General features: G+C 35.6%; 4 protein-coding genes, 1 long non-coding RNA gene and 1 other non-coding gene across 6 annotated transcripts; 3 read left to right on the top strand and 3 right to left on the bottom strand.

Annotated features, from left to right (window-relative positions):
• Positions 1-13078: 13078 nt before the first annotated feature.
• Positions 13079-13633, bottom strand: LOC146884268 (uncharacterized). Its single transcript, XM_085665926.1, has one exon. It carries the CDS (start codon positions 13631-13633, stop codon positions 13079-13081), a length of 555 nt encoding a protein of 184 aa, XP_085522052.1.
• Positions 13634-16564: 2931 nt separating this feature from the next.
• LOC114193403 (C2 calcium/lipid-binding plant phosphoribosyltransferase family protein) lies at positions 16565-19888 on the bottom strand. The gene has a single exon (XM_028083180.2). The coding sequence runs from the start codon at positions 19632-19634 to the stop codon at positions 16689-16691; it is 2946 nt and encodes a 981-aa protein (XP_027938981.1). The 5' UTR covers positions 19635-19888; the 3' UTR covers positions 16565-16688.
• Positions 19889-31552: 11664 nt separating this feature from the next.
• On the bottom strand, positions 31553-35702 carry LOC146884267 (uncharacterized). Its single transcript, XM_085665263.1, has 2 exons — positions 34624-35702; positions 31553-32079 (listed from the first exon to the last, which is right to left on the bottom strand). Exons 1-2 carry the CDS (start codon positions 35347-35349, stop codon positions 31627-31629), a joined length of 1179 nt encoding a protein of 392 aa, XP_085521389.1. The 5' UTR covers positions 35350-35702; the 3' UTR covers positions 31553-31626.
• Positions 35703-36397: 695 nt separating this feature from the next.
• On the top strand, positions 36398-36504 carry LOC114195708 (small nucleolar RNA R71). Its single transcript, XR_003606541.1, has one exon. It is a non-coding gene; the product is annotated as a small nucleolar RNA R71 (small nucleolar RNA).
• Positions 36505-46397: 9893 nt separating this feature from the next.
• Positions 46398-50699, top strand: LOC114194044 (WAT1-related protein At4g08290-like). Its single transcript, XM_028084077.2, has 7 exons — positions 46398-46677; positions 46827-46889; positions 47230-47346; positions 47729-47969; positions 48093-48251; positions 49992-50143; positions 50270-50699. Exons 1-7 carry the CDS (start codon positions 46463-46465, stop codon positions 50418-50420), a joined length of 1098 nt encoding a protein of 365 aa, XP_027939878.1. The 5' UTR covers positions 46398-46462; the 3' UTR covers positions 50421-50699.
• A 2657-nt stretch (positions 50700-53356) lies between these two features.
• Positions 53357-54332, top strand: LOC114193219 (uncharacterized). The gene is made up of 2 exons (XR_014984004.1): positions 53357-53595; positions 53776-54332. It is a non-coding gene; the product is annotated as an uncharacterized LOC114193219 (long non-coding RNA).
• Positions 54333-72089: the final 17757 nt, after the last annotated feature.

The following is a 72089-nucleotide window of genomic DNA, read 5'->3' as shown; positions in this document are numbered from 1 at the left end:
TCAACAAAGTGCAATACTTCAACCAATGTGTGCGAAATCAAGGTGAACAAACTATAAATTTCCATGTGGGAAGGCTTCGTGTGGAAAAAAGGTTGCTAGCTATGGTGGTGACCAAAATCATCATGCCTAGGGGGAGTAATCATGCAATCTTGAATGAAGGTGATCTTATGGTGATGTACTACGTTCAAAATGGTGTGATGGTGGACTGGACATACACAATTTCTCAACCAGCTTCAAGACCTCAACATGGCACAAAATGCACATCATGCATACTGCAGAACTAGGTTCCAAGACTTGGATAACCAACTCCACAATGTTCATGACCTCCTCTTCAATGTCTACAACAGAGATAACCCTAGGAATGAGTGAAGGGGATGGCTTATAGGTCATGCATTGCATTTTCGTGTTGCATTTTGTATGTCTGTCTATCTGTTAAAATTTTTTAATCGGCTATTTTCTCATTTCAATCGACTAATTATTAGTTTTCAGCTTCATGATGTATCTGTTATTTTTTTTTCTGTTTTGGTGTGCTTGTATTCGTATCAGGTGCCCTGATACACCCCTATGTTAATGCTTTAATGAAAATTTTCATCTTTCCAAAATGATCTATACATTTACTTTCATTTGATGAATCCATAGGGGAGGAAAAATAGATAAATGAGTAAAATTGTGTTAAAATTGGAAAACCTAAAATAAATCTGCTGGAATCATATAATACTACAAACTTAATCTAAAATATGAAGTTAAATCACATTATTAGTGATAGGAAGAGCATATGCATATGTTATATGTATGTATGCTTGTGTGTTTTTGCTTGGTTGTATATTTGGAATATTGGTATCTTATATGCAAAAGCTTTTTCATGTTTCTCTATGGATCTTAGCCCATCAATTCAACTCGAGGATGTTGGCTTCATCAATTCAGGGGGAGATTGTTGGCACAAACAAGCTTGAAGCAAAGAATTGATAAAGCCATATGCATGAAGATCTTAGGTGTTTAATGAAGATTGATGAAGATGCACTTGAAGATTATGTTTTAGTGTGTTAAATATGAAAATAACATGTTAAATGTAATGTTTTAGTGTTATATCTTGTTGGTAGGCTATATGACATAGGTTAGATGTCTTGTGTGCCTTAGTGTGTCTTTTTTAATCTATTAAAATGGGTTTTCACAGGTTAAAAGGCTTACTATATATAGTTTCTTGTATGAATGCATTCAGTCAATTGAATTATTTTTCAATCGACTGATTTCACTTAAGTCAAGTGAAATCAGCTGACTATACGGAAAATTCAACCGACTATTTTCACTTAAACCAGACTATATAAGTTGTGTTTTCGCGAGTAGAGGTGCGAATCTGAGTTTTTTGTGCATGAAACTTTGTCATTCCTCTCTGGAAAGCTCTCTCTCTGCAATACACAGTTGCAACTCATGTTTTGAAGATCTTGGTTGATCTTGGAGGTATTTTGGCTTGTGACTAGCTTGAAGAACACATGTATGGTTGGCTAGGGACAACCACCATTAGGTTTGGATGTTCTTGTGCCTCTGGTTGGTTTGCCTGATGTGATTTCAGGTCTGTAAGTGTGATTCTTGCAAGGTGTGTGTCTAGATTTTTGTGTGAGTCAAAAAATCTTTTTCTATGTTCAAAAGTGTAATCTTGGTGTGTGATTTGTAAAACTTTTGAATATAGTGGAAACCAGGCTCAAGTTGTCCTGGTAAACTAGATGTAGCTCTGTGATTGAGTGAACCAGTATAAAAACAATTGTGCAATTCTCTTTCCCTCATATCCCCCACTTTGAATCTCTTTAAAAACTCAAGAAAACCAAGCAATTCGTTCTTTGGTGTGATTTAATGCGTTCTTGTATAATCTGAGGCTTTATACTTGTTATAAATACTGTTTGGAACAAGTCTTGTATGTAAAAGATTGTTGTTTGAGTTGAATTTGCGAATTCTGCATTCTGCATAAATCTCCAGTATTTTAGCCGACTAATTTGTCTTTTTAATCGACTGTTTCAGAGCTCCAAGAACAATTTAGTCTGCTAATTTATATTTTAATCGACTGAAGTGTACTAGTATGCTACATTTACACCCAAACTTTCCAGTCCATCAATTCAATTGAAAAGAGGTATAAAGCCAATTCAACCCCCCCTCTTGGCTAAAATCACCATTTCAAAACTAACACTACCTTCTATAACAGATCAAGGAGCTTGAAGAGGCACAATGGACAACATAACTGACCTGCACCAACCCATGACTGCAGCTACAAACCTTCTACCTAGGTTACTAGTTAGGACTAGCTTAGTTAGTTAATATAGTTAGGTTAGTATTATTACTTGTAATAAGATGTAACATGCGCGAGGGTAGTGTATTTTGAGCTGATAATACCAGCATAATTGTTGACACCATAACATACACACCATTCCCAAAAACAGAAACACCACACCTCATAAAAAAATCACAACACTGCATTCTCTCATTTTTCTTCCCTCATTTAGAGCTTTCTTGATCCATTAATCGCACAGTAGGCTCTGTCATCAAGATTATCCATATTATGTGTGATTTCATCTATTTTCACCAAACATAACTATTGTAAGTACTTTTGGTTCATTGAATGTATGTTTACCATTCAATTTCATTGATTATTTCTCTCATTTTTCTCTTTTATCTACTAAATTGAACCTTGTTGATTCCATATATTACTGAATTCAGTTTGGAAACACACTAAAATTCAAATTAAGCATAATCATCTAACTTCTATCAAAGGTCATTTGATTAGAATGAACAAGAATCAAGCACTTTGAGCTTAGTTGGTGAATTTTGGTTTAGTCGACCTACTCACATTATTGTTCATCTCTAATTCATATTTTGTATATATGATTCTAATGTTAATAAACCATATACCTCCATGTTAATGTTTTTTTTCAATTTTCTTTCAATTATTGTGACCAATTCGAAGTTCCAATTCATTGTTTCTTCCATTGAATCATCAATATTGCACTTCGGTAGTGGAGGCAGTTAAATTCGTTAGTTTTGCTATTTTTAGGCTATAGATGTTCAAATTTGGAGTTTAACTCAATCATTTTGATCCGTTTCTAGTTTCTATAGTCAGTTAAAGTTGTTTAGAACTCATTCATATTTTCAATTCGTTCGTTTAACTATTTGATGATCATATTTGAATTTGTTCTTCATCTTTATACATGAACAATTATGCATTTTCAAGTTCTCTAGTTTTTAGGTTAAAACATATAAAATTATGTTCCAGTGAATTGTATCAAGTTTGAGTAGTATATTTGAGTTAGTTTAAGCATTTAGGTTAGATTACAATAGTTGCATTGTAAAAACCCAATTCTTTTGCATTTACAAAAGTGAAAATGAGTGCATATAGTTCATACTTTTCTTACTTCTCTAACTTAAGATTTTTGGCAGAATTTCATTTAGATTCTCTTAACATGAATTGAATTTTCTTTAGAGAGATTTTAGTTTGTTTAGATTAGTGTAATTAGATTTCCTCCAATTAGCACATTCAAACATTCATAATCATTCAAAAGCTAGTTTTTCCTTCTTGGGATTAACTTTTGGTTTCACACTATGCTATAGAAGTGAGGAAATCGATCTTTATTACATTCTTAATGACAAAAGAGTTTATCATTCCTCCATCTGTTGTGAGGTGAGTTTGTTTTGGGCTAGTATAGCATTGGGTGTGTTCAGTTCAAAACACCACTCTTTTATGGCTGACTCATATCATGACGTGCTTAGTAATTAGTTGCAGCCAAAACTTCAACAATTGCCACAACCTTTTCAACACTTCTTGTCATCATGGCCTCCAACAACATCTTTTTGTATGGCTTCAGCCTGCTATAGAACATGTTAAGTTGTGCTACTTCACCAAAGCCATGGTTGGGACATTTTCTCAAGAAGGATTTGAATCTTTCCCATGTTTCACATATTTATTCATCACTTGTTGTTGATTCATCATTTTGAGACTAATTAAAACTAACAATTACTCAAAATTTTGATTAAAAGTAGTGTTTGTAAGTTTTGAAATGGTTGAAATGCAAAGAAAGGGGGTGTTGAATTGGCTAGTAAAAAAATAAGGTAACTTTAAATGGCTTAAAACTGCCTTTAATTGAATCAAGCCAACCAACAAGTAAGGATGCAAACACTTCTGGATTGGACAATTTTAACCGATCAAAAATAGAGTTCGATTGATTTTATTAAACAGATGCAGTACTAATATAATCAATAGATTGAATCACAAAAATAGTTGACGAAAATACTGGGAAAAATGAAAAAATGCAGATTTGTTATTTAAAGCAAGATCAATGTAAAAGATTAGTCAAGACAGGATTCAATGAGATATACAAACATGATCAATGTTGTAGATAATGCTAAAACATTCAAGAATGTCAAAAATATGGTTTATATAAATTCTTTAAACTTTAAATTACAAAACAAGAGAGAAGTGTTAGAGAAAAGAGTAATGCACAAGACTTTTATATTGGTTCACGCAAACCTCAGCTACACCTAGTTTGTTAAGGCAACACAAGCATGACTTTGCACTATTTCAAAAGATTTACAAAGTTTACACTTTTACACTTTCAAAATATGCTAAAACACACACAAAAGACTCTTGAATCACACAAGAACCAAACTAGCACAACAAGACACCTCTTGTAGACCTAGAAAACCACCAGGCACACACACAAAGCTTGAGAAAGATCAAACCTCAGTGGTAGCATAACCCTGCCTACCACAACCACCTTCTCCAAGCTTCTAACACCAAGCAAAAAGCTCCAAGAATTGATCCAAGATCAATCTTCACCAACTGCAATCTGTATGATCACACACGAGAGAGAATTCCACAGTTTCCAGAATCATTTTGCGCTCAAAAAAGATCTTGCTACCTCTCTTTCGAAAAATATAGCTTTAATAGTCAAACTGTTACGAAATTCAACAGGTTAATTTTCAAATCAATTGGTTGATTTCAGTTAACTTAAGTGAAATCAGTCTATCAACAAATAAATAAACTGATTGTATAAGTCACAGTTAAGACTATTGTAGCGTACCTTTTAATCTGTTAAAAATTCATTCAACAGATTAAAAGACATCATTTAACTTGTTGAAAAATATTTCAATAGATTAAAAAACACAAAAATTTGGTTGTTAAAGCATGTTATTTGAGTGAGTTTCGTGCATTTCGTGTTTCTGCATAATCTCCTAGAATAGCAACTGATTGATTTTATTTTTTAATTTGTTGAATCATATTACATGAATAAATTAATCTATTGATTTTTTTAATAGACTGAAAAGTGTAATTCTGCAATAATACATTTATGATTTACTAGTCAATTGAATTCGTTTTAAAATGGTTTTCAAAAGTTTTAATTGGACATTTTTTAATACTAAGCCAATTCAACCTCCCCCCTCCACCTTCTTGGCTTTTAAAGATCTTTTAAACCTACAGAACTAACTTTGGCATCAAAGTGTCTTTTGCAAGCACCTCCCTACCCCTTACCCCTTTTCATTCGAGACTATAAGAGAAGTTCCCTTTGAAGTCGAACCCGCAGACTTTTGGAGTTGTGTAGGAGACTTTCTAGGATTTAGTTGACCTTATAAGAACAATTTGAGAGGTGATGTCAAGTTGATGGTGGTGTTTCTCTCTATTAAGGAATTCACTACCTTAGTAGAGAAGGTCAAAGTAATGGAAAAGTTGAAGGCACTAACACAAAAAAGGCCTTTAACATCACCTCTTTAACGTCTGCTCAAAAGAACACCAACGTTAAAAATGATTGGTGGCTTTTTTCTAAATAACTAGACAATTTTAACGTCTACCCCTGGATCCACCGACGTCAAGTAACGTCGGCCCATCAGCACCCCAACGTCATCTTTAGAAGCACGTCGGCCCATCAGAGCCCCGACGTCAAATTACGTCGGCCCTAGAGATGCTCGACGTTAAATTACGTCGGCCTTGGAGATCCCCGACGTTAAATTACATCAGCCCAGCACAGCACATACATTAATTTGTTTCCTAAAACTAGCGCGAACCCCTTTCCTCCCCTCTGTTATGTTGCGCGTTCTTCTCCTCCGTGCCGGCGACAGCGAGAGCCACCATTGCAGGTGAGTTTCATCGTTTTCCACCACTGAAAGTTGTTGGGTTTTGATTTGTGGATTGATTTAGGAGCTTTGAACCGAATATTTTTCGTTTTCGTCCCCATGTTGCAGTGTTATTCTTCGTCTCCGTGGTGTGTGAAACAGAATATTGGCCTCGCACATTCTCCCCTCCGTGTCGGTGACGACGCCATTGCAGGTACGTTTTTTCATTTTCCACCACTGAAAGTTGTTGGATTTTGCTTTGTGGATTGGTTTTGAGTTTTGAGCCCAATATTTATCATTTTCATTCTCATTTGGTAGTGTTTTTCTTTCCCATTTGGCCAGCCAGTAGCATGTCCAGCCCCTAAGACCACTCTCCTCCAACTTCGATTTTGGTTTTGCAACAAGAGGTTAGCTTTACTTATCCTTCTTTTTGCATTTTGTTAGTTTGTTCATATTGTATGTATGTAATTGATTAATTTTTTTTTACCGTTGTAGTTTAACATTTTGAATATTTTTTAGTTAGTTTTTTGGGTCTACTTTTTTATTTTGAATTTTTATGTTAATATTTACATAATTTTGAAAGAAATTTATGTTTATTGTTAGATTTCTTTCATTTAAAATATTTTCAATTTTATTTGATTTTTTAATACTATGGTTTCATTGTTGTTTTATATATGAAGATTTATTACAATTTTAATTAAACACTGAGCGAACCTTAGTTCTCGTTTAAGATTTAGTACAAATGATTAAATTTTTAATCGTTTGTATTAAATCTTGAATTGTCCGATCGGACAGTTTGGAAGAATTATTTTTCATAATTTGTTATAACGTATACATTGAGGTTTATGCATAAATTTCATAAAATTTTGATTGAGTCTAATTTGTGTTGTTCTCTGGATGCGTACTTGATTTTGATCATGATCGATCGCTTTCATTTCGTGTACTTCAGAGACCAATGCGAAATGCTGTCGAAATTTTGTGAAGTTTATGATTTTTGACTTCTTTGTATACGTGTTAGCAAATTATGAAAAATAATTTTTTCGAATGGGTAGGGCCTCACCTTGTGAGAGTTAAAAGTTTGAGATTGATTGAGGTTTTTACGAACATAGTACGGATCGAAGCTGGATGAATGAGCGTCGCATAAGTGAAGAGTATGAAAAAGGGGTTTCTGACTTTTTGCAATATGTTCAAGAACACGCAATCGGTGGAGCAAGCCAATGCTCCTGTAGAGAGTGGAGATGTGATCAGCATCGATGTCACCGACGAGGGGGAACAGGCCAACCTGCTGGTGGTGCAGGGATATGAGTGGGCACCCTATGAGCCGCCCACGCATGCAACGAGGTTCCGATGGGGGAATGACCTTGGGGACCTGGTCGAGCGGACAAAGGTCTTTGGCGACGAAGTGGAGGACGGGTTCCTCCGGGTAAAGGTCTGGGCGAACAACGAAAGGGTGTGCCACGGTAAGGAAGGAGCGAAGCTAGACTTTTTCTATGTCTATGCTTGCTTGTTCCACGACTTGGGCCTGACCGTATCGTTCGCCGACTGGCAAATGGCGGTGCTAAGGGAGATCAGGTGTGCTCCGACCCAGATACACCCAAACGCTTGGGCGTCCATGCAGGCCTTTGATGTTCTCTACCGAGCGGCCGGTCTGACCGCAACCATGTCGCTATTCCTGCACTTCTACAAGACCCTACCAACCACATCTAAAGGTTGGGTTTCTTTTCTTGGGGTGAACAAATAGCTTGTTCAGCCTTTACCTTGCTTTGTACAAGGGTTTTAAGACCGGTTTTTTCAAGGTCTCAATTCCTCGTCGGGGCAGGAAGTATATTTTCGATGAGGAGGATCGGCCGAAGTTCCCCCTCTACTGGACGGCGTTGCCCCCGCCAGCTGATCCTTGGGCGGAGGACCGTTTGACCCCCGCCGAGCAGGTCAACCTTGCCGTCCTCAAGACTCTCCCTGACAAGATCCCACTGAGGCCCTGATCCAATGTCTCCGCTCTCCAGACTTGCCGAGGGCGGTTTATGGTTAATTGTTCTGATCTTCCCGATCGTTGTAGAGGTCGCTATTAACTTACGCAATTTTTATTTTGTTTGCAGATATCATGGCCCGCACGATGATCTCCAACGCTGAGTTCATGGCCCGTGCGAAGACTCGGCGAAAGGAGGATGATCCAGCGGAAGAGATTGCGCCCCTCTAAAGCGTCCAAGGTGGTCCCTCGACAGCTCCCTCTCCTACAACTAATGCACCGACCGGTGTGTCAAGTGTCGGGACCAAGCCTCGGATAGTTGTCATCCCCCCCACTACCGTTCTGCCCGCTACAGCGGATAAGGGGAAGAAGACGAAGAAAGACGAATCCCCTGTGGGTCACTCGTCCAAGAGAAGTAAGAAGGTCGAGGCTTCCGGGTCATTGGCCATCGCCTTCCTCGGTAGCGAGGTTCGGCTTGATGAGGAAGTCTCCTTCCACCTGGGTCCTCGCGTCAAGGACATGTTGAAAGACGTGTCCGAGGAGGAGGCTTTGCGAACGGTCGGGGAGCTGAGTCTTAGGCTGTCTGCAATTTGTACTAAGTTCCCAAGGGCCGATCAAAGCAGGATTGACGGCCTAGAGAAGGAGCTCTCGGCGGCCAAGGTGGAGCTTCAAGAGGTGAAGGCTTCTGCGTCGGACTTGAAGACCCAGTTCGATCGCTTGAATGTTATGAAGGCCGAGCATGCCAAGTGTGTCGGCCTACTCAAGGCTGCCGACGATCGGGCGAAGGAAGAGCAGCTGAAGGCCAAGGAGGCAGCCGACAAGCTGCGCAAGCTTCAAAGACGCTTCGATGACTTGTCATTGGAGCACCTAGCCGTCGTTGGATCGGCTGCAGATTGGCAGAAGAAGGCCAAAGAGTATTAGGCTGAGTTGTGCATCGCCGATGAGCAGGTCTTCGCTCAGTATGAGACGGGTTTCTAGAATGCTGTTAATCAAGTTGTCTACTTTTATCGCTGCTCCCCCGATCGGTTTGACGTTCACTTGGGGGTTGTTGACGGGAAGCTGGAGAGGGTTTACAAAGCACTCGATGAAGCGACCATTCCTGCTTCGACCTCCTCTCCTCCTACGACCGACTCATAGCTTATTTTAAATTTGATTTTTTGTATATTTAGATATAACCGATCGAGTTCGATCGACCATCTGGTCGATCGCGCTCGATCGGTTATTAGGCCATCTTTTCTTAAACAATTACATGTATATGGCAAGCATGTTTTTCTTTTGCTCCATCGAGTTTGTCTCTGTTTGCTATTGTTAATGGCTACCGGCCTCTCGTGACTGTTTAGGCAATCGGCCTTATCTATATATTGCTTACGTCGAATACTTAGGGCGGTCGGCCCTTTTTATCTTGGTTATACTCGCGTTGATGTGCGGGGCTGTCGGTCCCCATTTTTTAGCCAATTTGGTGGGACGGTTGGCCCATACTTTAATTGTTTTGCGTCGATCAATGAGGGCGATCGGCCCATCTTTTTAAGTTTAAAATGGTCGGGCGATCGGCCCATCTTTTAACTTTCGTTTGTTCGGCGTATTTGACTTGGTTTAATTGCTACGCTTAAGGCCCGAACGGTTCGGCTTGATGCTTATGCGTTTATTTTTAACCAGTCTAGATCGTTGGCGTTGTGCCTTAATCGTAGTTGACAGGTCGTGTCACTTACTTTACCCGTAGGGTTAGTTAGATCGCTTGGATCGGTGCTGACCGAGCGGGGCTTCCTCGTGGAAGCCCGCACCTTGACTAGTCAGGCTTTTGCTCGGGTCCCGTAGGGACCCTATCGGTTAGTTAGTTGGAGTTGCATGAAACGCTCATTTTATTTACAATGGCATCAACTGTAATACATTTTTAAATGTGAAGCGTTCCATGTGTTCGGTATTTCCCCTCAGGTATTCTAGCCGATAAGCTCCGTTCTGTAGACTCTCGGTTACGCGAAACGGCCATTCCCAGTTCGGCGCCAGCTTTCCTTGTGTTGATTTCTTGCGAGCTTCATTGGTCTTCCTCCACACCAGGTCTCCATGGACAAAGCTCCTCGGTTTCACCTTTGCATTGTACCTTCTTGCCACCATTCTCTTGCATGCCTCGGTTCGCACGGCCGCTCTTTTTCCCCGCTCGGTCGTCCAGTCCAACTCCTCTCGCATGCGCCCGCAATTCACGTCGAGGTTTTGCATTTCCCGTCGGAGCGCCGGTTCTCCTAGTTCCACTGGCAGCATAGCATTCGTTCCGTACGTCAAATTGAAGGGGGATTCTCCGGTCGTCCCATGTGGAGTGCATCGATAGGCCCAAAGTATCTGCGGTAGTTCGTCCACCCATGCTCCCTTAGCTTCTCCCAACCTTTTCTTCAACTCTGCCACTATGACCTTGTTCATGGCCTCGGCTTGACCATTAGTTTGAGGATGCTCGACCGAGCTGGTTAGGTGGCGTATCCCTACTTGCTTATAGAAGTCCCTCAGTTTTTTGTCGATGAACTGCTGGCCGTTATCAGTGATGATAGTATGGGGCAGACCGAAACGGCAGACGATGTTCCGCCAAACGAATGAGTGGACCTGTCGAACGGTGATGTTGGTCAGGGCTTTTGCTTCGACCCACTTGGTGAAGTAATTTACGACGACTAGTATGAACTTCTTCTGCGCTCTGCCGATGGGGAAAGGCCCGACTATGTTCATACCCCATTGTGCGAACGGTCATGGGGCTGTTAGGTTGTGCAGCTCGGTTGGAGATCTCTTGACGTCGTTCCCGTGCGCCTGACAACCTTCACATTTTCGTATCATCACCTCACAGTCCGGTTCCATGGCCGGCCAGTAATACCTCGCCCGGAGTATCCATGCCTTCATCGTTCTTCGGCCGGTATGCATCCCGCAAACGCTGTTGTGGACCTTGTTCATGACGTAGCCTGCTCCTTCCTCCGACAGACATTTGAGGAGCGGCGCGGTGAACCCTCGCTTGTACATGTCCACTCCGATTATGACAAATCGGAGCGCCCGGCGCCGCTCGATCGGCTTCATATCTTCCTCAGCGTCACTTCTTCTCAGTAGTTCCCGAACCTCACTTCTCCAGTCTGCTAGCCGGTCGACGGCTGCGCATTTTTCCACTGAGGGCTTCATCAGGGTTTGCCTGATGATGGTCTTCAGCTGACCCTTCTCTTTTCCTTCCGCCAGCTTGGATAGCCTATGGGCTCTGGCATTCTTCGCCTGGGGGGATATGATGGACAGTCACCTCTTCGAATTCTTTCATGGCTTCGACCACCTTGTGATAATACTGTAGTAGCAGATCATCTTTGACTTGATATTCCCCATGCACTTGCCCGACCATAAGCCGTGAATCGGTGTTACACTTCAGCCTTCGAGCTCCTAGGTCCTTTGCTAGCCTCAGGCCAGCGATCAGTGCTTCATATTTTGCCTGGTTATTCGACGCCTTGAACTTGAATTGTAGAGAATGGTCGACCGTGAAGTCGCCCGGTCCTTCGATGACAATCCCCGCTCTTGCGTTACGCTTATCTGACGAGCCATCGACGAAGAGCACCCACGTTTGTTTCGACGGGGAGGTCGGCCCGTGGAGTTCTACTGCGAAATCTGCCAAGTGTTGCCCCTTGACGGATCCTCTCGGCTCGTACTTGAGACCAAACTCTAACAGCTCAACCGACCAAGTAATCATCCTCCCAGCCAGGTCGGGCTTCCTGAGTATCTTGGCTATGGGATGATCGGTGCGGACGATCACCTGGTGGCTTTGGAAGTATTGGTGTAATTGACGCGCGGCTGTCAATAGCGATAGGGATATCTTTTCTATCAGTTGGTATCTGATATCCGTGCTCTGCAATACCCGGTTGATGAAGTACACCGGTCGCTGCTCTGGATTTTCCTGCACCAGGGCCGCATTGATCGTGTCGTCCAAGACTGATAGGTATAGCTGCAAAGGTAGTTCCTCGACCGGTCAGATCATTATCGGGGTGCTACTGATCATCACCTTCTTCATGATCTTGAGAATCGGCTTGATCTTCTCTTTTAACTTGGGTAGAAAGCGCGCAAGAGACGTCAGACGCCCGGCCAACCGTTGGATCTTCTTAAGGTTTTTGGGACTCCTCATCTCAGTGATGGCGGTGCACTTGTCAGGGTTGGCTTCGATCCCTCGGCCGGTCAGCATGAACCACAGGAATTTGCCAGTCGGCACTCCAAATACGCACTTCTCCGGGTTGAGACGCATGTTGTACTTGCGCACTTGGTGGAAGACCTCCTTGAGGTCGCGAACGTGGTCCTTAGTCGTCTATGATTTTACAACCATGTCGTCTACATATAGCTCCATGGTTCGACCGATCTGCCCTCTAAAGACCCGATTCATTAGCCTTTTGTAGGTCACCCCAGCATTCTTCAGGCCGAACGGCATGACTTCGTAGCAAAAATTGGCTCGATCGGTGATGAACGTTGTCTTAGATCTGTCCGGACCATACATAGGGATCTGATTGTACCCTGAGTATACGTCTAGAAAACTCAAGAAATTGTGCCCCGAAGCTTCATCCACAAGCCGATCGATGTTGGGCAAAGGGTATGTGTCCTTCGGACATGCCTTGTTGAGATCTGTGAAGTCCGTGCACATCCTCCACTTCCCGCTCGCCTTTTTCACCATTACCACGTTCGCCAGCCACGTGGTGTACTTGATTTCCTTTATGAACCCGGCCCCCTCCAGCTTCTTCACCTCCTCTTCGACCGCTCGTTACGCTCCTCCCCCATCTTCCTCTTTTTCTGGGCGACCGGTCGTGCTTCTTTGAAAATCGCTAGCTTTTGGGACATAACATCGGGCTGGATTCCCGTCATGTCGGCTGATGACCATGCAAAGAGGTCTCGATTCTCCAGGATGATCGCGCCCAAGAGTTCTTCCTCGTCCGGCTTCAGAGTTCCCCCTATCTTTGTGACTTGGCCCGGCTGCGCCCCGATCAAGATCTCCTTTGTATCTCCGCCAGGTTGGATCCAATCCTCGGTGTTCGTTTAAGGGTCCAGATCAGTCATGGCGACTTCCGATCGGTGCTGTTTTCTGGGGCGGCTGTAAGGGGTGATCCTTAACCCAGCTGCATAGCACTGCCTCGCGATCTGCTGATCCGCGTGCACGGTGCATATCGTTCCCCTATCCGACGGGAACTTCATGGCCAGGTGCAGGATGGAGACGATCGCTCCGAAGGCATTCAAACAAGGTCTTCCTAGCAAGACATTGTAGGAAGTGTTAGCTTCAACCAAAAGGAATTTAACCCTTACCTCCCGACCGTCCTTCCACGAGTCGATCCTGGTGCGGAGATCCAGGTAGCCCCTTGTGTCTACCCGCTCGTCCGAGAATCCGACGATTTGTTCGTTGTAGGGTACCATCAAGTCTTCGGACAAGTTCATTCTCTGGAACGTTTTCCAGTACAGAATGTTGACTGAGCTTCCCTGATCTACCAGGACCTTCCCAATCCCATACTCTACTACTTCGATGGAGATGACCATCGGGTCGTCATGATCGGGGTCTGGGGCTTTGAAGTCCTCGTCGATGAAGGTGATAGGGGGCATCGATCACACCTTCTTCTCCACCAGGTGGACCGACTTGAGCGCCTGGACATGCCTCTTTTGAGCAGATGAGCTTAATCCTCCTCTGGTGAATCCCCCTGAGATGGTGTTGATGTAACCCCTTAAGGGTTTGTCCCTGCTCCGACTGCGACTCTTCCTCGGGCTTCGGTGTGCCCTAGATGGCTCCCTCCTTCGCCTATCGGGCTCTCGCTCTCGCCGCTTCTCCCACTTGGTTGGGGCCTGTCTTCGTGTCGGGCTTCGTTGGGGCGGTCTTGCTGAATGTACTTCTTCAAGTGCCCTTGCCAAATTAGCTCCTTAATCTTGTCGCGGAGCGTATGGCACTCCTCCGTGGTATGGTCGATCGTTCGATGATACTAACAATGCTTGTTGTCGTCGGCGTCAGGAGGTAGAGGCTTCTGTCTGGACGCTGGAAGTGAGTCGGCACTGAAGGCCTCTTGCAAGATCTTCGCCCGAGGAACGACCAAGGGGGTATACGTGGTGAACTTGGGCGTTTTCTTCTCGTTGGGTCGAGCAAGGGTTTGCTCGATCGGGGGGCGCTTTTTTGTGATGCTGCATCTTCCTTCTCCCTCTTCTTCACCCTAAACTCCTGCATGTCTTCCATCTGAATGAACTTTGCCGCTCGCTCCCTCATCTCCTCCATCGTCTTTGGCTTCTTGCGGCTTATCTTGTCTGCGAACACGTCCGGCTACAGTCCGTATGAAAAGTGATGCCTAGCGATTTTGTCGCTGAGGTCTTTTATCTTGACCGACATACGGTTATACCGATCAAGGTAACTCCTCAGCGACTTCCCGTCCTCCTGGCGGATGTTGACTAAGTTATCCACCGTTAGTACAGCCGGCCTCAGGGGGGCAAACTGCATGCCGAACCTAGCCTTCAGAGTGGCGAAGGAGTCGATGTTGTTGGCCGGCAGCTCGGAAAACCACCCTAACGCCTCTCCCGTCAGGGAGGTCGAGAAAACACGACACCAGATCAGGTCGCTCACCGCATGGAACATCATCTGGTGGGTGAACACCCGCATGTGGTTGTCAGGGTTTGTCGTTTCGTCGTACTTGTTGAAGGTCAGCATCTTCCATCTCTCGGGCAGCGAGGTCTCTAGTATGAACTGGGTGAAGGGGAAATTCCCCGAAGCGTGGATCGGTTGTCGGGAAAGGTGTCCCCCCTCATTGGCCCCGGAACTCTCAGCCATCTCGTGGGAAACATTCCCCTTTGACACCTGTGTCCTCTCCACCCGCGGGGGTTGCAATTGTGCTTGACCCGTGGGAAGGAGTCGGCTTTCTATCCTCTCGGCTTCCCGATGTTGCTGCACCCTGCTCAGTCGAAGCGAGTCGGGCATAGTGGGGGTCGAAGGGATGGCCTCATCCTTTCGTCGAAGGGCAGCATTTTCCTCTCGCAAAACTTGCATCTGCGCTTCGTAGTTTCCTTGCATCTCATCCATCCTCTGTTGCATCGCCTTGATCATCTCCCTTGTGTCTGCCTGATCGTCCGCCATCCTTCCTCCGTCAGCATTGCTGGTTCGATTTCTTGTGGTCACCATAAGGGTGTATGGTCTATAGGCGACTGCTCGGCCCCACGGTGGGCGCCAAAATGTTTCAGGTGTAGGGACCAAGCACCTACTAAAAACCACTTCAATTTTACTCCTTCCTTCTTTAAATCTCCTCTCTTCGTAATCTACGATAACTTCCTCACCAAGAAATCTTCCTCCTCGCTCGATTGGTTGAACAGACGATCGGGGTACCTGTCTAAAAGGCTCTGATGCTTAAGTCAGTTAATGGACCGATCGGTGTATAGGTATAACTGCAGTAATAAATGCGAATTAAAGATCCCTACCAACCTACCTTTGGGCCCTATTTATAGTTTCCGGTGTGGGCTTGTGATTAGGGTTCCTTAATCACGGCCCAATGATCCTTTAATCAAAATTACTGACTTGTTTAATGTTAATTAATCTAGCTGACTGGTCTCGTTTGGCCGATCGACCGATGGCCGCTTGACTAGGTTGGTTATCTTCTGAGTTTAACAACCTTAAGTGAATAATTAATTTATATGGTCGATCGGCTGATAATCATACGTAAGGCACTACGCGAGTCACCTATGAGACTGATCGACTAATGGATCTCCATGGGTTGATGCGTGATCGATCTGGGGACCGATCAACCGATGGTCCTTTACGAGGTAACGCATGATTCGTCTATGGTACCAATCGACCGATGGTCCTTTACAAGGTAACGCGTGATTCATATGTAGGGCTGATCGACCGATGGTCCCTTGTGGGATAGCGTGTGATTCATCTATGGGATCGATCGACCGATGGTCTCCTGTGGTTCCTCTGTGGGGTCGCTCGACCGATGGTCCTGTTGATTGTACGTAAATAATATTTTTTACGTTTTAAAATTTTATATAAATTTTATAATAACTTATAAAATGAGAACTTTATGTATCATTTATCCATACCACACACAAATGTTATATATTTTTGGATAAACTAAAATTTAAAAATAAATTAATAAATAAATTAATAAATAAATAAAAATTAACTATATAAATATAAATATTCATATAAAAATAACCATTGAATAAAGAGGTTAAAAATGTTCAATTTTTTTTAAATGTTTAACAATTTTCTAGTTATAAATGGTAGAAAGAAGTCAAATTGAAAAACAAAACATTGATCTTATTTGATTCAAACTTATATTAATTTTTTTTATTAGTATCTTTCTCCCCCACGTAAAAAAGCCACGATTGTTTTCCCTATTTTTGGGTTGCATTTACTTAGGCTTCATGTATGTTTCTTCAACGGTAATAAATTATCACATCTAGTCATCAACGACTTTGCAGATGACTCAGTTTTGTTCCACTAGAAGTCCACAACGATAACTTTTTCTGAGCACTTTTAGAGCATACCAGGTATCTCCTCACTTTCCAAGTTGACACACTAACTCAACAAATAAAAAGATAACATTCTTACAAAACTAACATAATCAAAAGAAACATGTCAAGATAAATTATAAATAAATAAATAAAATATAAAATATATTTGTAATCACATAATCTGATCAGAAAAGGACGGAAGTCGCCTGAAGAAGTTTGCGGGAATAGACGGCATGTCGTCGCGGAACCTTGGGTGGCGAAGGTAGTAGAACCCAGCCACCAACACAAGGCCCCTAAACGGCACCGCATAGAACAACAACGACATCATCAAACAGACCACCGTAAATATCCCCGTGGCACGTGGGTCCCGCCAGCTAAACAGCGCTTCCAAGCGCTCCCCCTGTGCCGCCACGTCACCCAGCAGCGTCTGCGCCCTCCCCGCTAGCGCGCGGACCCTGTCATACCTCATCTTAACCACCTCCGCTGGACGCGTCGTCGGAAACCCGTCGAACTCCTCGTCAAGCTCGTCCAGGCTCACCATGTCCACGTATGACATCCTTAGATCCATGTTTTCAGGGACCCTCTGTCGGAAACGAAACCTCAACAGTAAAATCAGAAATGCGCACAGGAATACAGTTGGAAGCACTAGGTATGGACACAGTACGGTCGCTGCAAGCAGCATGTGGACCAGAAGCGTCATTGGAGGGTGTACCCACGTGCGGATCCCATCCACCCAACAGAGTATCGTCGCCGCACGTGAGAGGCATCTCACCACTCTAAACCAGTTCGCCTTGCTACGCCTCATGCCCCACATGTGTGTATCAGAGTCCAACATGAACTGAACAACTTCCTGACCCAAAGCCGGTTCAGACCGGGCCAGCCTCGCGGTTACTATCCTCATGGCTGTTTGGCGCAAGATGTCTTGCTGGGCAGGGCCAAACGGACGAACGTAGTGCATTCGTGGTAAAATTGGGCTTGCGTAGGCCTGTATGAGACTCAACCATGAAGAACATGAAAATCTCACAGCAATCTCTATCTCTCCCATTCTCTTCGCACCACCTGGCAACAAAACGACCAAGGAGTACGAGTTTGCGTACACCCTGTTTGTCTCTAGTGTGGACAACCGCACACGAACTTTCCCTATTCGACAGTCTTTGTTAGGTTTTCCGTCTTCCCCAGGCTTGTATCTCCCATTATCAAACACTCCAATGGTGAGCACCGTGCAAGGGTCGTAAACATCCCAAGTGTATTGTTCGTTCCATCGCGGGTTGAACTGGTCCATAATAGTTCGTGTTCGGACCCACTTGGGACCGTATTTGGCCACAACGAAAGCATCTGTGGTGCCATGTGTTCCATCAATGGTCTTGACAGGAAGAAGGTTGGTCGCGCCACGAATCCCAACCTCTAGCAAACCGATAGGAGGCTTTGTGAGTTGTTTTGCCGAGGCTCGAACGTCACTGGTTACATGAGCAGTTTCGTCTATCACGTGATACCCACCTTCAAGGCATACTCGGACATGAATCCTGCCTGCATACGAACTGCTCTCGTCTTCGCTGTATAGGTTGAACCATCTGGACTTTACCTCAGTTTGATTATCCGTTCTCCGCTCAATGGTTGCCACATGGACTTTCGCATGTCCAACTGTTTTGGAATTTGACACATCCTCCACTATTAAAACAAGAAATGGCTGAAACGGCTCGGCTGCTACTAACACGAGGTCTTCATTCCACGTTGGGTTAGCCGAGCCGGGTGAGGTTCTACCTGTTTTAAAAACCTGAGCACCCAGCTGTGCCTTTACGTGGAGCTCTGGAGTTCGAACCTTAGCCTCGGATTCCGAACCTAATTTCAAATCCTGGGTTTGGATGACCGTTAACCTCAGATACCAAAGCTTGGGAGACAGATACACTTTGGCTCGTGTCTCAGGAATCAAGCCACCGGAATCGGACAGCCAAGCCTCCTGAAAAGCCTCGTCAGCCTGAGAACCGATCCAAACTGCGAGCATGACATCATTTCCCGGCGTGGTTTCTGACTCCAGAGTGTACCATTGCGGAGCCAGCGGACTATCCGGAGGAACTCTTCTAGGCACCTCTTGCAGATCAAAGGATACCGTCCCGAGACAACTCTCTCTCTTTTCTTCCCCTTCTTTTACCTCCTCTGACCAAACGGAAACCTCTAACGAAGTCGAGTTAAGACCCTCTTTATCGAAGGCGAAAACCTGATCCCAGTCATTGCTCTCTTTCTCGCTTTTAGTCTTCACGCTCCGCGTACCAATCAAAAGATTCGCGTAAATGCTGGAACCAGTTTCCAGATTGGCTCGCTTGGTCTTGACGACTCGAACATATAAAAATGGCATGGGATCTACGAGGTCGTAAGCACTGCGGCTCCGATCGCTACTCAGAGAACGCAGTTCACCATTGCTCACATTCAGATCTGCACACTTTAGAACTTCGTGGTGCCTTTCATTCCCCTGCTTCGGCTTCTCTGTCTGCACAATCGAAGGATTTGACACCTCCTGTTTTGGAGACGCCGTTTCCTCTGGAACCTCCTCCTTTGGCTTTTCTGCTGCTGGTTCATCTTTTGGTTTATTTTCATCTTGCTTATTTTTTTCTGCTTCATCTTCCTTTGTCTCTCCTTCTATATTCCCGGGCGGCTTCTCCTCTGCCACTGGTTCTGACTCTGCTTTCTGCTCACCTGTGTTTTCCGCTTCCGGTGGGTCATCCACGTACCAAACTTTGAGACCGAGTTCTCCTTTGATCTGAGAGAACACGCTCCTCTTCTCTAACGGATAGTACGCAACCGTTTCGGAACCAGACTTCACAAACGTGGTTCCGGATAGTTTCACCTTTCCTAGAAAAGTGCTTCGTTTCCCTGTTTTCTTGTCGTTGTAGAGATTCACCTCTAGTGTTTCCGAAGCCATGGAGTCTTTATCATGGACAATGAATTCGAGCGTCTCGTCCCATTGAGGATTGAGATCTCTCGATTTCGTGTTTGTTCGCCGTCGCTGGCCGTCGAAGTCCACAATCGCGTAAGCACTCGCGGTTCCTTGACCGTCCTTTGGCATGAGGTTCTTGGCGTTGCAAACTTGGACCATGAGCTTCCTTCCAAAACTTTCCCCCATAGATAAATCTGGTGAATTGAGAAACAGAATAAAATTAGGGTGAAAACAGATGGTTTCTGGTTCTTCTTCTATTGCTTAGGGTTGTGTTGTATTTCTCTTTCTTATTTGAAAGGTTTGGCTGAACAGTGAAAAGATGAACGGTCCTTTGGGGAGAAGAACGTTTAAAGAGGCAAAGCGAGGAGCGGGAACACGGGGAACAGAAGTGCCACGTGGCAAAAATAAAAAGCCAAGATAGCAGTTTTAGCAGTGAATAGTAACGTGTGAACAGAGTCAGCGTGCCGGCTGAGATACATATATATATAACATTAATCTTTTGGACCGATGCTCCAACGGATTCCTAGATTTTAATTTTTTTTATTATTATAATAAATAAATTCTTTAGATAAAAATTGATTACTACCATATATAATAAATAATAAGTATTATGAATAAACAAATAATCTATTACAATAATAAATGATTACTAAGAGAGCATAATTTGTATTAAAAGTTAACATTGCATAATAGTCTTTCACATTAAATAACTTTGAATATTAAAACAAAATTCATATTAAGCATAAATGAATATCAAATTCTAAATTGATACCAAGAATTGTTATAATAAAAAATTGAGTGTTTTCTTTCGAAGAAAAAAACGGGAAGAATTCTTTAAACTCTAAATAAATAACACAAACGATAACATATTTTTGTATCTTAATTGTGAAAGTTAACATTTTATTTATAGGTAAAATAATTATAAATCATTTTCATTCTTCAAAATAAGATAATATTTGAGTTATAAGGATAACAAGTTAGTATGAGACTGTGCGTATGCACATGTCATTGTTGTTTTGTATTTTTTTTAATTTCTATTTTGAAAATTTATATAATAATTATTATATTAAAATTAATAATTTATTTACATAATAATATTTAAGTATTATAATTATGTGAATAAAGAGTTTGACAATGAGAAAAATTAAATAATTAATCACAATTAGTTTTCTATAAAAAATTAATAAATTATTTTAATATTGATTTTTTATATTAAAATAATGAATTACAAAAAGTATAATGTGATGAATCAAACAAATAATTTACTAATATTATTATTATTAATAATAATAATAATAATAATAATAATAATAATAATAATACAAATACTAATAATAATAATAAGATTAAAATTTAATATTTAGATATGAATTTGTTTATTTTAAATACTAAAATTGACACTATTGATTATTGACGTATAGTAGTAAAATAATATTTTTATATGATTAAAATTTATAATTTAACTTTTGAATTATGTTTTATATTAAAATAAAATGTGTATGTACAAGTAGTAGTTAAAGTAAAATCTAGACATATTAAGCAACATGACCTGTACAAAATAAATATTATATAAAGTAGATGTTATTTTTTTTTAAATAAAAACATATGTAGATATAGCTAGCTTAAAAGAAAGAGGGATATTAAAAATGTGTATGTATGAGTCATTATTAAAGTAAAATGTAAATTTATTGTGTAATATGATTTTTTAAAAATTAAATACAATATGAATTTGATATTAAAATATTTTAAATAGAAATACGTAGATATAAATAGCTAAAAAGAAAGATGAATATTGAAAATCTGTTAACGAATGAGATTAGAGAAAAAAAAGTATAATACATAAACAAGCAAATAGATATATAGAGTCATAGATTTTTTTTTTTAATGATAAATATTAAGGTTAAAAAATAATATTTGGATAGGAATTGGTTTGCGCTAAATTATAAAATTGATATAATAATTTATTAGTAATGTGTAATTATGACCTTTAAAAACATTAATAGAAAAGTCAAGAATAATGTCATGAGGATTTATAATTAAATAACCATACACTAATCAGAATTGACTAGCTATCTTTTTCAGCAATTAATTACACAGCTAGAAATAATTTTACTTTGTGTTAATTTTTCTTAATCATCACAATATTTTCCTAAATTTGTTGAGATCTTAAGCAAATAGGTTTGGTTTTAAGATGGCATAAACCCAAACACAATTATGTTTTCCTTCAATGGAGTGGGACAACGATGTTGAACTCAACTACGATAACGATGCTTCTTTTTTTCTCAACGTAAATGATAACGACTTCCCTGTCCTCCAGAATCATGCATGTGACTTCATCGTCACTATTTGTTTCATTATGTAATCAAAGAGAGAGTGTTTTTCAAATTTGTTTCATTATTTTTCGTACTTAGAAATCTAAAATGTTACTCCACTCTCTGAAAAACTAACTAATATAAGTTGGTAAAAAGTGAATTCAACAAGTTGATTTGTCCGTATAATATGTTGATTTCACTTGACTTAAGTGAAAGCAATCGATTGAATAACAATTCAACTAATTGAATACATTTTGCTACTCTCGCCTAGGCGAGACAAGCTCATTGTTCCACGCCTACAACACTAGAAACAATCCCACACTTCCATACAGTTCATTCACATACGAACATAAACACTTTCCAAATCATTTTGAGCATGAAACAGATAGAAACAAACCATATATTTTAAAAACGCGAAAAGACCTAGCTTCCCTTACTTGGAAAATGCTAACTCAAGCGAATGAGATCCTTAGCGGACTAGCACCTAAAGCGGAAGCAAATAACGGAACTGAAAACAGTAAGGGATGAACGAAAGTGAACTATGATACAGACTAGCGTAGAACCAAAACTTGAAGAAAAGAAGGGAACGCAAGAGAGCTCAACTTACTTTGAGAGAGGGGAAAATAGGGGAGCTCACTTAAACCCTAGCAGAGCTTGCTGCTGTAGTTCTAAGAGGGGAAAAGGAAGCGTTTTTCTAAAAAGTGACAGAATGAGAGTGTTATGGTTGGTTTAGGGTTTTGGGCACCCTATGGACAAGCCTTAGGTCCAATAGATTAGGACAAACCTTTAAAATTTGGGGCAAAATTTAAGTGGACCTTACAAATAGGCATCACGTCATAGTGATAGTCCATCTTGGACACTGTTCTGTTAACTATTTTTACGGAGTTAAGGAAAATGACCTAATTGAATGAAATTTACGACATTTATGACCACATTGAAAAGAAATCTTAAAGTAGGACCAAATTAAAAAAAAAAAAGTTAATCAAAAGTAGGACCAAATTAAGCCTATTAAAAAAAAAGAGTTATATATAGTTAGTGTCATCGTAGAGTTGACTCGGTTGATTATATTAGCATTCAACATTAAGCACACTATATAGTGTCACCTAAACTAACACTAATCCAACACTAATACAAATATTTATTCATTAAAAAAATTAAAAATAGCTTTATGCTTTTTAACTTTTCTTCAAAGAATTTTTTTTTGTGTTGTATTAAAGTTGGTTTTGTAACACCCCATTTAATTAATAGCAGAAATTAAAGGAAATGTCACAACATAATAGCATAGCAGCACAGTCTTATATGTTTTCCACAAAACACCTCACGATAAAACAAGGCATACCAAGACGTTAACTAAGCGGATGCGGGAAACCAAACAGAAATAGAAGTTTAGTGGGTAGCCAAATACATGGGTCGTGGCCCCCAAAAGAAAGCTTAAAACAAAAGGAAAATCCAGCCCAGATGGCTAAGCAGCGGAGTCACCATTCCCTTGTTGACCACGAGGACCTCGACCATCTGCTCCCATCAATTTAGTCGATGATCATCGCAAGAAGAAGAACTGCATACAAGATAACCAGACAACAAACAGGGTAAGCTATAGTAAAACAGTTCATCAAGTAGCCACACATCAATGCACAATCCAATATTTTATATATATCACCCAAACATGTTCTGACTTCACAAACAATACACTAGACCCTGACTTGACTCATCCGGATACGTATAGTCTGGTCGAATTCAGCGAATGCTTGCACTTGTGGTGAATACCTCTGCTCACCCCCGAGCTGCTCAACCCCGAGCTATGTGTCACAAGTGTTACAATGAATTAATCCCTCACCACAAGGTTAGCCCTTAATGAATTTTGGGCCTCCTGCTACTCTCACCACAGGAGTTAGTCCGCTCTAAGTGAGACTAACTGACTCCTTAGAGCGTCAGGATGCAACCTTACCTTGAATCCTTACTAGACCATACAGATGGGGCACCACCATGAACACCCACTGATACCGCTGTCGTTGACGCGATCAAATTAATACTACTAAACTATAGCAACTTCAGTATTGCTAAGATAGTAGTCAAGATAATAGAAAGGGTAAAGTAACCCTAAGTCGTCTCCCAACGAACACGGAATTGATTTTTAACAAATTAGTTCTTATAAAACTATACAAATGAGTTAGTCAAATAAAATAAAAAATATAGGGGATTAATATAAACAAAGATAGAAATAAAGTTTAAAAGATAAAAAGAAATAAAAACAATAGTAAAGAAAATAGATTGATTCCATTGCTTTTTCAAAATAGATTCATCATCGGTTATCTAAAGATTATTGCTCAATTAATTATTGTTGTAGATTTACAAATTAATCAATGTAAAGTCTCAATTAATTTGTTGGCATTCTCACTTTTAACCAAAGTATAGTCTCAATTAAAAGTGAGAACTTTTAGATTATCCACAGTAAATTCAACCAAAGTACAGTCTCAATCAAATTTTACTATGCCTAATCATGTCTATTCTTTTATCTCCTCACCAAATAAAAAGCTTAATTAATCAAAGTAAAGTCTCAATTAATTTTCGTTAGAGTAAATACCTTTAATCAAAGTAAAGTCTCAATTATTGGTAAAAACTCATTTAATCATATGAAAGTTTCTAAATAAAATCAAAGTAAAGTCTCAATTAAATTTAAAAACCCTTGACTCGTATGATCAATATGCATATAGATTTAAAATCATTACTTTTTATGTGATTCAAAGATAAAAGACATAGATCAATTAAAACCTCAACAATAATAAAAAGAACAAAGAAATTAATTCATTCTAACCTCAGAATCCATAATGAAATTACAATGGAATCAACCCAAGAAGTTTAGCAATCCATGGAATACAAAATAAAAAGAAGAATAGAGAGAAGAAAAGAGAGAGAAAGGAAACGAAATTAGGCACCCCTAAGGGTTCCTAAACTCCGAAGTCCCGAGCTTGTCCTTTCTGCTTCTCCCTTGGTCTCTTTATATAGGAATTGGACTAGGCTTTTATGTTGCTAAAATCTCTCAAATATCTTTTAAAATAAAGATAAAGATAAATATTTAAAAATATTTGGAGAGATATAAACTATTTGACAAATATAATTGGTTGATAATATCAATATCTAATATAATTAAATTAATTAATTAATTAAAGATATATGATAAATTATCACCAATTAGTATTTGTATTAATTTTCCAAATCAACCTTTTGCAATCTCCTTAAATTATCTTCTAAATAATCCAATATCTTCAAGATATTTTTGTTTGTTGTGGAACTAAAAAGATTCAAGAAGATCTTGTCATATTTAAAAAGATTTGGTAGTTATTATCTTTTAATATTTTATGATATAATTAAATAAGATAATTATTTAAAAATATCAAATAAAATATCTAAGATATATTTTTCCCAAATTATCTTCTATCATAAAGATAAAGAAAATTGCAAGGTCCAATTTTTTGTTGCTCTCTTCTTGGTTTAGCCAAACTTCTTCACTTTTTCAAGTTTTTCTTGTCGTCTTCATGCAATGCTTGGCCTGAATTTTTGTGCTTTTGATAATTTCTTATTCTTTGATTTATCTTTAAGGTGTCATGAAGCTTTAATCAATTTATTTCCACACCTCTAAATGAGCTTAAAACTTAGCTGCATCAACAAACGTTAAAATATCCAAAAATAATTTATGCAGCTAAAAATCACTTTTTAAGACATTTTTATCACACAAGCTCAAACAACCTAATTATCAAAATTATCAATTAAATCACTCTTTAAGCACACAAATTCAATTAAATACCCAGAATTAAACATTAAATGAGGGCAAAAATACGAACTCATCATACCCACACACTTACCCTTTTGCACTCCTGGGCAAAATCAAACAATTTCAAAACTTAATCTGAGGTATTTTATTTCACATCAACATTGGATCAAAGGAATGAACATCACCGGAGACAAATCAATACTCTAGAGATCAAATTATCATGTATATACAAACAGAAAGGTTCTATTTTTCACACATGAGTTAATCTTTTGAATTCACAAGACAATCAATTATGAAAGAAAGCACTCAAGTTAAATGTGTATTTTCTAACCAAAATTCTCTTAAGTGTTTTGGCTTGTGTTTTCACTCAAAATACTCATGTAAGTAAACTCTCATAATACTTAACAAGACTCTAATATGCACAAACTTTCAGAAAATATGCATTCAAAGATCATGAGGACTTTTCACAGGTTATAATGGGGCTAAGGCAAAGGTAGGAAAAATTTTAAGATTTTTTTGTTTTTGAAATTAAAATATAGAAAGAATAATGGAGCATAATTTCAAAAACAACTCTTTTTCATTTATTTCTTTGTTGCTCTCTCTTTTTTTTTAGAAAGCAATTATTTCAACACTTTTTCATCAACAATTTTTTCCTTTTGCCATTTTTATTAATTTGTGGGTGAGGTACTCACGCACACACTTTATTCCTCAACCATTCCTGAACATAATCCATTAGCTCCTTCTTTCTTCCTAAGGTAGAATATGGTCTTTTTCTTTTCAAGGTTATGCAGTAGGCTTAAAACAAGAAAAAGAGGTTTAAAGCTCAAAGGGGCTACCAATGGATTAATATCAAGGTGGGCTTATTTGGCCAAATAGCTAAAAACAAGAAATGCTTCAGTCATATCAAATCATGCATATTCACCTAAGTTGCAAAACAAAAGAATCAAGCTAAATATTTGAGTATAAACAAACATGAGCAAGTCACTCAAGAAAAAATAGGAATGACACATGACAGTTCATCCTTTACATTAAGGCTCAAGACTCACAAGGTCAAATTCTTTCACAAAAGATTTAATCAAGAAATTCTCAAATCAACTCATTTAGCAAATCATAGAAACAATCCACTCATATCAACATGACTTTTATTTTTCAAGAATTATGATCATCCCAATTACTAAATCAAATCCTAAAAGTCCAATGTCAATATGTTTTATTGAAAGCAGGGAAATACTTTTTGTGGATTTCTTATGAGACATTGTTTAAAAGTTTCACTTAGTAAAAAGTTAATACTTTCACAATTTTCTCAAAAAGAAATCACAATTTTTTTTCTTTTCTAAATGAAAACAAAAACAAAAAATTGAAAAACAGAAAAAAGAAAAATCCTACCTACAGTTTGTCTCCCCCACACTTATTTCAAAAAAAATGTCCTTGATGGGCTTATTTTGGGGAGGAAACGAAAAATTTTATGACTTTTGGCTCAATCAGGCCATATGTCAAAATTTATTTTCTTTAATTTTACAAAGTACAAATCAGCTTGTACAATTTTATTAAAGAAAACAAAAACACATATTTTTGAAATTTTTTTAATATTTTTAAAATTAAAAACATAAACAAAAAACAAACATGCATGCAAATTAACTTTTTTATCAACAATGTTTTCAAAAGAATATGAATCTAAGATTTTTACCTTTTGCAGCAACCTTTCTTCTTTTTCTACAGCCATCTCAACAAAGATAACCACTGAAAACTTATTTGCATATTTCACATCAACAAACTTGATGTGTGGAGTGTGTGGCTTCAACTCAACTTGAGCATCATCAGGTGCATTCAGATGGTTAAGCGGATCATTAGTAATCCTCATAATTTCATCTTCTGAGCAAATTTTTTCACCTGGTGTTGTTGACTCTGCTGCTTCATCATTAACCAAGTCAGTTGCAATAGTAGATGCTTCAGCTGCATCTTCGAATAGTGTAGGCTCTTCAACTGCACTTGGTTCCTCCATTGTATTGTTCTCACAACTTTGCTTTTGAAAATGATCATTTGTACTCATATCCTCATCAATGGGTACAACTTTATATTCTATTCTAGGTTTAAGGAGAATTAATCATGATATAAATACAAATTGAGAACATAAGTGCCCTCATTTCATATGAAAATTACTCATTTTTGGCACTTATCAACTCCCCCCAACCTAGCATCTTGCTTGTCCTCAAGCAAAGTAACAAGATTAACACCATTCAAAACTAAAACTCTGAAATTGGTTATTGAGAAATCATTTTCACAGTTCCTTACCAGACAACTTTTGCATTCCAAACCACAGATTCAAAATCAAAAGCAAATGGTGAGTCCAATTATCGAACAGCAGTAGGATAAGAGTGCAGCCAATTTTTCAGGAAAACTAATTATAAGAACAAGTGATTATAACCAAGGAAATTCTCTCTTAAGTCTCACAGGCATGTGTCTCTCTCATTTTCCACTAAATTTCAACAAATCAAAATTGCTAGTCATTTTCAATCCAACCACAAACACACAATCAGCATGGATCTTAAGGTCTTTTCAAGGTTGTAATGAGGCTAGGCTTTCAAGAATAATGGTTTTTCAAGATCACAAAAAGCACAACTTAGAAAAGAGAGCATTACTACAATTCAAACCCAATTCTACTCTCCATTCCTCACAATTCAGACCTCAATACACCAAGTTTCTTTTTCATTCATAATTCACTCTTATCTCTTTTTGTTCTTTTCTTTTCTTTCCCTTTTTTTTTGAGTAAATATATACATTCCTACACAATACTAGAGAGTGAATTATGATACTCAGCCCTTTTCTTCCTTAAGTGCAATTCTACCAACCAATTACCCTTACAGTTGAAAAATACACCTATGCTCTCTATCCCTAAGTGTGCAAAGGGAAAGGATAATAATTCAAGTTAAGGTTAAGGTGCATAATTCAAACAATTAGGCTCAAATGGGCTATCAACAAAGGATGATTATTTACAGGTTGGCTATTTGGCACTGAGTTATAAATTCAACAAAATTGCCTTAATCATTTCCATGCTTTAAATGTGATGTTATCAAATGAAAACTCAAGCAATATCAATTTGTTAACAAACAGTGGAAACACTCAAACTGTTTAAGGATTCACGCACTCACTGGGTTTTCTGGTTTATTTCCTTGGTATCTCACTTGTTGTTACAACTGATTATCTTGACTAACTATGCAGCACTAATATCCTAATTTTGTTTAATTATGAATTCAACCAAAATTTCCCTTTTTCACCTCTGTGTTCAGTTCACTCAGTTGTTCTAGACTCAGGATACTTACTGAAATCAGATTTCTCTTTAACCAACTTCCTCAATAAAGGTTTTCAAAATGATTCCCAAAAAATTTTAGCTGTTTCTAAGTATTATGCACAAAATACTAAGCCAAAAGGTAAAGTTAAACAGTTAATTAACTAGAAAATATAACATTCTAACCACAACAACTAAGGCAAACTAGTAGTAATTACATAAATACTGCAGAATACTAAAAGAAAAAGAACAATGAAACCGTATTTATAGAGTTTGAAGGGTGGAATGGTGCTGTGAATCAATCTCCTCCAAAATCAATCTCATCCTCAATGTCTGCTCCATCTGCGTCAGCAGCTCCTGATGGTCCCTCACCTGCATCAGGTCCACCTCCCCCTGGGAAAATAGGACTGTCCCCAGGCCACTGTAGATAAGTGAAGAATTCTGGTGGAGTCATGCCTGGGTATGGTCCGCGGACATTCTGATAGAGGTACTCCTGAAGGTGGAGTTGTCCTCTATGAATGGAAGCATTTTGCTGGTGAGTGTGCTCCATCTGCAACCTCAGATATCTCATCTGCTCAAGCAATTCATTATTCATGTTGAGTTGAGGTTGCTGTGTGGGCCCTGTTTGTTGTTCTTCCATTGCTGGTTGGTCTTCAGCTGGTTGGTCTTCAGCTTGTTGATCCAGCTGGGGCTCTTCTAGCTGCTCCAAGTCCTCTGGGTGGGTACAAAAGTGTTCAATGAATTTCTTGGTAATTGAAGGTCGTATCTTTTCAGTTAGTTCTACCTCCACCCCTTGTTCTTGGCAAAGAGCTGTGATCAAAGCCGGAAAACCCAAAGCACCTTTTGCCTTGTCATTCCTACTGTTGACTTCGTATCTCACAAATTTGTGGATTTCTTCAGAGATAATTGTGGCGACGTCAACAGTCAGATCCTCCCTCATTATGCAATAAAGGAGATGACATCTAGGGACGTTCAAGTCTGACACGTGGCCAATGGGCACTATGTTTGCAAGTAAGAATCTGGTCCAGACTTGGGCTAAGGTTTTCATATCTCCTCTTAGAATTCTGAGAGGATTGCCAGTGGGTCCGACTTGATAAGATCGATTTGCAGCGCATATAAGGAGGGCCACTTCATTTTCGTCATAAGGTTCATGACTCCTCCTTCTTGTTGTGAAGTCACAGCGTTGCCCTGGTTGTAGAGGTAGTGGATTACCAAGGAAATCACTGATGGCAGCTCGATCATAATTTACCCACCTTCCCCTAACTTTAGATCTCTTTTCACCAGGATTGTCCTCAGAATAAGCATTTGCATAGAACTCCCTGACAATTTCTGGGTCAAATTTGGGAAGCGGGTCAGCCAACTTCATCCAGTTCCTCCTGATAAGACCATTCAAGAAAGGATCATATTCATCTGGAAGTAGAACCACCTTTCTTTCTTTGATAAAGACCCAGTTCTTTATCTTTTCGTAACGTTCTTCTCTTTCGGGGTCTCTAAAATGGTTAGTAATTGGCCTTTCAGGAGAAGAGCTGCTTGCACGTCTTCTCCTTTTCCCTTTATTGGTTTCAATAACGGGATGTTTAGCTGTTGTCTTCGTTCTAGCCATTGACCTGCAAGTATGAGAATTAACCCACCAAAAACATGACCAATTCAGCTTAATTCACTAACCAATCACAAACAAGAACAATTTCAACATGGCATTTTATCAAACACATGGAGTGCATTTTCAAATGGTGAACATTTTTGAAACAAGTCAACCATAAGCAACCCACATTTTTCAATTTCAGCATCAATTCAAACTAAACCCCACAGTATAAACACAAAACGCATCAAATTATAGCATGGATACTACCTAGGGTTTACAAGAGCACAAAAACATGACTATGCTTGATGGAAATGAAGAAAATGAGGAAGAGGAACTTACCTTGAAGTGAAATTAGCAAAAGGAGACAAAATTTGTGAGTTAAAATGCAGAGAATTGAATGAGTGAAGGCGCGCTCAAAATTGAAGAGAAGAGAAGGTGAGCGAGGGTTTGGAGAGAAGAGAGAAAGTGAACAAATCTGCCACTGTCCCCCACTTAAACGCGAATTCTCGCTTAAGCGAGCCATTCTCGCTTAAGCGAGATGAGCGTGAGAGGAAAAATTAAGAAGTCTCGCGCAGGCGAGGCTGTGTCGCCCAAATCACCCCTGGTGCAGGGCATTCTCGCCCAGGAGAGCCACTACTCGCTTAAGCGAGTATATCAGAGAAATTGGTTGGCTCAGGTTCTGCATATATCGCCCAGGCGAGACATGTTTAGCTTGGGCAAGATTTTGTGCAGTTTTGGAAAACTCTGATTTTGCCACTTCTCAAATTTTTGCTCAACTTCTCCTCACTTGATTCATGATCCTTTCAATCCAAATAACTCGAAAACACACATCAAACCATACTTCAGTCAATTCTCTATCATTCCAAAAGGTTTCACATCAACAAACTCAAAATCAAGCTTTTAAACTCAAATTTCACAATTTGGCCAAAACAAGGCAATTTTTAGCATTTGATAATCTCAATTCTGGCACCAAAACTCATTCCCATGCTTAAAATACCAGTTTTGTTTGAAAACAACCAAAATTGCATGGTTTGCCTTATTGAGATGATTGGATGCTAAAATTCACCTTTTTACACATAAACATAGAACTTTAAACACAAACACATACTTACATACACAAACACATTTAATCACACAAGATGAAATTAAAGTGCAAAAACATAATTAAAACACTGGGTTGCCTCCCAGGAAGCGCTTGTTTAACGTCACGAGCCTGACGCCTGTTTCATTTAAGGTTCATCAAGTTGAATGATTGTGGCGAGCCTATCAATCTCACCACCAAGATAGGGCTTCAACCTTTGCCCGTTTACAACCCAACTCCTTTTAGATTCAGGATCCTCTAGTTCAATGGCTCCATAAGGTCTCACATTCTTGACAAGAAATGGTCCTGACCATTTTGATTTTAGCTTTCCAGGGAATAGCCTCAACCTGGAATTGAACAATAACACTGATTGACCAGGATAAAATTCTCTTTTGAGAATTTTCTTGTCATGATAAGCTTTCATCTTTTCCTTGTAGAGCTTAGAGGACTCATAAGCGCTGAGTCTCATTTCTTCCAATTCTTGCAGCTGTAATTTTCTCTTTTCTCCTGCTGCCTTTGGATCAAAATTCAAGAATTTCAAGGCCCAGAATGCCTTGTGTTCCAGTTCAACCGGTAAGTGACATGACTTACCATATACCAGCTGGAATGGGGATAAACCTGTGGGAGATTTATAAGCAGTTCTGTATGCCCAGAGTGCATCATCCAACTTCATTGACCAATCTTTTCTTGAAGATGCTACAGTCTTCTCTAGAATACGCTTGATTTCCCTGTTTGACACCTCCGCTTGTCCATTGGTCTGTGGATGATAAGGTGATGAAATTTTATGCCGCACTCCATAATGTTCCAAACATTTCTGAAGTTGAGCATTGCAAAAGTGTGAACCACCATCACTAATCAACACTCTTGGAGTACCAAACCTGCAAAAGATGTTCCGCTTGAGAAATTTGATTACAGTTTTGGCATCGGCCTTAGGAGCTGCTACTGCTTCAACCCACTTTGTCACATAATCAACTGCCACCAAAATGTATTCATTTGTGAAAGAAGATGGCAGTGGTCCCACAAAGTCAATTCCCCAACAATCAAAAGCCTCAACCTCTAAAATGATATTCAGTGGCATTTCATGTCTTTTTGAAATTCCCCCTATTCTCTGACAGCTATTGCAGTGTTGCACATATTTGTGTGCGTCTTTGAATAAGGTGGGCCAATAAAATCCAGACTGGAGGACTTTTGCAGCTGTCCTCTCTCCATTAAAATGCCCTCCATATGGGGAACTATGACAGTGCCACAGAATGCTTTTTGCCTCATCATTGGATACACACCTTCTCAACAATTGATCAGCTCCAATTTTGAACAAATGAGGATCATCCCACACATATTGGTGTGCATTTTTCAGGAATTTCCTCTTCTGGTGCCAATTAAAATCTTCAAGTATGACCCCTGCAGCTTTGAAATTGGCCATGTCAGCAAACCATGGCCTTTCTTGCACCATCATCAATTTTTCATCAGGAAACTCCTCCTGCACCTCTGATTGAGTGTTGGTCACCTCAGTATTCACCAATCTAGACAAATGATCAGCTACAAAGTTTTCACTTCCCTTTTTGTCCTTGATCACCAAATCAAATTCCTGCAACAATAAGATCCATCTAATTAGTCTTGGTTTTGAATCAGATTTGGTTAACAAATATTTAATTGCAGCATGATCAGTATATACAGTGACAGATGAACCAATCAAATATGCTCTAAATTTTTCCAATGCATAAACTATGGCTAGCAATTCCTTTTCAGTTGTTGCATAATTAATTTGAGCTTCATTAAGGACTTTGCTAGCATAGTGTATAGCATGAAAAACTTTGGATTTCCTCTGTCCTAAAACTGTTCCTATGGCATAGTCACTTGCATCACACATTAACTCAAAGCCTAAATTCCAATCAGGAGCAATTATCACAGGAGCTGAAACCAATTTCTGTTTTAACAAGTCAAATGCATGCAAACATTCAACATCAAAATTAAAAGGTGTATCCTTGTTGAGCAGATTGCTGAGTGGTTTGGCAATTCTGGAGAAATCTTTGATGAATCGTCTGTAGAACCCAGCATGGCCTAAAAAACTCCTGATACCCTTTACATTTTTGGGTGGTGGCAGCTTTTCAATGATCTCCACTTTAGCTTTATCAACTTCAATACCTTTAGCAGAGATTTTGTGGCCCAACACCACACCTTCAGTTACCATAAAATGGCACTTTTCCCAATTCAAAACCAGATTAGTATCAACACACCGCTTCAGTACGGTGTTTAAGTTTTCCAGGCATTGATCAAATGAAGCCCCAAATACAGAGAAGTCGTCCATAAAGACTTCTATTCATTTTTCCACTAAGTCCGAGAAAATTGCAAGCATGCATCGTTGAAAGGTTGCTGGTGCGTTACACAATCCAAACGACATTTTCCTGTAAGCAAACACACCAAAAGGACAAGTAAAAGCAGTTTTTTCTTGGTCTTCTGGATCCACTGCAATTTGATTATAACTAGAATATCCATCCAGAAAACAATAGAAAGCTTGCCCTGCTAACCTTTCTAGCATTTGATCCATGAAAGGCAAAGGAAAATGATCTTTCCTAGTGGCCTGATTTAATTTTCTATAATCTATACACATTCTCCAACCTGTGACTGTTCTAGTAGGAATTAATTCATTTTTATCATTACAAATAACAGTCATACCTCCTTTTTTTGGAACTACCTGGACCGGGCTGACCCAGGCACTGTCGGAGATTGGATAGATCATACCTGCATCAAGTAACTTCATTACTTCTTTCTTGACTACCTCTTTCATGGTTGGATTCAATCGCCATTGAGGCTGTGCTACAGGCTTGTAGTCTTGCTCCATATGAATTCTGTGCATACAGTAGGATGGACTAATTCCTTTAAGATCGGATAAAGTCCAACCTATTGCACCCTCATTGGCTTTAAGAACTGAAATCAACTTTTGTTCTTCAGAAGCCGTTAAAGCACTACTGATCACCACTGGTTTGTTACCTCCATCTGCAAGAAAAACATATTTTAAAAGAGGAGGTAATACCTTTAGCTCCAGCTTCTGACTTTCAGTTCTATTTTCTTGCTGCAATTTCTCAGGTTGTATATCATTTGATGCAATTTCTTTTGCTAAATTTAGATGTGTCATGTATTCATCAACTTCCTTTTCTTCATCTTCCTCCAGATCATCACAAGCACCAATCAAAGCTTTTTCCAATGGGCTTGCCTTTGCTAATTGCTTCCTGGATGTTAGAAAAAAATCATCTATCACATCCATCCTGAAGCATTGTTGCTTGTCCTTCGGGTGCTGCATTGCTTCAAATACATTAAAGTTGACTTCATCATCTTGCACCCTGACCTTTAATTTGCCATCATCAACATCAATAATGACCTTGGCCGTCTTCATGAAAGGTCTTCCCAGTATTAGAGGAACTTCAGTGTCTTCCTCAATATCCATTACTACAAAATCAACTGGGAACATGAATTTGTCAACCTTAACCAAGACATCCTCTGTCACACCATAGGGATACTTCATGGATCTGTCAGCTAGCTGTAATGTCATCCGTGTAGGCCTTACTTCCAGATCTCCTATTCTCTTTAGCATAGACAAAGGCATCAAATTTATACTGGCACCCAGATCAAGCAATGCCTTTCCCACTGGTAATGTCCCGATTGTAACTGGAATAGTGAAGCTCCCAGGGTCTTTAGATTTCTGAGGTAATGATTTCTGAATTATAGCACTACACCCTGCTTCAAGCTCCACTGTCTCTTCAGAGAATCTTCTCTTTTTTGTTAGGAGCTCTTTCATGAATTTTGCATATGTCGGCATCTGCTCCATAGCTTCCACAAAAGGGATGTTAATCTGCAGTCGCTTGAAAATGTCCATGAATCTTGCAAACTGCCTTTGCTTGTCTTTTTTGGAAGGATTTTGAGGGTATGGTAGGCTCTTCAACTGAGGCACCTGTTTCTCACCCTTCTCCCTCTTTTTCTCCTCACTTTTATTTTTTTCTTCCTTTTCTTCTCTCTTATTTACAAACTCTCTTTTATTTTGTCCTTCCTCTCCCTCACACTCATTTTTTTCATTCTCTCTCTCTTTTTCCTCCAACACCTCCTCCTCTACACCCAGGTTGTCTCCAATCCCTCTTCCCACAACTTTACCACTTCGGGTGATAATAGATTTACAATGCTCCTTGGGATTAGTCTGTGTGTTGGCTGAAAATTGACTTGTCTGCTGATCTGATAATTGTTTCGCCAACTGTCCAACCTGTGTTTCGAGATTTTTGATTGAAGCTTCTGTATTTTTCTGATTAGTCAAAGAAGCTTGCATAAACTTTTCTAAAGTATCCTCCAGTTTAGATGTTCTGTCATGCACCGAAGGATAATGTTGTTGTTGTTGTTGATAAGGAGGTTGTCTGTTTGAAGGACCAGCATCTTGCTTCCATCCAAAGTTCTAATTTGGATTGTTTCTCCACCCCTGTGAAAAGTTGTTATTGTTGGAGAAATTTCCTAGTCTTCCTTGGTTGCTCACATATTGAACTTCTCCTTGTGAGCTACTCTGATAAGAACAATGACCATTTGGATGATCTCCTCCACAGAAGTCACATCTCATGGGTTGTTGACTAGGAGAAGATTGCACAACTTGCAATTGCTCTGGTAATTTAGACATTTGCTTCGTCAGTGCTTCAATCTGTTGAGTCAGAATCTTATTCTGAGCTAAAATCGCATCTGTAGTACTAAGATCAAGCACTCCCTTCCTCTGAACAGTTTGCCTATTATGCTGAGCTTGATGATCTGTGGATGCTAATGCCTCAATGATTCTTGTTGCTTGCTCCGCATCTACACTCATCATTGTTCCACCTGCTGCTGCATCTAATATCATCTTGGTGTCAGGCCTCAGACCATTACAGAATATGTTCAACTGAGCAATATCCTCAAATCCGTGATTTGGGCATTTCCTCAATAAGGAATTGAACCGCTCCCAAGCTTCACAGAATGGCTCATCTGGTCCTTGCCTAAACGTCGAAATATCAGCTTTGGCTTTGATGTAGCGAGATGGTGGAAAGAATCTGTTCAAAAATTTCTCCTCAACATCCTTCCAGCTATTCAAACTCTGATTTGGATGTGACTTAAGCCATTCCTTTGCTTTACCTGCCAAAGAAAAAGGAAACAACCGCATGTATACATGCTCAAGATCTCCTTCTTGAAAGCCCATGGTTCCTATCAATTCATAGAATGTAGAGAGATGAGTGTATGGATCTTCATTATCCATTCCAGTGAATTGATGAGAACTAATCAAGCTGAGGAAAGCTGGCTTCATCTCCAAAGTTTTAGTGGTGGATGGTATTGCTATGCTAGAAAAATATCTCGGTCCTTGTTGCATATCATAGTCTCCAAGTGTCTTCCTGGCTGGAGTTGGTCTTTGATTCTCCATGTTTTCTGATTGAGGTGTGATGGAAGTACTGGAAGATTCTTCCCTTGTCTTTCCTTGCTTCTTTTTGCTTTTGCCTCTGTTCCTTCTAGCTGTCTTTTCTATCTTCGGGTCAAATGCTAATCGATTTTCAGGAACCTGACCTCTTAAGAGCATAAATCAAACAGCTCAAGCAAGGATTAGTACAAAGGGAAAATTTAATAAGCTATCTAATAAAGAAAAAAAAAAGGGAAAGAAAAGAAAAGAACAAAAAGAGATAAGAGTGAATTATGAATGAAAAAGAAACTTGGTGTATTGAGGTCTGAATTGTGAGGAATGGAGAGTAGAATTGGGTTTGAATTGTAGTAATGCTCTCTTTTCTAAGTTGTGCTTTTTGTGATCTTGAAAAACCATTATTCTTGAAAGCCTAGCCTCATTACAACCTTGAAAAGACCTTAAGATCCATGCTGATTGTGTGTTTGTGGTTGGATTGAAAATGACTAGCAATTTTGATTTGTTGAAATTCAGTGGAAAATGAGAGAGACACATGCCTGTGAGACTTAAGAGAGAATTTCCTTGGTTATAATCACTTGTTCTTATAATTAGTTTCCCTGAAAAATTGGCTGCACTCTTATCCTACTGCTGTTCGATAATTGGACTCACCATTTGCTTTTGATTTTGAATCTGTGGTTTGGAATGCAAAAGTTGTCTAGTAAGGAACTGTGAAAATGATTTCTCAATAACCAATTTCAGAGTTTTAGTTTTGAATGGTGTTAATCTTGTTACTTTGCTTGAGGACAAGCAAGATGCTAGGTTGGGGGGAGTTGATAAGTGCCAAAAATGAGTAATTTTCATATGAAATGAGGGCACTTATGTTCTCAATTTGTATTTATATCATGATTAATTCTCCTTAAACCTAGAATAGAATGAGCTTCCAACGGCGCCAAAAATACTTGTTGGCCTCTTGGCAAGCGTACCAAAAGTCAACTATAGTATAATGATTTAAAGTAGGAGTGTCAAACCCACGAGGAACGGATTCAGTTAAAATAACTAATTATCTCGATCAGCATATATATACAAAGATTTTAATTTGATTTGACATTACTATTGCATGAAATTAATATAGTAAAAGCAGAAAAGTTTAGAAAAATACAGTAAAAGAAATTGGGATTGAATTTCATCTATCTCCCTTGTTTGTAATCTGAATGAATATAATATATAACATCTGAAAATACCAATATTGATGCACACTCAAAAATCATTTATACCGATCCCTCGCGTATAAAATTCATAAGATTAGTTTCCTGAATATTGATTCCTCACATATTCAACAAACTATCCAGCATTACGGTCGAGTGTTAAAAGCAATTGATATATTGAGATCTATTCCTAGCATCACAGTATATCAAGTATCATTGTTCAAATCAGATTTTCAGAAATACTTTCCAGTCAGATCTAAAAATCAAAATCAAAACATCTATTGATCAGATAGAAGTAAGCATTAAGAGCAAAACAATAATACCAATACTGAGTAAAACAGAAATGCTATATATAAATATCACCAGATTACATCCAAGTTCGAGTAGATTACATTCAATCCCAAAGGAGAAGATTAGCCACTCATGGTAGCCAACAAAATCCTATGAGCTAAGAAGAAGAAGAAGAAAATGAGAAACTGTAATGCTCCTGGTAGCAGCTCTGCAGCACGAACGTCTTCTTCTCCAAAAATTCCAAGCTAAAAAATCACCTTCTGATGCATGAAGAATATATACCCACGAAGTCTCGCTCAAGCTACCTAAGTCTCGCTTGAGCGAGACAGCATTCTTCATCCCAAAGAAAGCCTCTCGCTTGGGCGAGATGTGCTGAAGCCAACATCTCGCTTAGGCGAGCAAGAGTACTTCAAGCTGAAGAAAGGATCTCGCTTAGGCGAGATTGGCAGCATCTGAACTCGCTTGGGCGAGAATGGCGGCAAAGGAAGGTCTTCACTACACGAGCGCTCGCTTAAGCGAGCTCCTGCGTCGCTTGAGCGAGAATGGCGGCAATGGTTTTAGCTTAAGCGAGCATGCTTAAATTTGAGCGACCTTGACAGCATTTTTTTCTATTTTCTTCCTTTCTTGCTTTCTCCTTTGCTCCTCCTAAGTTCTTTCCTTTCTCTACTCTATTGTACCTGAAATTTACCAAAACAGGGATCAAGTGACTTCTTTTCAACAAAAAGAACTTGGAAGCTCATTCTATTCTAGGTTTAAGGAGAATTAATCATGATATAAATACAAATTGAGAACATAAGTGCCCTCATTTCATATGAAAATTACTCATTTTTGGCACTTATCATGTAGGCTGTTCAACTGCACTTGGTTCCTCCATTGTATTGTTCTCACAACTTTGCTCTTGAAAATGATCATTTGTACTCATATCCTCATCAATGGGTACAACTTTATATTCACATTGAGCATCATCAACATATCCATCAGTAGATATGTTTGTGTGAGAATCTTCAATTACTTCATCAGCAACATCTTTAGCAAAATTGATATGTCCATCAGTAGACATATTACTACGAAAATCATTATATCCATCAGTAGATATATCAATGTGATGTGATTCCGCTATTGGTTTTTCAGACTGATTCTGTAAGCTTTGTGTCGCGGCATTCATCATCTCTTTCTGATATGTCTGATCCATCTTCATCATTTCAGTCATCATTTTCATCATATCTTCCAAAGTTACCTTTCTCACTGCATCATTCATTAGCTGACTCAAATCTTCAGACATTTGTTCAGCTTTGATGGCCAACTTCAGAAGCACAACTTTGATTTCATGATGAAGTGCATTAAAACCTGGATTTTCAGGAAATCTCTGATGGGGTTGAGGGGTGGTATTAACAGTTACAAGTAATTCTATGAAGTTGTTCTTACTTGCATCCCTCAACATATCAGACAATATTTGCTTATTTTCGTACCACTCTTGCTCAATATTTCTGCATCTTTGATCAACTCGCAACCTTTCATCCATGGACTGTAATTTCTCTATAACTTCACCCATTAATATCATAACTTCCCTGTAGGATGGTCCATTGGTTGCTTCAACTTGTTGTGGTGGTACATATTGTTGATGAAAACTATTTGGAACATATGGTTGCTGAGGTGGACACTCAGAATATGGTTGTTGCTCATATCCCATAAAAGATGATCTAGGATATAGATCATTAAATTGTCGTAAAGTTAACCCACTTATATCAGGTGTAGAAGTAGGTGTGACAATTTGTTGCTGAAAATCACGTGGTTGTTGTGGATAGTAATCATAATTCACTTGAAAATCACACTGTTGATTATTTTCATTTGAAAAATTATTTTGCATTTTTGAAAGAGGTTTTCTGAAAAGAAATAAGTTGAAGCTTGTTGAGTAGACTTCCAGGAAAGAGAGGTGCGTCTCAATGGACAACTTAAGTACCTTATCTTTCCTTAGCCAAAGTTTTTCCCAACTAGTTTCACAAATTTCCCAACAAAATTCCTCAAACAAAAACTAGCTTAAAAAAATAACTAAATAAAATAAAATAAAATAACTAAAGAAAAAAAAATCTTAGGACAAAAATTGAGAAAAGAAAATGTTATAAACAAAAAATAAAAATCAAAAATAAAAAAATAAAATCAAAAGAATAAAAATAAAAATAAGAACTAAAATGATAAAAATTCTAACCGTGTTCCCCGGCAATGGCGCCAAATTTGATACCGCTGTCGTTGACGCGATCAAATTAATACTACTAAACTATAGCAACTTCAGTATTGCTAAGATAGTAGTCAAGAAAATAGAAAGGGTAAAGTAACCCTAAGTCGTCTCCCAACGAACACGGAATTGATTTTTAACAAATTAGTTCTTATAAAACTATACAAATGAGTTAGTCAAATAAAATAAAAAATATAGGGGATTAATATAAACAAAGATAGAAATAAAGTTTAAAAGATAAAAAGAAATAAAAACAATAGTAAAGAAAATAGATTGATTCCATTGCTTTTTCAAAATAGATTCATCATCGGTTATCTAAAGATTATTGCTCAATTAATTATTGTTGTAGATTTACAAATTAATCAATGTAAAGTCTCAATTAATTTGTTGGCATTCTCACTTTTAACCAAAGTATAGTCTCAATTAAAAGTGAGAACTTTTAGATTATCCACAGTAAATTCAACCAAAGTACAGTCTCAATCAAATTTTACTATGCCTAATCATGTCTATTCTTTTATCTCCTCACCAAATAAAAAGCTTAATTAATCAAAGTAAAGTCTCAATTAATTTTCGTTAGAGTAAATACCTTTAATCAAAGTAAAGTCTCAATTATTGGTAAAAACTCATTTAATCATATGAAAGTTTCTAAATAAAATCAAAGTAAAGTCTCAATTAAATTTAAAAACCCTTGACTCGTATGATCAATATGCATATAGATTTAAAATCATTACTTTTTATGTGATTCAAAGATAAAAGACATAGATCAATTAAAACCTCAACAATAATAAAAAGAACAAAGAAATTAATTCATTCTAACCTCAGAATCCATAATGAAATTACAATGGAATCAACCCAAGAAGTTTAGCAATCCATGGAATACAAAATAAAAAGAAGAATAGAGAGAAGAAAAGAGAGAGAAAGGAAACGAAATTAGGCACCCCTAAGGGTTCCTAAACTCCGAAGTCCCGAGCTTGTCCTTTCTGCTTCTCCCTTGGTCTCTTTATATAGGAATTGGACTAGGCTTTTATGTTGCTAAAATCTCTCAAATATCTTTTAAAATAAAGATAAAGATAAATATTTAAAAATATTTGGAGAGATATAAACTATTTGACAAATATAATTGGTTGATAATATCAATATCTAATATAATTAAATTAATTAATTAATTAAAGATATATGATAAATTATCACCAATTAGTATTTGTATTAATTTTCCAAATCAACCTTTTGCAATCTCCTTAAATTATCTTCTAAATAATCCAATATCTTCAAGATATTTTTGTTTGTTGTGGAACTAAAAAGATTCAAGAAGATCTTGTCATATTTAAAAAGATTTGGTAGTTATTATCTTTTAATATTTTATGATATAATTAAATAAGATAATTATTTAAAAATATCAAATAAAATATCTAAGATATATTTTTCCCAAATTATCTTCTATCATAAAGATAAAGAAAATTGCAAGGTCCAATTTTTTGTTGCTCTCTTCTTGGTTTAGCCAAACTTCTTCACTTTTTCAAGTTTTTCTTGTCGTCTTCATGCAATGCTTGGCCTGAATTTTTGTGCTTTTGATAATTTCTTATTCTTTGATTTATCTTTAAGGTGTCATGAAGCTTTAATCAATTTATTTCCACACCTCTAAATGAGCTTAAAACTTAGCTGCATCAACAAACGTTAAAATATCCAAAAATAATTTATGCAGCTAAAAATCACTTTTTAAGACATTTTTATCACACAAGCTCAAACAACCTAATTATCAAAATTATCAATTAAATCACTCTTTAAGCACACAAATTCAATTAAATACCCAGAATTAAACATTAAATGAGGGCAAAAATACGAACTCATCACCCACTAACAGGGGTCATGAAATTATGTCCCGACCACTGAAGCGTAACCCCGGAGGTCTCACCTAGAGACTCCAAGGAATTACACACTGACACGGACTGAAAATCATACATCAACAATGAGAGAACATTAATCTTGCTTACAATTTCGTACAAACCCTTGAAAATGAATCCTCATCTGAATCCCATGTTGAATCCATACCACTGGTCATTTCCACCCCATGAGTATAGGGTCTCATCTCATAACAATATCATGCCCCTTTAATTCCAACCCATTCATTGATTTCACATGCCAAGATCCTTCAATCACATCTATCCAATTTATAATACAGAATATACCATGCCTTTCATTTCACAGATTTCATACATCACACAAACACATCATAAACCAACAACACAATTTACAATTTAGCAAAGTCCCTCAACCCGCAGTGCATCTCGCTCAAGTCAAGAGCCCTCGCTCAGGCGAGAGGGGTACTCTCGCTTAGGCGATAGACTCTCACTTAGGCGAGATCGCGACTAGTGCTGGCACTTTCTCGCAGGCTCGCTTAGGCAAGTCCTGGCTCGCCTAGGCGAGACAACCTCTCGCCCAACAGTGACGTCCCTCGCCTGGGCTAGACCACAACAGCATTCCAGGCATTCACTCCTCCTTGCTTAGGCGAGTGGCTCTCGCCTGAGCGAGACTGGGCCTCGCTCAAAACCAAAGTCCTCCGCCTGGACGAGGTTTCGTGAACCCTTAGTTTACTCCTGCAAGTCTCGCCTGGGCGAGTAACTCTCGCTTGGATAAATTATAATTTTTCACATTTTAGATTATAATACTAAATAAAATTTCATGAGAACCAACACATTTATTAAATTTGCAAACATTAATGAAACCTAGTTGATAAAATTTAAAAATATTTTTTTAAAAATATAAGAGGAAAACAAATATTCAAATTAAAATATATTTTAAATGTTTGTTTACTTCAATCTTTTAAATTCTAATGAATCTCTTTTTTATACACTAATAAAAGTTATAATACAATACTTAATCAAAATGATACAAAGAACAAATAATAATCATAATAATAAAATTTTAACATAGATCTTGTATCTTTTGAACTTCAATTATGTTGGATGGTGATAAAAAAATATTAATGACAATTACATTAAATTTTTATATTGTAGTAAATAAAAGTTATTTATACAATTATAGTGACAAAATTACAGTATGATTGATAATGAGTTAAAAAATAAAAAATAATTAAATAAAATATATCGAAATAGTATTTTACATAATGAAAGTAAACAAGAAATAAAAATATTAAAAAATTAACAAATGTTTACAAACAATTTGAGAGACTATTGAAATAAATCGCACAAAGGAAAATAAATGTATAATTAAGGGTATGATAAGTTGAAAAATATCTTAGAAATCTAAAAAAACTTTTCAAATATCAACATATATACTTAGTAGTTGAGAAATAACAAAAAATGTTTTAGTGAAATAAAAAAGTTATTCAAATGAAAATAAAAAACTAATAATAAGAATTATAAGTAAATGTTTTTTTTTATATTACCTAGTAAATGAAATGTTTGTGCTATTAAATACTTAAATTGAGAGTATTAAACATTTTCATGTGAAAGAAAAATATACATTAAATAAAAATATTAAAAAATAATAGAAATATTCAAATGTGAGACATAAATTTTTTTAATTAACATACATATTTTTAACATAATTACATAAAGATTATGATAAGATAAAAAATATAATTGAAATGTGAATGAGTTTCATGACAAACCAAATAATTAGAATAAATAAAAAATAATATATATATATGGTTATTTAATTATTTAGGAATATTTTAATAATTTGAACGGGGATGGGTAATATGGCGGGGATATGTACATCCCCATACCCATCCCCATACCCAATTGAAAAAGTCGGGGATTTCCCATACCCATACCCATACCCAGTCAATGCGGGGATTCTCCGTTAAAATGGGGACAGGTTCGGGCAATACCCACGGGGACGGGTTTATTTGCCATCTCTACGCCTGGGCAAGATTAACAGATCCCGCCATTGCTCCTCCTGCAACAATCACATGCTCGCACCCAAAAGACAGTACATGGCAGTTCACGCATTCAACACAATCATACAGTGCATACAACATCTAACAAACTCTAACTCAGCCATAAAACAATCAGGACTCGGACTCTAACTTTCCCGTACTTGGAAAAAGTTTAGCTAAGACCTCGACGGCATGACCACGAGCGCAGCAGCTCTAAGGATGAACTATGGGCTGAAATAGGGGTGGGATAGAACCAGAAAAATGAAGTTAGAAGAGGCTTTTAACCGAAATTACGAAAAGATGGTAAAAAGGGAACCAACACGCCTAGAAGAGATACTTACATGGAGCACAAGTTCTCTTAGCTCAACGTGACAGTGGAAGCAAACCCTAGTAGAGGGGTTGACAGCTGTAGTCTTAGGTTCTCTGAAAATGAATGGAAAATGTGACTTAGGACAACTAAGAATGATTTTATCTACCGGACCAGCCCTTAGGCCCACTTATAAGGACAGCCCTTTAGTTTAGGACAGAAAGATAAAGAATAATCTTAACGGGCCTTACAGGTTTAGCCAACTCTATTAGTATCAAACATTAAGAAAATTCTTTAAGCATGGCTAAATGGATGCTAATATGACTCTATAACACATATTTTTATTTATTAAAAATAATTAAAACTATTTTTATGCATTTTAATTTTTTTTTATAGAAAACTAACCTTTTTGTGTCACATTATAATCGGTTAAGTTGACTCTAATACCTAACAATTTGATTGACACTAATATTTGGAAGCTAAATTGCACAACAATATTATTTTATAGTACATAAGTTAACATTATTATTTATTTTCTTAATGGAATTATTAATGATATATTTTGTGTTTCGTGATTTCGGTGCTAATTCTAAAATCTATGAGAAGATTAGAAGTAGATGAAATAAATGCAATTCTTTAAATGATTATATCAATTTTAAACCTTTTCATATTTTAAAGGGAGAAAGCAAAGATACTGATATTTTAGTAATGATATTTTAGAGAAGATACTGATATTTTAGAGTGGGTCTTAGTATATTTTTTAGCAATAGATTTGACCTTTTAGAGGACATATTTTTATAATTTGTTGCATGCATTTTGCCTAGGGTCTTATGTATGTTTTTTTTTTTTTATTATTATTATTTGTTTAACATGGTAGATATGATAGGTGAATATTGGATAGAAAAATTATTTGTTGACAATTTTTTTTTTACAAATTTGACAATTTTTTTATAAATAGAATTATAAATTTTTTATTTTTTAATCAAAATAAAGTAATTTTTTTTTATCTAAAAAAGTAATCTTTCAAACTTTTGTTAAAATTTTGTTTGTCAAAATATCGGTTTTGGATATGCCCATATTTTATACTAGTGTCCAGCATGTTATTTGATAAAAAAAGAAGAAGTTAATTTTAATTTTAGAGAACCTTTTAGTTTTCTTCTTATTTTTCGTCATAATATTTTTAGATAAATTTGGCCAACAGACTAGTGGCGACAATTTAAAACTACAGTAAAGAGAATAAAAATATCTTTTTAAGTTATGGTCACAATTTAATACTAGAGTTAGTGAAGAGAATAAGATGTATTTAAAGTTACGGCCACAATTTAAAACCATGAATGAAACATGCTGCTTCCGATGTGTATTCTGTTCCGACACGCAAATATTCAGTAAGGGAATCAAGCAAGGCAGTGTCTGTTACTCCCAAAAAACAATGTATCTTTACTTTAGTTGTTCAGTGGAAACTTTACAATTAGGACAATTAGTTCAATGAAATGACCAAAAGCAGAGTGGTCCCAGATATTTCTACTAAATGTGCACAGTGGATTTTGTTTTAATCACCCTTCCTGGTCTTTATAAGGGAGCCATTTCATGCACTAGGCAACATAGCTTCTTAGTGTTAGTAGCAAACACATAGCAACATTTATCAACCCTGTGGTTAACTAATGACGATGGATAAAAAATGCGGTGCTAGATTTAGCAACATGCTCGTTCTAGCAAAGCCTTATTTGTTATGTGTGGGGTTGCAATTCGGAATGGCTGGAACATTCATCATCACTAAGGCTTGTCTGGATCGTGGAATGAGTCGCTTTGTGTTAACTGTGTATCGCAACGCCGTTGCTGCGTTTGTTCTTGCTCCTTTTGCGATTATCTTTGAAAGGTGCTACACTTATATATATAAAATTACTAATAATGCATATCCTCGTTACAAATCAACAATTGTATTTTTCAGCACTTATTTCCTGTCTGTCATAATTGTTAGCTTACAACTTTGTTTAGTTAAAATTATGTTGTATTTAATTTCTGCAGGAACATTAGGCCGAAAATGACAATGTCTATCTTCATGCAGATACAGGCCCTTGCATTTCTTGAGTAATTTTCTGAATATTATGTATTCATTATTCTCATTCATGACGTAAATATTGATCGTATTTTTAATTTTTGACGAAAAGAATAATTTGATTATATTTATTTAAGGAAGAAACACTTGTACAGCTGTGCATGTGAGAACTATAATGTCCTTCCTGTGTAGAAGGGATAATTATTTCGTAAGTAACATTTTTCATTAAAAGGAAAAGAGTATATGGGAGGAAATGGTTTTGAATTGCTAAGAATCAATAATTGCAAATGCTATTACTTTATTTATTGAAATCTGGAGAATTTTACGTAATCAAGAAATGTTTGTTTGACTGCGTTGTGTATGATAATTCAGGCCAGTGATTGACCAAGGCTTCACTTGTTTGGGGATGCAATACACTTCTGCTACTTTTGCATCTGCTATTATGAACGCTGTACCCTCTGTAACCTTTGTGATAGCAGTAATTCTCAGGTGACATTCATTTTTTCAATTCATTTCTATGGATATGAGTGTAAGAGACTTTTACATTACTATCAATTGAAAAGAGATTATGTTGGTGTCATTTTTAAGTAAATTCTGAAAAAAGTTTAAAGTTATTCTTTGCATATGTCAATTTCTGATTAGATCAAAGTTTTAAACGTTTCTTTCATTATTAGTGCTCAGATTGCTTGTCAATCTTTAACAAATCTCGTTAATGCACGCTAGCTTTTTCTTTCTTACAAAGATGCAAAAATAACCTTACCAAGTAATTCAAACATTACGTGCATGCTTTTTCTTTCACTTCTAAAAGCTTTATAACATTGCTTAGTTTATGGCACGTGTACATAACATGCACAATCTCGTATTGTGTCAGGTTAGAGAGTGTAAAGTTGAAGGAGCTACGCAGTGAAGCGAAGGTAATTGGAACCTTGGTAACCTTTGGTGGGGCTCTGTTGATGACACTTTACAAAGGTCCCCAAATCAATCTTATAAATAATCCAAACAGCACCCAGAAACATGAAAGTCACTCCCTTGAGGGTGACAAACACTGGTTCACAGGGACCCTATTTTTATGTTTTGGTTGTTTTGCTTGGTCCTCCTTTTACATATTGCAGGTAATTAAAAATAATTATACATGCATATATTCGGTGATGTAATTTATGATGACATTATAGAATGTGATCAGTGAATATTCGCGGTGGTATATAATAATGTAAAAGAAATGAAAATTGGTGCAGTCCATAACAGTGAAAAGGTACCCTGCGGAACTATCTCTGTCATCGTTGATATGCTTGGCGGGTGCATTGCAAAGTGCTGTGGTTGCTGTGATTGCTGATCACAACCCTCGTTCTTGGGCTATTGGTTTCGACTACACACTCTATGGCCCTCTTTATGCTGTAAGTCATGTTCTATATCAGTAGAAAAGTTCTAATTAAACATTAAATTTATTTTAAACCATGAAGATATTGGTTAGACATAACTAATTTATTTTAGAAAACCTGATTAACTGGTTTAAACAAAATCTCCTCTCTTTAATTATGTATTTTCTTTATATATTATTCTAAACCTTTTATTTTTAACATGTATATATATACATATGTATGTATATCGATAAACCTTTTTGTTTAGGTTCTAATAATTTATTTTAAAAGCAAAGCACTGTTGGTTTGTGTTAGATTCTGTTTCATAATAATGTTATTTCTCCTTTAGTATTATTTCTTCATGGGTGTACCTCTCCACGTGAAGTAGACTTTTGATCCACCATTGTTGGTCGAATTTTGTTCCAAGTGATTTCTAGTTTCTTATCACATCTGACCTAGGAGCTAGATTTTGACGGCTAGAGTAGGTTATTAAAAGTTTCTGTGCTTGCTCATAACAATTCTCATTAAGTTTTACAAAATAGATAAGGAAAAGAAAACAATTATCTAACTAAGACAGAAATTGTTTTTATTTAAAAAAATATGATATTAAACATGAATCTAGAATAAATTTAAGATTGACTGAAATAAAAGTTTGGTATATTTAGGTGAATGAAATAATTGGAGGAGAGGGTGTAATATAGATCATATATCATAAACTTGTTACCCAAATTCGGGATGATATAATAACTAAACTGAAATTTAATAAGTTTTATCTGAATAATTACACACAGTGCAAAGATGATTTCCAGTCCATTTGAGCAATTAGTACTTACTCTACCATGATGATATCATATACGTAAACAATTATCGAAAAGAAGTACAAAATAATCTATTATAATTTTTTAAAAATAAATTATTTTTAATATAAAAGAATAAATTATATTTAAAAAAAAATATCTATTCTTATTTACATCAAATTATGTTCTGGTTAAAAAAATACTTGACTTATTTTAAATAAAAGATAATTTTTCAAGAGAGAGAAAGACAGTATAACAAAATTATTAAATAACAAATAATTTAGAAAAAAAATAATTAAAAAAATAATTAGTAATTATATGAATTAAGTATTACAATATTATTGGTATTTAAAATAGTCTTTATAATTAATAAAAAATCATGCATTGAAGCTTAATTTAGAATTTAATAATAATTAGTTAAGATCTTAATTTTTAATATCAGAGATCAATTTAAATTCTGATTCAAAATTAATTTTAAGGTTTTATTAATAAAATGACTATTTTAAATTTCAAAAAATTTTAATTTATATAATTTACTATCTAATCTAATCAGTATGAAGACTAACTATTATTTGTATGTAAAAAAATAATTATTTGTTCATAAAAAAATTATTGTTTAATGATTTATTAAATTAAGGCAAATGTTCCATTTAACTTATGTGAATCGACCTCTTGTATATCATTGTATTCCAAAAAACAAAATTTGAAATCTTAAAAGAGTTCAGTGGTCATATAGTGATAATGTAATATATATATATATATATATATATATATATATATATATATATATATATATATATATATATATATATATATATATATATTGTATCATTCGATGACTAATTATATAAAGTTTAAATAACTATCGTAAAAGTCGATAAATTTATCATTATTAATGATTAAATAACAATATTAATTATATTTTAGATCATTAGTGTAATTTAAAACTAGTGGTCCTCACAAGTTATAAAAAATGCAGGGAGTAATGAGTTCAGGAATAGCATATTATGTACAAGGGCTGGTAATGAAAAGCAGAGGACCAGTGTTCATGACATCCTTTAATCCTCTCTTAATGATCAACGTTGCTACTTTTGGCTCCTTTCTTCTAGGAGAACAGATCTACCTAGGAAGGTAATTCTTATCATGTTGTGTTTGGTTAATCCTTCTTTATTTTGATTCATCTCATTGTTCAATCTTTATGTCAATGTTTTATTTTCTGAATGATGTTTTTTGTTTGTCTACAACATTTTATATCAGTATCATTGGCGCCACCATTATCGTAGTGGGGCTTTACTCAGTGGTGTGGGGTAAAGCCAAAGATTATCCACTCCTCCAACACCCATCAGCAACAGCAACAAAGGACACAGAAGCACCAGAACTCCCAACAACCTCATCAACTCTTAAATAGTACAATCTGCTTCTGCTTTCCATAATAAAAGAAATATCCTTCTTAAAAGAATAAATTTTCAGCTCTTAAATGTTAAATTTGAAAGACTAAATGATTTTTTAAATTGTTTTAGTCTTTAGTTTAACACTTTAGAGTTTTTTTTTTTTTTTTTTAATTTGAAGAATCAAAATCGAGTGGTGCTGATCTACTCTACTCGTTATTATTGTTAGTGTTCTAATCAAGGAGTGTTGTGGGACTTATTCATGGAAAAAGTAAAATATCTTGATCGTTCTTTTCGTACTTCTCTCTTTAAGATCTTGGGAAAGTCATAAAGTATGCTATGTGTAGATGTTGAGCATAGTACCTCACGATTGGGTTAACGAATGAGCTAATGATCTTTAAACCCAAAATAATTTTCACCACAACAATGTAACAAGAGTTTGTCTATTCTTGGAGTATTGCCACTATGCATCAAAGGTAGCTTTTAGACACTCGAAAGCAGGATACACTTAATTGAAGAACCACTTTAACTTAGTCAAATGGCATCTATATCTTATCAAGATAGTAAGAGAAAGTCTTAATTTAAATTATATAATTCAATTAATAATGAGATTAATCACATTATTAATTTTAGACAAAGAGAAAGTTTATTATTTTTTAAGTTTATTTCAAGCAACATTTTTATTATAATACTCACGTTTTAAAGACAACATATGAATAAATCAGACATAAAGTACAAACATTTTAAATCAACGATACCTTGTATAATCACAAGCACTTCTAAATTGTGGACTTACAATATATAGGTCTTGGGGTCTAACAACTCTCTCAACTATTGTATTTGATTTTGAAGATGGAGCTGAGGAAATGGATTTGAGGGGAAAAATATATGAAAATGAGATTATTTAAATTAAGAGAAAAATCATGAGAAATGAAAGGATTTGAGATAAAAATTTATGAAAGTTATTGAGTATTGTGATGAGTTTGCACCACTAAAAAAGTGCAATTTACCAACTGGAATTAGTTAGCAAAATAATTTAGTCACAAATTGTGACCGAAATAGTTACTGAATAATAGTAGACGCAAATTAGTGATTGAAATGGTGACTAAATCAATATATAGTAGTATTGATCGTTATCACGACTAAAATAGCGATTAGAAACGTTTGGTCACAAATATTTTAACTACCAAATTAACGATTAAAATAATATTATGTTAGCTACCAAAAATTCATTGGTCGCTAAAATATAAAATTTGATAATTAGCGACCGAAAATGTTTGGTCGCTAAATGTAATACTTTAGTCGCCAAATGAGCGACCACAATAATATTGTGTTAGCTACCGAAAATTTATTGGCTGCTTAAATATGCTTAATATAACAAATAGTGACAAAAAATGTTTGGTCTCTAGATATAATATTTCAGCTATTGAATTAGCGACCGAAATAAATATTGTATTATAAAATATATTTTTAATATAGTAATTAGTCAACAAAAATTTTTGATCGCTAAAAAATTATTTAATTAGTGACCAAATTAATGATCGAAAATGTTGGGTCACTAAATTGACAAACACAATTTTTTCTATAAAATTATTTAATTAAATTAAACTAACAAGATAGGAAAAATTTATATTAACAATAAATAAAAATTATAATTAACTAAATTTTTTAGTTTTACAATTTGTTGCTGCTTACATTTTAATTTTAAAATAAAAATTAATAATTAATTAGATTAAACTAATATATGATAAATATAAATTATAATTAATTAAATTATTTATTTTTTTAATTTGTCGATCCTATTTAAGAAAAAACTTAAGATTTCGCGGTTCACATTAGTTCTTATTTACTACATTTGATCGAAAAAATGATAAAGTCCCAAAATTAAAAATTCAAGGTTCATTTCTTCTAATCTTACATCGATGTTTGGAATCTCACAAGTAATTATAAATTATATTTATAGTAATTAGTTATCATACAAAATATTTATTTATAAATAATTTTGTCACTATATAGTTAAGATATAATTAAAGTCTATTTTCTTAACTACTATTAATTTATTCTAATTACTAAATTTTTGTGAGTAAAAAGAATAAAATTATAAACTAATTTTTGGTTTCTAACTAGAAATAAAGGTTATATTAGGTACCGAAAATTTATTAGTTGGTAAAATCTCTTTAATGTAATAATATGTAAATATGTAAATAAATAGTCGCTAAATTATATGATTTCCTTTCATCTAAACAATATAATATGTAAATAATTTTAACTTTCCTAACTTAAACCATAAATACTACCTCTTAAATCTTAACCCCATGCAATAAACTCTAAACCATACGTCCTAAGCTTTAATTCTGTAAGTTTTATTTTCGAATCAATTTTTGTCTTTCAATTTTTTGTCATAATTTAATCCTTATAACTTTTGAAAAAAAATAGAAATAATTTATTTTATATACATTTATTTTTGATTGATATTTTAATTAACTAAATTACTCTTAAATCTAAATTTGAATTAAACAAGATCCGCATTTTATTTTAAGATAAATTTTAAATAGATAATAATTTGAAAATTTATTAATAGAAGTTACATATTGATTATTTATTTCATTAAAAGTTCTACTAATGTAAAACTCAATTTTCTAAATTTTCTCTATTTTTAAAGATTAATAAAATACGAGGAAGTAGTATAGTAATAAAAATTGATATTATACTTAGAGATTGTATTTATATTAATTAATAACATAAAAATACTTATTTATTTAGATTTATATTCAAAATTAATAATTTTAAATATTTTTTATACACATAATTAATATTAAATTTATAAAAAAATATCATTTAATAAAAAAATAACAATAATATGACAGTTTGCGATTAAAAAATAAAAATGGTTTACTTTATAAAAGAAATCCCCTCTCTTTGAATTTTTTCTTTCCCTCGTCTTGGCGGGCTTTGCCTTCCATTTTCCAGAATTTCCAACTCAATTCAAGTCATCACATTTGAAATTCCCGAATTTTAATACAATTTTATTTTCACGACAATATCTTCTATCAAGATCCCCTTTTGTCTCAGATTGTAGGGTTTATCATTCATTCCATGGCCGCAGAGAAGCTCAGGGATTTGACTCCACCTATTGATTTGCCTTTACTTGGCGCAATTGTGGCTGCCTTCTATGATCCCGGATCCATGGAACAGGTTGCACTTGTTTTCCATTTTCGTCACTCTTTCTATTTTTCGCTTGGGATTCCATTATTCAACGTTCTCCCAAACTTTTCTTCGCTTCAATGCGTCATCCTCTCGTCATTTTCAATTATCATTTGTCTTCTCCAAACTTCAATGCTTACATTTACGCAGTGTTAACGTGTCGTTGCGCAGCGAATTACCTGATTCTAGGGGATAATAGCGGCAGATTCTGTTTTGCGTTCACTGGGACTTTCTATTATTGGGAACATTCAAAAGGGTTTCAGGTCGTGTTTGATTTGGCAAGTTCTCGGATAGGGTTTGCCTCCAATAGGGTGATCGTGATGGTATGTGATGCGAGTTGGGGTTTTTGGAACAACTATTTCCCTTTATTTTCTTTTACGTCTCTCTTTGACTATTGACATTTGGGGAATTGTAGTTAATGCAGGGACGAAAACTAGGAGAAGTAGTGACAAACATGGCTATTGTAGTAGAACGAAGAAAGTGGGTGGTAATCACTAGCTTTTGCTTCTTTTTTTCCTTCTGCTTCCTGCCGCAACTTGTTCACTAGGGATCCAGAAAAAATATTGAAATACAATTTTTTATTGTTTTTTGTCTTGTAAGGCATGAAAGTATGGGTGTGGAAAAGATGGTTAAATATAGAGACTAATTTCGATGTGTGTATAGGCTCATTCTCCCATACTAAGCTATTGCACTTTCAAGAAGTTTATTTCCTCTCTTTTCTGTCTAAAGATTTTTTTTTTTTTGTTTTACAATTCAATATGCTATTTTATTAATTTGGTAAAATGTGTTGACCGAAAGGAAGAATAAAATGGTTTTGTTAGTGTGTTAGGTTGATACATAATTTTCAAATGCACTGTTAGGACTGGGAAAATAGAGGAACATGTATCATTAATTTGAAATTGTGTATATAAAAAGGTAATGAATGACATGTTTATATAAGTTTTTGAATTTAAGATTTGAGAAGGTAGTAGCTAGAGTGGTACAAAAGTTGAGGTTTTATGTGGAGACTTTATCATCACTGCTTTGTTGTCAAAAAATGAAGCTACTATGTGAGAGAGGTTTAAATCTAAGCAGGTGGTTTCTGTTGGAGTCAGAAGTGAAGTTATTCTGTAATACATTTCTTTCAAACCCCAGCCCTTTTATGAAACGCTTCTTTAATGTTGATCTGCTCTGATTTACTGCATCACCTCCTTCATTCACGTGTGGTGGATGGTGTATAATTAATATGCTGCAACTTGCAGGAAGAAGAAGCTTCCAACTAGGAACAAATTAAATTTAGTTTTAGCCATAACAGCCCATGAAATTCCTTTAGTTTTAGCAACAGAGGTACAAATAGGTGGTCTTAAGAGGAATAAACAAATATATTAACTAAAGAACTATTAGTTACCACAATAAATCATTGTCAAATAGTAAATTCCACATTGTTTCTGGTCTTATGTCAAATATATGTTCTTGTTTTTAAATGCTTTTCTTTTAGGAAACCCGTGGCTACCAAGTAGCTTAAGACGCATTGGCCAATGATATTTTATACAATGTGTGTATATATAGCTTGAATATGCACACATTCTGTTCATGCTCTTGACTAATTTCTTAATTAAGTAATTATGCCTTCTTCTCCCACCAACGAAAATATAATAATCCCATCTTCATAATATATGTGTAGCTTTTATTGGTCAAAGATGGTTTTCATCACTTGCATGATAAACAATTGGTAATTACTAATATATTCTACAATTGTCTGGTATGTGTTATACCCACTTTTTTAGGTTTTTGGCTTTGTTGTTGATGGTGTTAAATAATATGTTGTTCTTTTATTTCTACATTCTTCATGTTCTTTAAGCACGATGTTGTAAGTGCTTCTGCTTCAGATAGTTTGATTTAGTTCAATTCTTCGACAAGTAGAAATTTGCTTCATTATTGATCTTTGTTTTATGGTTTCTTTGAGACCAACTTCAGTCCTCACTATACTTAGCTAACTACTGGTATATCCTGATACTTACGTTATATGCTAAATTTGTCACAGGTTCAATTGCCAAAGCACAGGTTTGAGTTGAATTTATTTATTTTTCGCTGCTGACGGGTGAATGAAGTAATATGATTTTATTTAAATATAACAATGATTGTGTGGAATAGGGTTGAAATGTGAACCAATTGACATCTTTATTCTATACACATTATACACATATACATACCGAAAACAATTCAAATTATTAAATATTTTCTTTTAATATTTAAATTAACTAATACTTTTTGTAAGTTTTAGTTTTAAAATAAATTTTTATTATAAAAGAGAAATTCATACAAAGAAAATAAGAATAAAATGCAAGATATTTTAATTACTCTATCCAAACAAAATATTTAGAAATGAAAAAATTTGAAATACAAATAATTTAAATATTATATATTTAAATATTTTTAAATTGTTGAATAAAAGGCTGTTAATTACATTTTTAATAAGCAAATGTAGCTAACATACTAGTATTGCGTATACGCCGTAGTCAAAATTTGAAATCCATTTGAGTGTTAGAATGGTGCAGTAGTGAATGAAGAGGTCTTAGTATTATTTTAAGTGGGAAAAGTTTGGTGTGAGGCATTATGCCTGAGGTGATAATGCTGTAAGAATCTAACGTAGACCAAGATTGATGGTATATCAGCTTAGCTTGAGTAGTTTAGAATTTGTCGATTCAGCAGTCTAATGGTATTTTAGGATCTAATTTCTAGATTATGCAAAATAGTACTTTAGGACCTCAAAGTTAAGGGTTGAAGCTGGAATTCCATAATTATGGCCAAGTTATGACAACCAAAATGAAAAATAAAGAAATAACCATAGTGTCAAGTAGAGATGGCAAATAAACCCGTGCCCGTGGGTATCACCCGAACCCGTCTCCGTTTTGACGGGGAATCCCCGCTTTGACTGGGTATGGGTATGAGTATGGGTAATACCCGAAATTTTCAACTGGGGATGGGGATGGGGATATATATATACCCGCCCAAATACCCGTCCCCGCTTAAATTACTAAATTATTTATAATTTATTAAATAATCTAAAAAATATATATATATAAACATAAGATATCCACACATATAATATATATACATAGTAATAATAATATAATATATAATATAATATAATATATATAAATAATTATATATATATATAAACATAAGATATCCACACATATAATATATATATACATAGTAATATAATATATAATATAATATAATATAATATAATATATATATATATATATATATATATATATATATATATATATATATATATATATATATATATATATAACATAGTTTTCATTCTCTTTGTTTTTTGTTATACACTTTGTTTACTCTCTCAATTGTCTGGTTTGTTTTTCAAGATTAAATTTTGAAGGTAATTTTTCTTCTTCTTATTACATAATTTTTACTCTCTGTACATGGTTATGTTCAAATAGGTGTTCCTCAATTTCATTCTATGAAATAATTTTTAGGTTACACATTTGATTATCTTTATTTATTTATTTATTTTCATGAAAATGTTTAACTCTTATTTTGTAGCTCTTCTTTTTGTTACTTTGGTTATACACTTTTTTATTCTCTTTTAATTGTTTGGCTTGTTCTTTAAGGTTTAAGCAGATCTTCAAGGTACTTTTCCTTTTATCATAATCTTAATTATACATTTTTTTTTTCCGTTATGTTATGTTCAAATGAATATTCTCAAATTTGGGTCACACATTTAATTATCTTTACTCCTTTATGATAATTTTATTTATTATTTATTTTTTGTTTCATGATAATGTTTAATTATTTACTATAGAGGCTTTGATGTGTACAAGAAGTTGGATATGGAACTCAAACCATCTAGGTAAGTTACTCAAATTTATTAATATTTTTTGTTAGTATTTTTTGTGAATTCTCATCTAATATTCTACATTTGGTGTTTGTAGGTGTTAAAAAATTAAAAGGAAAAGATGTTCTCATGAGTTAAAATGAATCTGATGAAGAAGGTACATTATATTCTAGTAATTAAAATTTTCAATTTCAATTATTATATCATATCTAATTTTTCATTTTTTTTCTATGTGTAGGTGGATCGAATGCAAATGAAACCACTGATCATTTGTAAAATTAATAAATATTTTGGTTATTATAAAATTTTAGTAATGTGTAATTTTTTAGCTTTTATATAATTATTTGAATTTTATTTAGTTGTTATTTGATACTTTAATTTGAGATTTATACTATTATAATATTTTTCTTAATATTTGACATCATGAAAATCAAAAAGAGTATGTTATTTTAATATTGAATATTTTGATAGTATCATGATTCCGTTGGTGTGATTTTTAAATTTTTTTTATAAAAAATATTTAATTGATATATGGAACAAGAAAAAAATGGGTATGGGTACCCGTTACCCGGTGGGGATGGGGATGGGTCAAAAGTTGTATACCCGTTGGGTTTGGGGATGGGGATGGGGATGAATTTTTATTATGGGGATGGGGATGGGATCATGATACCCGTACCCGCCCCGCCCTGTTGCCATCCCTAGTGTCAAGATGGATGGCGGCAACTCACAACTCAACATTGGTGGGTTCAAAATTGATGAAGAGAGAATACCCAGCCACAACATTGGTGGGTTCAAAATGATTAAAGTTTTCGTTCTAGAGGTTGGGCAAGTTAATTTACTCGAATGTATATATAATTAATATTATAATGTAAGTTAACATTTATGGATTTTTATTCAATCTGTAATTTAACATACAGTACAATTTCATTGAAGGAAGAGGTGAATATTACGATAAAGTGAAAGAGAGAATCCCTATACTCTAAGGCCACTCAATAGAAGAAAATTCCCCCAAGAGAATAAATATCGAATATTTCACTTTTAATAGCAACCAAAAAGAAGAATTCGGAGGAATCTCAATCAAACAAGCAAATTCGAATGAATTTGAAAAGAACCTTGTACCACTGAATACTCTCCTAAATTCCTGTTAAAATCTCATCCAGAGAATTTTTTTTTTTTTTCCAGTGGTGATGCATAATTGATCAATTTATACGATAATGGAAATTCGGCATCACCTTCAACAACCACGTTGTAGTCAAAACAATGAAAAAATATGAAGTTTCTTTTTTAAAACTTTACTCCACACTGAGTTTTGTAAGTACTCTGGCACCGAATTTTAACCAACTGTAAGTTAAAACACAACATAAGACGTTAAAGATACAGATCCATCTAGTACTAAAGGTAGACTGATCAGGGCTTACTCATATAACACTATCATGGAAAGAAAAAATAGCAATGATAACCGATTTTGCAACAGTGTTAAACTAAGGCTATTTACTATCTCAAGAAATTGAATAACAGAAATAAACAAGATATATCTATTAACACAAAACATCAACATCCACAGTGAGCTTTTTTGATTTAATCTTGCACATGAGAAAACAAGAAAACAACCAGTAGCCACAAGTATCCCCTACCTTTATGTAAATATTTTTTTGTGCATGAAAAAGCAGATAGCATTCGAATGCATTGCTACAACGACTATAGGTTATGGATGTTCTTATTTGCCTTTCACGAGTTACTTCTGCCTAAATTTTTTCTGTTCATTGTGTAGTTTAAGACTTTTTGGCTTTAATAAATGAGACTTAGGAGTTTGATACAAGCCTTAAAATTGGTGGGTATTATTATGATTCTTTCCCTAGAATGTTAGTTTCTACTTAAATATTTTATGAGGATTTGGTATTGATCATGACTCAGTTGTGTTATATGGATTATAAGTAAACTCTTGGATTATGCACATCGCTCACTCTGTCAGCACACGTGCTACCTGGCAAAAACGAGGTTGTATCTTTGTGGATTTTCACCAAGGAAGCTAACATGATAAATTGTCTTATCTAACTAGGAAATATATATAAAAGGTGTTAAAACTCCATAAGTGAGAAGACGCTATATAAAAGAAAAAAATTATGTGATTAATTCTTTATTAATGAATCCTTATACTAATATATATATATATTTGTTTGCCATGCATGTATCGTGGATTGTTTGCTAAATGAACCAATGAAAAACGAGCCCTTTGAGGAAGACGTAGATGTATATCTGTGTATAAGGTGGAGGTGGAATTTGGCTCCAATGAAGACCAAACATATCTTAACCTAGGCAATTTGTTTTTGAGCTGGGCTATTTGATTGGACTCAAAAGGAATTTTTCTTTACGAATTAGAATAGTAGATGATGTAGGCATCTTGAATCATATATTTCCCCAGCTGTGATGCAACTGCATCGTAAAACATCACAAAGTTCCCTCATGTCATGGATCGAGCAGGGTAGGGCCAAGAATAAAAAACAACGGCTAGGGAGAGGAAAACCACCTTGCCAAAGTAGAAAGTGGGTTCGACCTTGGATGTGGATTCTGGAAACAATCAAGTGAGACAAACACGTCCACTCCACTTGTTTGACGCTGATATTAATAAGGATGTTTCACACATAATCTATTTAGATGTGGGAATTTAAGTACAAACTATTAAAGCTGCTGTCATTGCCAATAGCTCAAGTGTTTTATACTTACTAATAAAGTATGTATTAAACATAAGAGGCTTAAATATCTTTTTGGTCCTCATTTTCGTAGTGTTTGTTGTGGATGGTCCTTATTTTGACAGAATGTTTAAAATAGTCTTCATTTTCGCAATTCATGTTTTATTTGATCCTTTTATGTAACGCCATTTAAATCATCAACGGAACATTGTACAGGTGGCACGGCTTGTATTAGGGTGTGTTACGTGTACTGTACATATGGCTAATTAACGTTAATTTACTTTTCAATTTAGGGGAAATTTTGCAATTAGGGAAATTTCTTCATCTTCGTCTTTCTTGAGCTCGGATTTGCAGAGGAAGCAGCCTTCCACATGAGTATCTTTAATTTTTGGCCAGAGAATCTTTTTCTAAAATTTGCACCTCATGCAAAATATTAGCTGCAACTGCAATCCAATGATGAAATGACAAGTATCAGCTGTTTCCTCTGCAAATCCGAGCTCAAGAAAGACGAAGATGAAGAAATTTTCCTAATTGCAAAATTTTCCCTTGATTGAAAAATTAATTAACGTTAATTAGTCATATGTATAGTACACGTAACACACCCTAATACAAAGTGTGTCCCCTGTACAATGTTTCGTTAATGATTTAAACGGCGTCATAGAAAAGGACCAAATAAAACATGAATTGCAAAAATGAGGACCATTTTAAACATTCGGTCAAAATGATCAATCCTAGGGTAGGAAACTCTCACAAGGTTAAACACAAAGGTGTCTTAAATTCTCCAAAATGATCAATCCTTTTACAAATGTTAGATGATCCCTTATGTAGAAGTGTTTAGGGGTCTCTAAGTAAAAGCACATAAGTTCCATAAGGGCTACAATGCAAATAATAAACCCTATATTCTGGAAGGTAGGTTAAAAAGGTGCCCCGAGATGGTCTCCCAAAGAGGCTTCTTGGCCAAGACAATTGCTCACATGTTTTAGATGTTTCTAGAACTCTTAAGGTGGATTCTTGACCAAGTCATGTGGTCCTTCATTCTAGATGCTTCTAGAATGGTTTGCTGCTTCTCTTTCTTCCACATGTGCTACTAAATTTGTGCCACCTATGCCACCTTCTTTAGGATATTAATTTTCCTACAAAACAAGGAAATATGGATTAGAATGTTGGCTTAAGTTAATCTTGAGTCAATAAGTCAACCCTAGACAACAATAAAAAAGTTCACTACGAAAGTCAACTAAGCCAACGTTAGGGAATTCAAACTAAAGAAAATAAAAGCAAAGGAAGGGATTAAGGAACTCCCTTTCTTCTAAGCATGTGCCATGGGTCATCATCCTTGGTAGGGATCAAGCCTTCATCACAAGTGTCGGCGTGTCCCATGGTGGTGACAACAACAACGTGTTACCGTGGTGATTAACAAAGGAAGTAGCGAGTCGTAGTGGTCATTAACGGAGGAAGAAGCGCCGATGGCAAGCCACATTTGATGTCGCCATTTTCAAACATTTCCCCCCTTTTTGTGCTAATGTTGAATGTTGGTCCTCCATGGGAATGGTGGAAACCCTCAGGATGAAGCTAACCTAGGCCGCAACGACAAAACCCCCATCGTAGTTCAGTTGTTTTAGTGTCAATGAAGAAAGAAAAAACCATTTTTTTTCTTTTTCAGTATCACTGATGGAGGAAGACAAGCAACACAAATTGGTATAAGACTCTATATTTCTTACTTTTTTTTTACTGTTTGGACGGTGAAACACTAGTATCGAATTTGTGAACATGTTGTCAATCAATAGTATTGAATTTGTGAGAGTGTTGTGAAACACTGGTTTATGAAGTTCCTTATTGTGTATTGTAACAAATTAAAAAAATCATATTTCCTTTTTAAAAAAGAACGGACCAGACAAACTAGCCCGTTAGCCTGTCAGCTCGTCACGGGACGGGAAGGGATGTGTTCTCCTAAATCGTATTGTCTAAACAGACTGGCCTGTCTAGGGATGTCAACGGGGTGGGTAGGGTACGTGTAGTAGCTCCCCCGTACCCTACCCGCTGGATAAATATCCGCCTCATACTCGTATCCATATCCATCGGGTATCCGTTATACGGGTACCCCGCCTATTTTTTCCATATCCGTGGGTATCCACGGGTACCCGCGGGTATTTACAAAATTATTTAAAAAAAAATTTAATCATAAATTCAAATAAAATAAAATACATCACTGTCATAAATTTTAAATAAAATTCAAATAAACTCGAGTTCATACAAGTCAAACTAATTATAAAAATAAATATAAAATGACGTTCAACACAATGAAAATTCTTTAATTAGTGCTTTGATTAACAAACCACTTTCTTTGATTGATTCCTGAAAAATAAACAAAATAAACAAATAATAAACCTCAATTGCCACGTGTCAAGTATTTTTATTTTGATTCCATCATTTGACAACAAGCATACCATAAACGTCATTGTCGTGCCAAGTATTTTTATTTTGATTCCATTATTTGACAACAAGCATAGCATAAAGAATACCATAAACGTCATTGTTTATATAAGGTTTGATGTATATGCCCAATTTCAAAAAAAGGAAAGAGAAGAATGTCAAAGGGTGTACTTGGAAGCTGAAAGAATGAAGACAAAAAACAAGATGTGTAGCTTAGAAAAAATTTGATCAAAATATTTTTTACTAATATTATATATATATATATATATATATATATATATATATATATATATATATATATATATATATATATATATATATATATATACGAGGGTATTTTTGTGAATTAAAGTTTAACGGGTACGGGTATTCATGGGTACGGATACTATGATACTTGTATCCGCCCGATTAACATGCGGGTATATAAAATATCTGTATCCATAAATAGCAGGTATCCATTTTTAATATCCGTTTCGTAACCATTACGAATTTTATCCGCATATACTTCCAATCACAAATATTTTTATATCTCTGAGCCATTCCCAAACAATTTTTAACATGTCAGGCTAAAACCTAGTCCGTTTTGCCACCTTGGTTTCCTCTCCTCCCAACTTTTTTCTACCAAACAATTATCAAATATAAATATTTAAAACATTATTTTTCATTATAACTTTAATCCACCAAAACATAATATTTCTTACGCAGTAAAGGTAACAGGTAATGTCACATCACATAATTTATTAAGGTCAATTTTTTTAAATAATATTGTTTAGTTTTATGCAACTCCATAAGTTACTTAAGTTAATAAGTTAAACTATTGACCATGACCTATTTTTTGGTAGATATTGTCGTTGTTCCAAGCGAACGTAAGTTTAAAATCATCTTCATTTTGCTGGTTTTTTCGTAAACACTTATTGGAGATAGATACAATCTTATGAGAATTGAGCCTCAAATTAGTGCAAAATGAATATTTGTGTAGTAATTTTAAAATATTTCTTTTTCTTTTCATCGCATTAATTATTTCGTATCTTCTCATCTCTTTTGATACTTTGTATACACAAATACAACTTTTGCGTCGTGCAATCCTTAAATCCACCACCTGGGTTATCATTTCAGGTTCAACAGCAAAAACTGTATAAACGTCAAAATCCACTAAGATATTTCTTTAATGGAATTATTGGAGTCAGACATTCTATTACTTTGCCATGCTATATGGAGTATATTATTATGTTCGCCACCAAATGAGTCATCATTAACACTGCGAAACATTTCTAGTATACAATGTCTATTGTAAAAATTACAGAAAAGGAAAACGAAAGCAAATATTTCTTTCCATTGCATCAAGGCATGTTAACTCTAAAAAAAATATTTTATAATGAGATTTTATATTATCAAATATAAAAAACAATAATACATATTTGAAATTCAAACTCGCTTTGCATCAACGCATGCTAACTCTACAAAATATATTATATATATACTAACGTCCAACGTTTTAGAAGTTACTTAATGTTAAGACAAGTTAATTTTATAATATGAATAAGTCCATAGGCTATAGATATATAAATCAATGCAACCATTCTTTATTATAAGATTATAGGAACTACGGGATTTACAAGCGCAATAACGACATAACTGAAATTAAAACGAGTTACAGTAACCACTAAACCAAACCACTATTTATGACTCATCCCAAAATTATTGCTTTTAGTTGCTATTTCTCAAAACAAACACACATACACAAATATATATATATATATATATATATATATATATATATATATATATATATATATATATATATATATATTATACATCATACGTTTTAGATGGACCGTCAACCCAAAGGATAGTAAATAGCACAACCGGATACATGATTGCTTAACAAATAATAGGCGCTCAAGATAAGACAATCAAATGTATACTTTCCATACGACAAATGATCGATATACTAAGTATATCATGCGTACCTAAGGTTGCTTATATAGCGACATAGTCAGTTAAGTTTCTAGAATTATCTGCCAAAGGATATAATTAGTCGTTAACTTTCTAGAAATATCCTGACATGTTGGCAAACCTCCTTTAACTTGAATAAAACCAAGGTAAGACTTAATGAAATATGTTCAAAGAGAACTGGACTTGCAACACCTGTCCAATTAAGTTTGGTTAGGTCCAAGTCTAGACAAAGACAATTAAACTTAGTCAAAACTCAGTCATTGATTAACTAAGTAAAAGTATCATAAGAGTTATTAATTATCCATAAATAAAAGTGGATCAGAGGTAATTAAAGGTACGCAATTCATTAGTTCTGAGTTTTGACTTTAAAAGTTGTTAATTTGATCGTCAGATTCCTTTTTACAAGTACACCCCCTTATATCCCATGAAGTTCCGTTAACGAGAACCCAACAAGTAGAACCGTAGAGTATCCATTCAAGAAATTCGAAGATTGTGGTAAAATAATATTTGAGCCTTTCATGATATATGAGATAACCAAATATCATTTTGGAGGAAACTTATAATGTCTACCGAATTGGCAAGCATTAGGGGAATGAAAACATATATATATATATATATATATATATATATATATATATATATATATATATTAAAGATAATATAGTGCAATGATAGGTAAATGAAATTAACTTTTGTAAAGTCAAAAAATTACTGATCCCTCTACGTACTAATCTTTAATATGGAGCAATTATGCATGTATGGCAGAGAAGTATCCACCTGTTGCTTTCAATTACACATATATGTTCGGTTTTTGAAGCCAATATGCATTGATGATGAAGTTGCATGTTGATTGGGAAGCAACTAGATAGTTAAGACGAGAAGGTGTACTAATATAATCACGGTCACGGGCGTATCAGGCTTTTAAAAAATGAACATTTCCAACCTCTTATTGGAGTTACGACGATATACGAAAGTGACATAATAGGTTAGATGAAAACTATTAATGATGTAATGAAATTCTTATCAAACTCTTAATCATTCGGTCAAACATTTTTATCGTAATGAAATTTCGAATATTTTTCCAAATAAACCCTTTTTGAAAAATAAAAACTACATAAATAGACCTCCCTCCGATCAAATAATCAATTTAGACCTATTTACTTTTCACGCTGAGAACTCGGTTCAGATATGTGAATTCTTAACATGAAATAGCTACATTTATATTGAAAAATTTGTCGAAATTCAATTTTAGGGAAACGGTAATTTGATAAAAAAATTCAATTTCTTTTGAAATAAACTGGAAAAGAAATGTAGGAGAAAAAAAAATGTAAACGATAATTAAACGTAAAATAAGTAATTATAAATGTTGAATTTAATTTAAATTTGGGTTAGGAAGCGGAAAAGAATAATTTTAAATCTTCATAAATTATAGGAAATGTTGTGTATAATTTTAATTTGGTTTTGTATAATTTACGTTAGAATATAAATTATTATTATTATTATACAAAATGAATGAAATTGCATATGATAAATTTATAACATAAAAGTGACATAAATATTTGTAAATATATAATAAAGATATAGAAAAGTAAAACAATTATCAATTAGGAGTGACTCTTATTCAAAGAATATTTGTTTAACTTAAAAATAATTTGTTAAAAAATACTTATTTAAGTCATGACTTTTTAAAAGTAACGCTCTCTACTTCAACTGTTATGACCATAGGATCGTCTTGGTCCAGAACCACTCTTTAAACGTCGACATTTGTAAAGATAATAGGAGGTATCCTCTTCCTTCTAAAGTTCTTGTTGGAAGTCCTACATCGACTAGAGATAAGGCAATTTCATACTATATAAGTGGGGGTGCAAACCTCACCTTACAAGTCAGTTTTGTGGGGTTGAGTTAGGCTTAAACTCCACTTATAACATATTCTAGTGAACTTTTCTGGACATTCTATTCCACCCGCTATCGAACCGCTAATGGACCACCCATTCATAGACCCATGCATGAGATATATATACCTCGGCGTGAGGGGGTGTGTTGGAAGTCCTACATCGACTAGAGATAAGATAATTTCATATTGTATAAGTAGGGTGCAAATCTCACCTTACAAGTCGATTTTGTGTGGTTAAGTTAGGCTTATACTCCACTTCTAACAACTTTGAGATAATGCATTAATTGATTGCATGACTCTTAGATGCCTCTTCCTTGTTGAGGATGATAACCCACCTCTAGCGAAATCTCCATATATGGTATTGATTGTGTCCCTTAATAGGGCTTTAGCCTTAGAGCGCCTCTCCAGATATGGTATTGATTGTGTCCCTCAACAAGGGTCTAGCATCAGAGTGCCTCTCCTAGCAATGTCATACGTAGATCGTGTGGTGTAAAACTACTTAAGGATTCAGATTCCTGAGCTTTAGAGTTACCTTCCCAAACCTGTATATGAAGGTTCGTAAGGACTCCCTCTTATCCTATTTGACATTGAGAATCGTCAGGGATGTGAGGTGGTGGTGCTAGCTAGTAGCAAACTTTGTCATGAAAGATGTTGTCATGGTATCAACACAGTCAATGGAGTAGGGGGTAGGCAGGTGAACCACTACAAAGCAAGTCCTTTTAAGGTTGTCAGAAAATCCTTACACATGACAACATTATGAGTCGAGTGGAGACTAACTTGGGTGATATACTCAACAACATGCTCATCGAAGTTAGTGCTTCCATCATAGTAATCTAAGGCGAGGGCCTTCCACTGCTTAGGGAGCTGGGTCTCGGGGATGCCATTAATGAAAGGGTGTCGACAGTTTCCTCCTAGTGTCAAGGAGTTGTTTGTTACCCTTACAGTCCTAGGGGTAAGGTTGTACCCCTTTTCTTCCTTAGTTGCATGAACAATGGCGGCCCGAGGGGGAGTCTTCTGCACTAATTTTATGTTATCAAAGGTTTTCTTCTCTTTCTGCTTGCCAATTGCACCTTCTGCCTCAACCCTCCTCCTCATCCTAGCGTAATCTTCCTTTAATGCCTCCATCTTCTCAACACTCATCATCCTAAACTCAACAAACTCCTATTGCATTTTTGCTTGGTTCCCCAAGATAATGGCTATGTCAACCGAGGAGGGTCTTGCTTCTTTTGCTCTTGCCATCCAGCTTCTTGGAGACACCATAAACATTTTTCTTCACAAAATACAAGTCGAACCTACAAATCCAAATGTATATCTTGCAAAGACTCCAAAAACACTTCAACACTTCAGGCCTTCAACTTCAGAGGGTACTCGTCCTCTTCTAGGGCATTCATCCTCTCCTAGCGAAGTAAGGGTTGTGCCTACAAAAGACACTACAAAGCTCAAGTTAGCCAATATGTCAGTGAACAATAAATGTGATAATTAATGAATGTAATTAACATACCTCATAAAATGTGTTATTTATACTACTATTTATGGGCCCTTACCTAGATTTGCTTGGGTTACGTGGCCATATTACCAGTTTAATCTTGAATCATTCGTACGTGATTATAACGAAGATGACAGGTACAATCTCATTTGGGACGAGTAGGTACAAGCCTTATAGGTGTGGGTCGAGAACTTGTCAACTTAGTAGGCCGACTGTATTCGGCCAGGAGTAGGTCTGATACTGATATGGTCGAGTAGGTACTTGGACATATACAATACACATACCAAAAATTCATCCCTTTTATCTAATAGTTTTAGGTGCATGTTTTTAGATTTCTAGGCATATCATATTTTGCATTTCATTCAAATTTATTCATTTTTATTAGGCATGTAGTTATATTCTTTTTATGTTCATTTTGCTTGTTAGGTTTAGCATAACTACTTTTCTTATTATAGGCATGCATTTGACTTTAGTTTTAGGCTAGTTCTCTAATTTTCTTGTTTATTATTTGTATTGTGTTTTACTCACCCTTAGATTAGTTTTTATAAGAATTAATTTTTTAAAATCAATTTCATTTTCATTGAGATACGACTTTGGTTTGACTTTATTTTTTCTAATTTTTTGCAACTATGTTATGAATATAGTTTAGATGTACTAATTTGATAGAATCAATGACAACTCTTACCAAAGAGTGTAAGACAAGGGAAAATTAAATAAATAAATAAATACTTAATTACAATAGTTGTGGATTAGATGTATTTCTAAAACAATTATTTGGTCAAGTTATAACAAGGAATAATGGTAGTTAAGGTGGTTGAGAGTACTTAGTTGTGTTGAGAGATCTTGGTTCAAATCCTAGGTATAACATAGGGGTGTTATTCTATTTTTTTTTTATTTTATTTTGCATATTATGTCTGGATGTGTGATGTGGTATTAAATAGCCAAATAATTTTCTCCTTATTATTTTTGCTACGTTGGTGGATGATCCAGGAATCCTAATCGTCTTTGGGGGAGTTAGAAGAGTAGTAGTTATGAAACTTTATGGGCAGAAACCTCCATGTTAATGGCAATTAACTTATATTTTATTTTTATTCAAGTTTTTTTAATTTATTAGGCTGAAAAATAACTTAGGGGAGTTAATTAGTTAAGTATTAGAGGGAATTTTTGTGTGGCTGGGAGGAGAGACTTTTAAGAGCACCAAAAGGAGACCTAAGGAAAGTTTAAAGGGCTAGGAAGGCTCTTGGAGTTGGAGGCAAAGGTTAAAGCTTTGTTATAGGCAAGGAGAAGCATCTAGGAGGTCGTTTTTAGTGTGGGCAACGGTAGAACAACATGTAGAGAGGTAAGGGGAGTTGTATTTTCGTGTTATTATGATTGTCTGTTACCTCTTAGCTATTTCATTTATTTTCCTTTTCTTCATGAGCATGATGGTTGGTGTCCATGTGTTGCATGCAAAAATTGTATGTACTCGTTTTGATGGAGCCAATTGAGTATATGTGGATGTTGAAAGCATAATTGGTTGATTTTTTTCGTGCAATTGCATAAGTGAGTCACACTTTGGGGGTTTGGGTATTTTTGGGGAATATGCATGATTGACTAAAAGTGTTTTCATGTTTTCTTTTCCTTGACATTAGTGTAAGTATTGTTTTGTTGGTGTGAGTATTGTAGGGACTATACATGAGGTAAGAAGTAATTGGTTATGTGGCTATGACTTAAAAAGGACATGTAGGTTGGGTATATGAAGTTATGAAAACATGTATGTGTTGTCACGTGTTTTTCTCTAAGTGTGGTTTTGTGTTTTTGTTGGTTTGAGGGAAGAAGGTTATTGTATTATAAAGGATTTTTAGGTGTGTGTTGTGTAAGCGATTTTGATAATAGTTATGAAAAAGGAAACTTGTGATTAATTGGAAGTTGGAAATAAAGTCTCGATGGATGAAGAATTGTTTAAGTGTGTTGGTGGTTTTTAGAAATTTGCTTAATAGGGAAAATGAGGATGATGTGTATGAAATGTTTAGTTGTGAATTTTGAAATATCTTATGAGCAGGAGTGATTCTTTGATCCCCTCATTTGTTGATATAGCTAAATTAATGAATACATGTGTGGTTATGTAAGCTTAAGGCATAGTGTGGTAGTGTGTTTTGAGTGTGGTTGTGACGTGTGGATCTATGTTATTGTATTCTAGAATGGTGTAAGGTCTCTAGGTACAGGTATAATGTCGTGTTAAGTTATTGGGTGAGGTTGCTATGTTATATGTGTATGCTTATCTCGTTAAGCTCACCCTTTTTGTTTGTGGTTGTGTGATGATTGTGTGGTCTTGTCACACGGGAGCATATGTGGTTTCAAGTGATGCTGGCGAGGCATAATGAGGAGATGCGACTACCTTTGGAGTTTTTTTGAAAGAACTCTATTTTTCGATGATTTTATTTTAAAGTTGGTTTTCAATTTTGAAACTTGTAATGGATTATGCCAATTATTGGTTTTTTTTTTCATAGACCGTTGTTAGAGATTTAAATTTTCATACGCTTTCGGAATGGTATCATATTCTTATTTTAATTATATTTTATTACTATACCAAGTAATATCCGTCTATGGTGTTACAATGAGCATTTTATTTTCATATTATTGTTGAACATAAAAGAGAGATTCACATGTAGAATGAAAGACCCAGGAAAACTAATTAATATTGCAGAATGTAGGTTGAACGTGGATGAGATTAATTAAATTAATAAAAAATAAATTATTTGGAAGTGAAAAGTAGGCTTGAGCATTGGTCGGGTTGGGCCGGATTCGGGCCTAACATGCCGAACCATCAGAATTTGAATTTAATCCATGAAAAACCAAATCTGACCGTTTTTATGATTGAGTTAATCGAGTTCGGATAGTTTCAAATATGGTTATTTACTAATGGATAAAGGGTAAACCAAATATAACCTTACTCGTTCAAGCATCAGGATCACTCCCCATTTGTGTCGGCATCCTCGACTACGTCCTCCGCACGCGTCGCTGGCCACCGCGAGCAAATCTGCAATAGTTCCTCAACCTTAAACCCCTTCCACATCATTGGCCATTATGGGTAGATCTGCATACATCTAACTCCAGAACGTGCATGAGCCCAGATTTTCATCTACCAAGTAGTTGTTGTCATTGAGGCTTTCCTCTATTTCAACATCTCTTCTACCCTTCCCGAGGTTTTCAAACACAACACCAGAAAGGTTGATCTAAGGGACAAGGGCTATGTGGACGCGAAGTGGATGAAAAAGTTGGAGCCTTTCATCATTTGTGCAATGAATATGATTGATGGAAAACAGAAGGTAGATCAAGATCTAAGAGAAGTTTCAGATCTAGATTTTGAAAATCTTAGTATAATTGGAAATATCGGACGAGTCAGGTATTTGTGAGTTTTAAATTTAATATTTGAGCCCAACCATTAGTATTCGTTTTTACCAATATTTTTCATTCGATGTAACTCAAATTTGAGTGAAACTTACTGTTTACTAATTTTACTTGTCGGTTTCGGGCGGATTCAAATATTATGCTACCACCTAGTGAAAACTAGAACAATTGGTTAAAGCTCCTTGTTATTAACTGAGGTTGAGGGTAACGTGTTCCATTCCTTTGTTTCAGGAATTTCAGGTAAGGGGAGCTACATTTTTCTTTACAATGTTTGAAGTTTGGATTATTAAGATGTACTTTCTTGATGAGCGTAATATTTTTGGGTAATCGTTCTTAATTTATGGAAGAATTTATGGTGAGATGATGATTATATGTTGGAAGCATGATTTTTAGGGTTAAGGGTACATTGCAATTTTCTATTCGTGATAAATTTTGGGGGAATGATGTTGCAAGAGAAAAATTGGGAATTTTTATTGTTTGGTTGAATTGACTGTTTAGGGTAACTATTGAGATTTTATGGTTTAGGTATGAATATGGAATTGTATGATTGAATTAATCAATTGAGTATTTTTAGTATGGCTTAAATAGTCATTTGGTCTTAGTTTTGGTCGACTTTTTTTTACTTTGGTCCTACTTTTGAAATTGTTTTCAATTTGGTCCTACTTTTCGTTATATTTTTTCAATCAACTCCTTTTTGTTAACTCCGTCTAAATCGTTAACGGATGTGAACAGTAACTATCACGTGTCATTTTGTGATTTTTGTGATTTTTTTTAATTTTTTAATTTTTTTTAATT

The sequence above is a fragment of the Vigna unguiculata genome, chromosome 8 (assembly GCF_037176805.1).
Source record: "Vigna unguiculata cultivar grain cowpea cultivar isolate G323 ecotype 2 chromosome 8, ASM3717680v1, whole genome shotgun sequence".
Taxonomy (NCBI): domain Eukaryota; kingdom Viridiplantae; phylum Streptophyta; class Magnoliopsida; order Fabales; family Fabaceae; genus Vigna; species Vigna unguiculata.
Note: the sequence above shows the minus strand (reverse complement) of the source record. Positions and strands in the feature narration are given on the sequence as shown.

Excerpts from the sequence above, each read along its gene's own strand:
- LOC146884268 (XM_085665926.1), bottom strand. The coding sequence starts at position 13,633 with ATGCCCCCTATCACCTTCATCGACGAGGACTTCAAAGCCCCAGACCCC.
- LOC114193403 (XM_028083180.2), bottom strand. The coding sequence starts at position 19,634 with ATGGGGGAAAGTTTTGGAAGGAAGCTCATGGTCCAAGTTTGCAACGCC.
- LOC146884267 (XM_085665263.1), bottom strand. The coding sequence starts at position 35,349 with ATGGACATTTTCAAGCGACTGCAGATTAACATCCCTTTTGTGGAAGCT. Across the intron at positions 32,080-34,623 it reads AGGAAGATGAAGAAAAGGAA|CTGGTATATGGTAAGTCATG; the intron begins GTTGATGAATAC and ends TCCCCATTCCAG.
- LOC114194044 (XM_028084077.2), top strand. The coding sequence starts at position 46,463 with ATGACGATGGATAAAAAATGCGGTGCTAGATTTAGCAACATGCTCGTT. Across the intron at positions 47,970-48,092 it reads CCTCCTTTTACATATTGCAG|TCCATAACAGTGAAAAGGTA; the intron begins GTAATTAAAAAT and ends AAATTGGTGCAG. Across the intron at positions 50,144-50,269 it reads GAACAGATCTACCTAGGAAG|TATCATTGGCGCCACCATTA; the intron begins GTAATTCTTATC and ends ATTTTATATCAG.